General features: G+C 36.5%; 1 protein-coding gene and 1 pseudogene across 2 annotated transcripts; both read right to left on the minus strand.

The window, feature by feature from the left end:
• Positions 1 to 9,092: 9,092 nt before the first annotated feature.
• Positions 9,093 to 44,377, minus strand: DNAAF6 (dynein axonemal assembly factor 6). Of its 2 annotated transcripts, none has more exons than XM_033114468.1 (7): positions 43,580 to 43,718; positions 37,973 to 38,158; positions 34,048 to 34,120; positions 32,214 to 32,322; positions 29,794 to 29,890; positions 14,661 to 14,746; positions 9,093 to 9,475 (listed from the first exon to the last, which is right to left on the minus strand). In XM_033114468.1, the coding sequence occupies exons 2-7, from the start codon at positions 38,153 to 38,155 to the stop codon at positions 9,346 to 9,348; spliced, it is 678 nt and encodes a 225-aa protein (XP_032970359.1). In that variant the 5' UTR covers positions 38,156 to 38,158; positions 43,580 to 43,718; the 3' UTR covers positions 9,093 to 9,345. The 2 variants fall into 2 exon arrangements, with proteins under 2 accessions (XP_032970359.1, XP_032970349.1); XM_033114458.1 differs by lacking the exon at positions 43,580 to 43,718 and adding an exon at positions 44,306 to 44,377 and having other exon boundaries at positions 9,095 to 9,475.
• Positions 44,378 to 45,703: 1,326 nt separating this feature from the next.
• Positions 45,704 to 46,311, minus strand: LOC117026889 (40S ribosomal protein S8-like; annotated as a pseudogene).
• Between the last annotated feature and the right edge of the window lie 25,778 nt (positions 46,312 to 72,089).

The following is a 72,089-nucleotide window of genomic DNA, read 5'->3' on the forward strand; positions in this document are numbered from 1 at the left end:
ATATGCTGCATACAAGAGACTCACCTCAGATCAAAAGACACACACAGGCTGAAAGTGAAGGGTTGGAGTAAGATATTTCATGCAAATGGAAATGAGAAAAAAGCTGGAGTTGCAATACTTATATCTGACAAAATAGACTTTAAAATGAAGAACATATTACAAGACAAATATGGGCACTATATAATAATAAAGGGATCGATCCGACAAGAGGACATAACCCTACTAAACATCTATGCACCCAACATAGGAGGACCTAAATATATAAAACAGATATTGACTGATATAAAGACAGAGATCAACAGTAACACTATCATAGTAGGGGACTTCAACACACCTCTGACAACAAAAACAGGTCTTCCAGACAGAAAATCAATGTGGAAACAACAGCCTTAAATGACACGTTGGACCACTTGGGTTTAATCGACATTTTCAGAGCATTTCATCCCAATGCTGCAGAATACATATTCTTCTCAAGCGCACATGGAACATTTTCCAAGATAGACCATATGTTAGGCCACAAAACAAGTCTTGATAAATTTAAGAAAATTGAAATCATTCCAATTGTCTTCTCTGACCACAGAGGTATGAAATTAGAAATGAGCTACAGGAAAAAAACTGGAAGACACACCAATTCATGGAGGCTGAATAACATGTTACTAAATAATGAATGGGTCAACCAGGAGATCAAGGAAGAAATCAAAAGATATCTCGAGACAAACGAAAATGAAAACACGACGACCCAAAATCTATGGGATGCCGCGAAAGCAGTCCTAAGAGGGAAATTCATAGCATTGCAGGCCTACCTAAAGAAACAAGAAACCTCACTAATCAACAGTTTATATTCACACGTAAGGGAAATGGAAAAAGAACAGCAAAATAAGCCCAAAGGGAGCACAAGGAAGGACATATTAAAGATCAGAGTGGAAATAAATGAAATAGAAACGAGAAAAACAATACAAAAGATCGATGAATCCAAGAGTTGGTTCTTAGAGAAGATAAACAAAATTGACAAACCTTTAGCCAGATTCATTAAAAAAAAAAGAGAGAGAGAGAGGACCCAAATTAAGAAAATCAGAAATGAAAGAGGAGAAGTGACAACAGACACCGCAGGAATACAATAAATTTTAAGAAATTACTATGAGAAACTATATGGCAACAAATTTGAAACAGATGTATGAAAAACTGTTCAACCTCACTAGTGTGTCTATACTATAAGTGCCTGACTGTTATTGTAGCTTTTTTGATTGTAGTGTAAGTGCATGACATTAAGCTTTGGATTGCCAAGGAATCCATTTCAAAGACATCCATCTCAAATAATCACATTGCCATCTTACACAAGTTATGAGCCAGGCCATCGCACCCATGAAGTTCCCCTTTTAGAAAACCCTGGGTGACCTAGATAACTGACACTTGCTTTTCCCTTCCCACGCTTTAATTCTTGCTCTTACGTTTTAAATTCACCAATGAAGAGTGAACCTAGGATACCCTAGGCACCTCACCCTCAACCCTAATAAAGGCAGAACCGCAGATCCACACAAATTCTCTCTCTCTCTTTTACCTGTGACTTCTCTGTGTGGCCGTGGCATGCCATGTACCCTGCAGAACCTGTGGGTAATAGACCTTGTTTTTTCAAAGGCCCCTGATGGTTGTTGCTGAGGTGTATCTTGCAATCATAATAAGAACCACATGGGCCCTTCCAGTCACAACACTGAGTGCAGTTGGAGAAATGTCTATGTGGGCTTGTCACAGGTAGTACAACCCAGGTGAGTGCCTCAGGCACTCCTAGCGGATAGCATCACTATGGATAAGCAGAGACCAACACAAAACAATGTCAAAGAAGGGGATTTGTAAAAATAATACAATGTTAGTTTTGCTTATTAAATTGGAAATGATGATATTCGGGATTTCTTAGAATGTAGAGAAATGGCTACTTGAATACTGTTAGGGGAAATATACACTAGTACAAGCTTTTTGATAGGCATTTTGCTACATTTATCAAAATATTTTAAAATGTGTGTATCTAGCAACTTCACTTCTAGGAATTTAATCTAAGGGAAAATATGAGATGTGGACAAAGAGAATGTACAATAATGCTCATATCAGTATTATGGATATAGAAAAAAATTAGAAAAAGCCAATCTATTATTGTGTATTTTGAGTCAGTAAATTGTTATATACATATGATGGGATGCTCTGAAATCATTAAAAATCATTGTAGTGGACATGATTATGTGCATCCTGATCCTGCTTAGGACAGAAGGACTTAGTCCTCCAGCTGCTGGGAGGGCTGCTGGCCAACAGCCCTCAGCTGACAGCTTTCTCTGGGAACTGCCCTCAGCTGAAGAGACTGATCTATCCCAAGATTTACACCCCCTTCCAAGGTGCAGGTTGCATTTAATATCCAGTTAATGCTGGGGTATAAAGGTTCAGCCTCTCTTGATCCAATTGGGGACAATTCTGGGAAGTTATTTCAGATTCGGAACTCCCTGTGTGGTCTGCGGCAGTCTTGTGACTGCATTACAGCCCAACCTCTCTCTTCATCCAATCTTGTTTCGTTTCCTTCCTCCCTCAGGTGTTGATCCCAGGAGCACTCTCCAATACACTTTTGCCTGACTTGGAGTCTGATTTCTGGGAAATCCATTTTACAGTAATTATGTTGAAGAATATTAATTAACATGGGGAGATATTCAAAATACTTCGCTAAGTTAAGAAAGCAAAGTTTCTAGCAATATGGCCAACCAAATTAACTGAAAACACTTTTGATAACAACTTCTATACATGAAAGATAATATATACAAACATTCTTTTAATTGCATAACTGAGATCACAAAAAAATAAAACTCCCAAAAGATGCCAGAAGTGAAGAGGAAACTGAAAATCAGAGTTGCAATCTTGTGATTGGGAGTGTGGTTGCCCTGTGAAGGGAGTTTCAGCTTTTAAGAACCACAGGGACAGGAGATGAGGTCTTAGGCTTGTGGATTCCATATAAAATGGTCCCCTGGAAGGGCTGTATTCTCCATAAAAGGTTGGACTAGAAAAAAATCTGCATCTGTGGCACAACAGGGAAGTTTATCTGTCTCTGTCTAAGTCCTAGGTAGAAGAAAAGAGTTCCTCTGAGAATTATAGCAGAGGCCTGGAACTCACATGGGTTTTAGGTTTTAATTTACCTGCATATCCAGGGAAACTTTGAGGATCTCGGCAGAAACAATGGTAAAATTGCTTTGCAGGGATGCTCCCACAACACAGAGCACAAGTTTTCCCAGAATTTTTTTAAAGCCCCATTGAAAAAGATATTGCAATAAAAAAAACTGTAAGAATAAATTATCTACTATGAGCGAGAGTCAGTGGACACAATCATCAGCCAGATTAGAATACTGAGAATCATTGAGCTGAGGAATAGATTTGAGAAAACACCCAGTTTTTAGAACAAACAGAGATGGAAAATGTTACAGGCTAAAAGACATGGAGGATAGAATTAAAGGTCCAATCTTAATCTAAGAGAAGTTCCAGCAGGAAAATGGAGAAAATGGGAGAAAGGCAATATTCAAGGACATAATGGCTGAGAATTTTCCAGGATTGATGAAAGATTTTAAAAGCACAAATGCCAACTAAAATAAATAACATTAAATCTATATCCAGACATATTATAGTCAAATTGCAGAGCACCAAAAAAAAAAAAAAAAGAGAAAAATCTTTAAAACTACTAGAGAGAGAACAGATTACCTTCAAAGGAACGATAATGAGATAGCAGACTTAAATTACAAAATATAGGCCAGAACACAGGTAAATAATATCTTCAAAATTCTGAGGGAAAATATCTATCAATCTAGATTTCTAAACCCAGCTGAATTATTATTGAAGAGTGAGCGCAATAGAAATATTTCCAGAAATGATCTGAGAGAATCAAGAACTCACAAACCCTCACTGAAAAAAAAAAAAATTAAAGAATGTACTTCAGCAAAGCAGCACTGATGTGGAAAAAAGAATGGTGAGCAAAGATATTAGTAAACATGTGGGTAGATATAAATATGCATTCGTTGTAAAAAATAAAAAACAACAATGAGGATGATGAATAATTTAGGGGTATAAAAACGAAGTTGGAGAGGCATGGTTCGGTTAAAACTTTCTAAGTCCTTGAATTGTTTTAAGGGAGAATAGAACTAATGAAAAACTTTAGACATTTATAGTAAAAAACAAACAAGAGAAAAAAAAAACCAATAAAACCCCAAACCCCCCAGAAACATAATATATAACTTCCAAACTAGTAGGGGAAAAAGAATGAAAGAGTTGACTAGTGGGGGAAAAGGCAATAAAGGAGGGGGAAACCATAGAAAAAGGCAGAATAAGAGAAAAATCCCATGATAAAGTGATATAAATGAATCCAAATATATCATTAATCACAATTAATGTGACTAGACTGAAACTTGTGAATAGAATCTTGGTTGCATTTACAAATCCAAAATTTGGCTAATTTTTGTTCATAAAAGTCATATCTAAAACATAAGGGCATAGAAAGTGATGAAAAAATGTATGCCAGGCAAGTACTAACCAAAGTTGATATAACTATGTTAATGGTAAGCAAATTATACCTTAAAGCAACAAATATTATTAGGGATGAATTGTGTCACAGCATAAAAGGAATAATCCACCAGGAAGATATACCAATTCTTAATCTATCTGCACCTAAATATATTACCTCAAATTATATGAAAGAAAAATTGACAGCATTATAAAGAGATACAATAAATCTATCATCAGTGGTAAATTTTAATACACCTCTGCATGTTAATAGAGAAAACAGACCACAAATTAACAAGGATGTAGAAGATTTGGACAACAATTTAAAAAAACCTGAATTGATATAGAATTCTGTGCCCAATAATTACAGAAACTCATTCTTTAAATATACACATAGATCATTTATCACATTATTCTATCACAATGCAATAAGAATTTCCAGAAACAATAAGATCATTAAAAATACATGTAGAAATTAAAAGAAAGTAGGTTATAAAACCAGTAGGTGCGATATCATCCCATTTGGGGAAAAAAATAATATCTGTGTTATGCATTGGAAAAAAAGATTGGAAAGAGGCACTAAAAATGGTAAGAGTGGTTATTTATGGTTTCTTGGCTTATTGGTGAATTTTAGTTTTGCTTTATTTTTAAAAAGCTTTTTCATATTGTTAAAAGTTTCCTCCTTAGAGCATGTATTTTTTTCTAATTAGAAAAAAAATCAAAAATAAATTTTACTTAGGGTAACATGTAGACTAATACCTTGACTGGGCTATTGCAGTAGCCTCCTAACTGGTCTCCCCATTTCCATTTTTCCCTCCTAATACATTCTTTCCCCCAAAGCACATAGAATAAAATCCAAATTCTTTTTTTTTTGTGTGACTTTTTTTTAAATTTATTGGGGTGACAATTGTTAGTAAAGTTACATAGATTTCAGGTGTACAATCTGTATTACATCATCTATAAATCCCATTGTGTGTTCACCACCCAGAGTCAGTTCTCTTTCCATCACCATATATTTGATCCCCCTTTCCCTCATCTCCCACCCCCCTTCCCCCTTACCCTCTGCTAACCACTAAACTATTGTCTGTGTCTATGAGTTTTTGTTTCTCATTTGTTTGTCTTGTTCTTTTGTTGTTTTTGGTTTATATACCACATATCAGTGAAATCTCATGGTTCTCTGCTTTTTCTGTCTGACTTATTTCGCTTAGCATTATACTCTCAAGATCCATCCATGTTGTCACAAATGTTCCTGTATCATCTTTTCTTGCCGCTGAATAGTATTCCATTGTGTATATATACCACAACTTCTTTATCTATTCATCTATCGGAGGACATTTTGGTTGTTTCCATGTCTTGGCCACCGTAAACAAAGCCGCAACGAACATTGGAGCACACGTGTCTTTATGTATAAATGTTTTCAGATTTTTTGGGTAGATACCCAGGAGAGGGATTGCTGGGTCATATGGTAATTCTATTCGTACTTTTTTCAGGAACCTCCACACTGCCTTCCATAACGGCTGCACCAGTCTGCATTCCCACCAACAGTGGATGAGGGTTCCTTTTTCTCCACAGCCTCTCCAACACTTGTTACTATTTGTCTTGTTGATGGTAGCCATTCTGACTGGGGTGAGGTGATATCTCATTGTGGTTTTTATTTGCATTTCTCTGATGATTAGTGATGTTGAGCATTTTTTCATATGTCTATTTGCCATTTGTATGTCCTCTTTGGAGAAACGTCTCTTCAGGTCCTCTGCCCATTTTTCAGTTGGGTTGTTTGTTTTTTTGTTGTTGAGTTGCATGAGTTCCTTGTATATTTTGGATATTAGCCCCTTATCTGTTTGCAAAAATCTTCTCCCATTCAGTTAGTTTCCTCTTTATTTTGTCGATGGTTTCTTTTGCTGTGCAGAAGCTTTTAAGTTTCATGTAGTCCCATTAATTTATTTTAGCTTTTACTTCCCTTGCCTTTGGAGTCAAATTCATGAAATGCTCTTTGAACCCAAGGTCCATAAGTTTAGTACCTATGTTTTCTTCTATGCAGTTTATTGTTTCAGGTCTTATGCTTAAGTCTTTGATCCATTTTGAATTAATTTTGGTACATGGTGACAGATAGCAGTCCAGTTTCATTCTTTTGCACGTGGCTATCCAATTCTCCCAGCACCAAAAATCCAAATTCTTAACCTTAGCCTGCAAAGTTCTACATGACATTGCTCCAGCCTACATTTCCAAACTTACCTGCGGTCCCACTCCCCAGGTTCACTCTACTCCAAACACTGGCTTTCGTTTCCTTGAACTCTCCAAGTTCTTTCTAGCCTGCGTCTTCATACTTGCTACCCCTTGTGTCTGGAAGTCCTACTGTTCTCTTTCCACCAACACTCTCTTTGTCTCGCTAAGTCCTGGGTATTTTTCATGTTTTAGCTGAAGTGTTAAATCCTTAGGGAAGTTTTTCTCCTCTTCCTCTCCAGACTAGCTTTGGTTTCTCTGATAGATCTTCTGAAAGCATCTGTTTGTTTGTTTTTTTGCCTTCATAGCAGTAACAATAAACTTGAAAATACGTTTATGTGTTTACTTGGTTATTTTTTGTCTCCCTTGCTAAACTGTTTGCTCTGTAAGGACATCTGGTTTGCTAATTGCTATGTCCCAAGCACCTAACATAGTGCTGAGGGGATATTTGTTGAAAGAATGCAAAAATGAGTGAATGAACCCTCACAAATGGTACTGGAAATTATGGAACCAAAAAGTGAGGTAAAGAAGTTCATCAGCTGCTGTGAGCGGCTGACCGAGGACCTATGACTGACTGCCTCAGCTGGGCGGAGTGCAAGTCTCATAATACCAACATGGGCCAGGGAGCTGTGTCCTACACAACTAGACTGAGAAACAATGGCTTGAATCAGTGTGTGTTTGTGTGTGGGGGGGGGTGGGAAGAAGAAGGGAAACACAAGAAGTCCATGAAGGAGAAAGCTGATATGTCACAATCATAGTTTTAACTTCCTGTTCTCCTGGTAATGGCTAAGACTCATTAAAATATGCTGACAAGATAAATTTCCTTTTGTAGTCTCTTTTTCTACATTTGCTTTAGTGGACCGTTCCTTCTTAAAGGAAGCAAGTCCTGTGAGTTAGCTTAAAAACAAAACAACAACAACAAGAAAGTTGTTACTTCTGATGCCAAGGACAGCAAAGTAGGACCATTTGCAGATGCGTATAAATTAGTGCATCACATTTCATTGTCTTGAAGCTCTGTTTCATTATATAATTGATACAGAACCACATAACCAAAGCCCAATTCAAGTTGGCCTGGATATGCTCTACTCTTCCTGGGACAACTTGTACACTTTTAGTCAGCTTGAGTAATAATCGTCTCTGTAATTAGGGCCAGTACATAGGAAAAAGAGATATATTTTTCCACTGACTCACTGTTACTTCTCTAGAGAAGAAAAATATTAGTTACCAATTGCTTAGGCTTGCTCCAGAGTTTACACTCCAGAGTTTATACTTAAGGTGTAATCTTAAATTCTTAAAATACAGCCTTTTAAAAAGATGCTAAGAAAGCAAAGTAGGATACTCTTTTGATCTTGCAATATCATGGACTTAAATTCAGAGATACTAGCTTCCTTTCACTTAATCCCACCCTCCATTCTTGCTCCCCACAGAAGAAAGTCGTGGTGGTAATTTCAATGTCAAATTCTCTACACAAGCTTAGTTTTAACACAACCACTTTTTCCAAAACCTCAGTCTTTTCCTTTGATTTGATCTAGTCACAATCTAGATGCTTGGTAGTTATCTGCATAATTAAATCTAGCAAATAGCTGCTTGAATATTTAGCCCCTTAATAGTTCACATAGAAGCAATAAATATCTTTCAGTTATTCATCTCTTCAAAATTTGCTCCCAGGTAATTCCACAGATCGACAATGATATGTGAGGCCAAGTCACATAAGCTTTAAAATATAATTTATTCATAAATAATTCTGAAATAAACTTATGCAATGCAGTATAGAGAGGTAGGTGGAATTGGCATAATTCATAAAAATAGGTATGTCCAATTAAGAATAAATATAGGAAACGAGGAAGAAAAGGATTTGAAATGTATCACGCTTTTCTTTATGTTCCTTTTAAATGTCAAGGATTTAAATTACTAAATATAAACACAGTACCCCGAAAGGCATTGTTAATAATTATTAGTGCACAAAAGGAAAAATATTTTTAACCTAACTAGATCCAAACATTGAGAGCAGGAATGATGAATCCAAATGATACTGTGTGCTCAAGAGTATTTTTTGATTCAAGTAAAACATGTGGTTAGTATGGAGCATCAAACTATTTATAATACTTTGTTATTTGTATATTCCAGAACAATAGTGAGAGCCTAAACAGAGAACACTAAATCATTTCATCAGACCAATGCAAAGACAATCAAATACTATTTTCTGGTGATAATAGCGACCAATTGCTATGCAACTGATTGTATGATAGTATAATTAATCGGCTTAAGGTCTTAAGACTACTGAAATAAGTGGACCAACCACTTCATGGTCATATTTCAGTTATTTAAATGACCATGTAGTAATCTAATGGGTTAACCTGTAAATTCAATCCCGCTATCATTATAAAAATGGAATAGCTTATTAGTATGAGAAAACAATATTTCCTCCCAGAGTAACAGAAATGAGTGTAAATGATCAGAATATCAGTAGAATTGAATTTATGCCCTTTCTGAAGTATGCCAGAATGATAAAAAAAAAAAAAGATAGAAAACATTAACCATTTTTTTCAAATTTTTTAATTTTTTGTCAGGGCTGTTTTGCCACTTTTCCTCCTTACTCATGCAGTTTCAGAAGAAATTAACAAAATCTAACTCTCTTTTCAGAGTTGCGGTGACTTCAAGAGTTTCCGTTTCCAGGATATACAAAGCTTTGGCACTGTCACATTCCACAGGATGGGGCAAGTTCAGCAAGAGCTTCCTAAACAAAACAAAACAAAACAAAAATGATATAAATACATAGAAGCAGCTTCCTAAAGTGATATCAAGAGGACACCACTTTTAATAAGGTAATGGAAAACAATATATACCATCAGAATATTAGGAACCAAAAAACAATATTTAGACAGTATAAGTACTGGATCAAAAGTACGCCTAAATAATGCACATAGTCTACCAGTTGTTTGGCCTTAAAAATCCAAGCAGGGGTTTTGACCCCTCTCCCCCCATTTTTCTAAATTGACCTCATTTTGCATTATATAAACAGAGCTTCAGGCTATGTTTATAGGCATAGACATAGAACCATTGCAACTTTAAGTTGGTTGCATAGATCTGTTGCCAGTCATACTTATGTGTAGATGGAATGTGACTGTCTGATACAAATCTGAAAATTGGAATGGTTCTATAAGAATTCTGCTAACACAACTTTAGGCTGAGTCTCTACTGCACGTGTAGTTATTGAAACTCAGGCCTGGAATGATTTCAATATCAGATCAATGAGAATGCTTCTGTGTGCTTGGCTTCAGGTTCTTTCTACTATACATTGAGAAATTGCTGGGCTTATTTTGCAGTTGATGGCCCAGTTGCTGGATAGCTGCATGCTTTATATACATGGCTGGGATGTGACATCCATAATTCTGTCATAGTATTATGAATCTGAATTATGCATGGAGTTGGCACATGCTGGTATCTGAAGAAAATTAAATGCGTGAAATACTTGTTACCTCACATTCTCAATACAAAACTTGAGTATCTCTATAAAAAGTGGACAGAAAAGATCTTTTAGAAGGTATAAGATCCAAATCGGTAAAAGAATCTGGTAATTTTGAGGGGTACTTATTGAATACTTGTATAAAGAACTAGTATTTGAAAATAAAACCCTTGAAAATCAATTGCCTCTTTACTCATTTGCAAAGACCTAAGTTCAGGACACTGGACTCAATAAAAGTATTTGTCACACATCTATGGAACCTGAAGGAGAAATTTTCTATGATTCTTCTTCCATTCCAGATATTTGGGGTAGGAGAAAGAGCTCCCTCCACCTTAAGTAATGAAATCATGATGTATTTTAATGTTGCCTGTAATATTTGACATCTCAACAAAAGAGTTGGTGCAGAAATCTTTAGAGTCCATCGTTTTAAAGTTGTTAACAATATAGCTCGTGGTAGAGTTAGATTTGCTTTATCCCTTATTCTACAAATGGTGACATATTCATTTTAAAAAGAAAGCAAAGCTCTGTGGTGGTAGCTTCACTGCACTGAAAGACAGCTATAAATCAGCTGAAGAAGGAGTTCCAATGATAATGTGCACTTCTCTGCCCAGAGAGAAATAAATTCAAAGGAGACAGTTAGTGGCCATTGGGATGATCCATCTGTCCCTGCATTTCTGTCTAGTCTTTAGTAATAAGGCTTCACATGCTAAAATTTTGAACAAAACAAACTGCAACTTATTCAGGCTCTTAGGAGAAGGAAAGTATTTTTGTCTCATCCATTTTACTGTCTGACATCTGAAGTGACATCTATATTTAAACAAAATAAAATTCCACAATACTTAGCCATGTACAATTCACTGAAGGACAGGGCTATATCTTACCTTGGTGTCCCCCCCACCCCAAGTATTGGCAGAAGACTTTATAAATGTTTGCTGAGTAAATAAATAAATGAATGAAAAGCAAATCAGACACCACAAAATGATATTTAAACAACTGCTATAGATTCGTACTATAAAATATGAACAAACTCTTAAACCCAAATACCTCTTCCTTTACACTTTTTGGGGTTTTCATTTATATCTTTCTTTCTTTATTTTTCAATTAAAGTTTATTGGGGTGACAATTGTTAGTAAAGTTACATAGATTTCAGATGTACAATTCTGTAATACATCATTTATATATCACATTGTGTGTTCACCACCCAGAGTCAGTTCTCTTTCCATCACCATATATTGGATCCCCTTTACCCTCATCTACCACCTCCCTGCCCCCTTACCCTTTGGTAACCACTAAACTATTGTCTGTGTCTATCAGTTTTTGTTTGTTCATTTGTTTGTCTTGTTCTTTTGTTGTTTTCAGTTTTATATACCACATATCAGTGAAATCATATGGTTCTCGACTTTTTCTGTCTGACTTATTTTGCTCAGCATAATAATCTCAAGATCCATCCATGTTGTCACAAATGGTCCTATTGCATCTTTTCATACCGCTGAATAGTATTCCATTGTGTATATATACCACAACTTCTTTATCCATTCATCTATCGAAGGACATGGATAAATGTTTTCAAATTTTTGGGGTAGATACCCAGGAGAGGGATTGCTGGGTCATATGGTAATTCTATTCGTAATTTTTTGAGGAACCTCCACACTGCCTTCCATAACGGCTGCACCAGTCTGCATTCCCACCAACAGTGGATGAGGGTTCCTTTTTCTTCACAGCCTCTCCAACACTTGTTACTATTTGCCTTGTTGATGATAGCCATTTTAACTGGTGTGAGGTGATATCTCATTGTGGTTTATATTTGCATTACTCTGATGATTCATATGTGTATTGGCTATTTGTGTCTTCTTTGGACAAATGTCTATTCACGTCCTCTGCCCATTTCTCTTCCTTTACATTGATAATATATTTGCTTTTTAAGAAGCTACAGTTTAGGCAGTGATCAAATGTTTATCCAGTGCCAACTTTCATTAGAAATTACTCAAATACAAACAATAATATATGAAAGTAAAAAAATTATCTATACAGTGAATTCTAGTGTAGAGACTTACATGTTTACACTTATATTAGAGAATTCAAGTTGATGTCCCTTTCAAGGGATTAAATAAAGGACAACCTTGCTCTATGTGTATTCAAATAATGCAGTTTTTATTTTGTGTAGTTAATAAGTGATTCGATTCACATATCCGGGTTAAAAACAGACATGGCCTGTTTAAGGTTTTCTATTGGAGACATAATAATTTTCAAAGAAAGTGCAGAAATAACTATTGAGCTGCAATTCACTATTCCATTTAGAAAACTTCATGTTAGGTATCAATGTCATTGAACATCAGTCAATTTGAAATTAATTTAAAGTAAAGGAGCACAGCAAAGGTGAGAATAATCTAAAGCAGTACTAAACCAAAATTGATTCATACTTGTCTTTAGAATGTGTTTTTACTATCACATTTAAGGAATTCATTTATGATATTCTTAGAATTCACTTTGAAAAATAATGAAAGCCCATATGAAGACAAAAGTCAGGAGATTTGTTTATTTTGATTGTATAATGCTAAATACCTGGGTATTACTAATAATTACAATGCAATTGATTATCATTTGATTGATGGTACTAGTCAATTCAGTGAAAATGAATTCACTTGCTCTCTGCCTTACAGATACATGAATAGAATGTCCTCTCTTATCTTTCTTGAAGCAAGTAAACACAGTTTTACAGGGTGTCAAAGTTAGAAACTAAATAAAGTAGATATGAGTATAAATAAACTCAAAAACAAGACACATTTCCAATAATACAATTTCAGATAATAGCATGGCTCCAAAGAATGCTCCAGTGTTAAAGAGATTTAAAAAGAACAAAAACAAAAACAAAAACAAAACCTTAATTCTATCTTGTGTCTTCTATTTTAATTAATGATTTTTTTTCTTAAGAGATTAAGTACAGTATGATTCAAATGACCTAGTGCAGCCCACATTCTGTGTGGAAAAGTGTCTCTGTGTGAGTCTTTCATTTAGTGGGCTCTGATAGATATCTGGAACGACATCATAGCCAGAGCAGCTGCCTAAAGATTGATGGAGATAGTGAGAACTGCTAGGGGAACGGAAATTAACTCCATGGTGTGTAGCTATGTGTGTGCTTTTAACAAGCGCACAAATACCACGGAAGATTGATTGTCCATTTAACCAACTTTCCTCGCAAAGGTTGGGTGGAAGAATAAATGTGTGCATAATATGCAATGAAAAAATTACAATACTCCTTGAATTGAATGGTAGGAATAGTGAATGCAATTTTTATAACATGAGACATTTATTTTGTGAGAATACACTTCAAAATTACTATATAAGTAATGAGGAAATATTTTATGTATATTCATCCGTAGATCATTTTGGGTTAAAAGCATGTGCTGTAGAAATCAAGGTTAAGCTATGTATGTACATTGGGTTGTTTACACAGAGAAGTCTTTCATATGAGGGGGCTACATTTTTTTGAAGCCCTAAGATCAACAAAGGAGAATTGTAGGTACTGATAATGGAAAGAAGAGAATGTAACAGCAGCTGACTGCTCCCCACACCCAGTTTGAAATGTTGAGTTACGGAGAAAAAAACCACTGCAATCAACCAAAGTGTGTTCACTGCTATACATCCAGATGAAATGTGAACAAAGCAGTGAGATATTTAGATATTTTATCTAGTACACACCGGTTTCCATGGATTTCTGCTTTACACCATTAGTTTTGAGTGAGAGGACTAATTTATCCAAGTTTCAGGATAAATATTTCATATCAATTTTATTGTATGTACTGTGTTTGGGGGACATGATTTGAATCTGTGTAATAACAAGATTATTTTCAAAATATCAAAATGTTTAATTGAATCATTCCATTATCATCTGTATTATTTTAAAATGTATTCACACAACTTGAGGATCTAGTAATAAATTAGCTGCTAGAATTTTGTTTTAAGTAATTGATGACAAGACTTTTTGTTGATTTTTAGATGAATATAATCAAACTAAACCTTGGAGCCTCCCACCATACCCAAAAAGTTTAAAGACATTGCTTCTCTTATGCCATCACTGTACAAAACAAACAAACAGACAAAAAAACAAACCAAAAAAAAAAAAAAAAAAACACATGCAAGATTTACAATTTAAGGGATTTTTACTTCTAGCTATTTTTCCTGGCAGATAAGCCAACTGCATCTGAATGTCAAAGACTGTGTTTTGGTGGTATCAACCTATTCCAAATGTACTGATGCACAGTAGGAAAAATATCTAGGTATTCCCAAATATATTTATGTTTATATCATGTAGATCAAAGATCTGAATGACTGATTTTTTCACTTTTCTTCAGACTTTAAGGGTGATGCAAAATAACTATGTACATTTTTTTAAAGAATATTGACTAAACATTCATTAATATTATAACACATTATTCTAGTTCTAAGTTTTACTCACTTATTAGGAGTACGAAGGTCAAGGATCATTTCCTGGATATCAACTTTAATTTCAGAAGGGTTGGTATTTGGCAGTTTGATTTTAACCTGAAAGAGAAAATGAGAAAATACTGTTGTCTTGAAGAAAAGTTAATTTGAAGAGCGTGAGTAAATATGGGGAAATGAGAACTAATATTTATTAAGCACTAACTATGTGCCAGGCTATGCCCTTTCCTCATAACAATCTTGAGAAGCAGGGATTATTATCCCCATTTTACAGACGGAGAAACTTAGATACAGTGAAGTTTAGTGAGTGGCCCAAGGTCTATCTGAGTAAGCTATATGTAATTTGACTAGGTCTATTTGATTCCAAAGCTATATTGAAACACTTTGCTTACTTGCTTGTAACCTTCATTGCCTGAAGGTGCATACCAGCACACCTGCTAGAGTTGGGGACCTTCAACTGCCTTTATATCAGTGGGCCCCTGTGTATAAAAAATAGTTAGTTCTCATGTTGGGTGTAGGTTGATGATGCCATCTTATACTCCTGGTGTAAACCCCCATACCACATTTCCTAAAGAAGTGTAGGAGTCCAGAAAAGTTTATAACATAACAAAAGAGAAATAAAAATATGACCCCTACACATAAAATGGGACTATTTATTGGTTTGGTAAGATTTCACTTAAAAATGTTTCATCAAAATTACCATGTGACCCAGTAATTCCACTTGTGGGTATATACCCAAGAGCATTAAAAGCAGGTATTTAAACAAAAATATGTACATAAGGTTTTTGTTCACAGCAGCAGTATTCACAATAGCCAAAAGGTGCAAACAACCCAAAGTGTATCAATTGATGAATATGGATAACCCAAATGTGAAATATCCATACAATGGAATATTATTCAGCCATGAAAAGGAATGAAGTGCTATTACATGGATGGACCTTGAAAACATTACGCTAAGTGAAAGTAGCTAGGCACTAAAAGCTATATATTATAGGATTCTATTTATATGAAATATTCAGAATAGGCAAATACATAGAGATTAAAAACAGATTGGTGGTTGCCAGAGGCTGGGGAGGGAATAAAGATGAGTGACTATTTAATGGGTATGAATTTCCTTTTGGGTTGATGAAAACGTTCTGGAATTATATATTGGTGATGGTTGCACAACACTGTGAATATACTAAATGTCACCAATGGTGATTTTTATATTATGTGTATTTTATCACAATACAAAGACTCATCTCCCACTTTAATTATCTTTCTGATAGAAGTCTATCTATCTATCTATCTATCTATCTATCTATGTATTTGAGATGATATGGCATATGGTTTCCAAAAACAAAGAAAAAACAACCAAAGGTTAAGGTAAATTATAAAGCCTTATCTAAAATGAGCTAAAAGACTTGAACTATTGGACATCTGGTGATGTCAGAGCTGGACTGACAGGGATAAAAGCCGTAGGTTATGAGTGAAATACATATCAAATAAGTAATGGGAAAAATGGAATTCCTTATAAGGAGCTTAAAATAGGCAACAGTACTTTTGCAGTATAAAGTATGTGGACCACCACATGTCTGTGAGTTATAGCTTATTTTATTATATCTGTATATAAAAACTATTTGTAAATAGAGCTATAGAGGTCCTGCTATCTAAATATATTATATGGTTAATATTTTCATTAAACAAAAAATTACCTCCTAATTCATATTTTGAAAATTCAAATGTTTATAATTAAAGATGCTTTAAGGGAGAGAAATGGAATATTTCTCAAAGAGGTAGTTATAGGTGCTTTGGCTCAAAGTAAATGAGCATTTTATTGGACAAAGAAAGACCAATTTTTCTGTAATAACACTGAAATCTGACAGTCGAGTTGAGACGTTCTTTAGTTGCAGGATGACTCATGTCACCTGGACCAGAGGATACAAATATTTCTTTCTTTAGTGTAAAATGTTTAGATCTTTCAAGGGAAAATATTATTTCCCCAGGGTATGAGATGACATTTGAGGGAGGAAAAAAATTATGAGTTCTATGAAATTTAGATACAACTTTTGGGTAGAACTTCAAAGTGGTTCTTGAAATCATTTGCAACTCTAGGGAAGTGTAATTCAGAAACAACAATTTTTCCTCTTGAGGAAATTAAAATTGTGTAATAAAATGTCACAATTTCAGAAGAGGGATAGGAGAAAGAACAAATTAAGTGAAATGGTACACATTAATATCTTACAAGATAGAAGATTCATTGAGGAATCTTAAAAGAAAAACTCCTCCTGAAACATGAATCAGACTTCTTTAGAGATACTTTTAATGAACACCTGGAAAAATGGACATGATTATTTATTGACTTCTAACTGATTGTACCCAAGACTTAACTTGTCCAACATTAAAAAATACAGTACGTCACTGACCAAGCAATTAAAGGGATTGATATGCCTTTCTTTAGATAGGCAACAAATTGAACATACTTTAAAGACTAAACTGTTTTAATAGGCAAAAAAGAAAAACTGCTAAAAATTTCATTGGAAAACTTGCAACCTTTTGGGAGCTCAACCTTTGGAGTCAAACTTGGGATGGAATTCTGGTTCTGTCACTTTAAGTTATTTACTGTTTGTTAGTTATCTATTGTTACATAACCAAAACAAATCACACCCTCCAATTTATGACTCAAAATAACAATAAACATTTATTGTCTCACACATTTTCCATGGGTTAGGAATTTGGGAATGGCTTTGCTAGGTAGTTCTGACTTAGGGTCTATCATGAGATTGTAGTCAAGATATTGGCTGGGGTCACAGACATTTGAAGGCTTTATTGGGATTAGAGGTTCTGCATCCAAGATGGCTTGCTCACATGGATGTTTGCAGGAGGCCTCAGTTCTTCACAACAGGGACTTCTCCATAGGTCTTAAGGGCTGCTTGAGTATCCTTATGACACAACAACTGTCTTTTCCCCAGAGTACATGATCCAAAAGAACAAGGCAGAAGCGATGCCATTTTTTAATGTAGCCTCAGAAATTATATTATTTTATTTCTGTAATATCTCATTGGTTATACAGCTCAGCCCTATTCAGTGTGAGAGGGGACTGCACAAAAGGGAAGAATATCAGAAGGTGAGAACCTTTGGGAGATATCTTGTAGGCTGGTTACCACACTATCCACCACTAACTTTAGTTCAAACCTCTGCCTTCTTGCCTGGTGAATAAAAAGTAACAGAAAAAAGTTCACTAATTTAAGGTTTGTGAGATTCTTTCTTCCCAATTTCAGTTTTTCTTCAGGTAAGTAGTCAGAACTACTCAGTCACTCTCTAGGAATTAACTTTGGGACTTTCCTGAAGATAGGTAAAGGTACGTCAATTTGCTTACAAGTTATTTTCATGGTCCTTCATTTATTCTCCTCTGTGTGTTGTAACAGAGCTGGCTTAATACACTAAGCCTTTTGGGGGGGCATTGGTGTGGAATTATCATTTTGAGTTTTAAATTTCCTCTTTCTTACCATGTTCTTATGATAGCTTTAGATGACAAGATGGTTCTTGAAGAGATCATATTCCTATAATCTCTAAGTTATTAATACAGGCTCCCTAGCTCCTCAGATAAATGTCTATGATCATATTACATGGTGTTTGAAAATTGAAATGGGAAGGCCAAATAGCAAGTATTCCAAAGAGGTCATACATTCTAGGTTTCCTCATGAACTGTCATTCCTGAGTACCAGAACAGAAGAATAACTGAAACTATCTTATATGAAACTTGACCGATCTCTACTGCTTATTGAAATTTCAGTGAAACTTAAGATGTACAGAAGTGTTTGGCCTGACACTTGGAAGTTGTTCTTATTTAATTTATGGGTTCTAGATAGCTCACCCCCAAACACTCACAGCCTCACCACCACTGTCTTGAGACTACCAGAATTTAATTCATTATATTTTTATCTTTACTTGTCAATAAAAACAAGAAGCCTCAGATTCTCATGTCCGTCCCTATCACTATCACCTAATCATCTGGATCTTATCTCCTATTTTGTTTACATTTCCTACCCCTTCCACTAGGTCCTCTGGAACACATAGTACATCCCTTATCTCATAAGCCTCTTTGAATATTCTCTTCAACTTCTTAATCTAACTGAAATCTAGATCTCCCTTAGTGACACTGCTTCCCTTATAGTCTTCTCAGTTGGTGCCTGTTTTTTTTTCTTTCTCCCATCCCCCTTATATCACAGGGCCTGCCTCTTCCTTCCAGCTTTTTAAATAAATCTCATGTCTTCACACTATACCACCAATTAACCTCCTCGCTGCAATTATCTACCAATTCCTGGGTCTTACCCCCACCCTAATTTCTCTAATAGTTCTTTGTTCTCCATTGATATTTCTAACATTAACTGCTTCTGTCTTAAATCTTGGTGATTTAAATATCCACTTAGATGACTTTTCCAACGTCCTAGCCTTTCTTCCTCATCTCCTTCAAGTCTTTGCACAAATATTGCCTTCTCAGTGAGACCTTCCCTGACCACATTATTTAAAATTACAGCCACTAACAACCCTAGTACTCCCTATCACTTCCCCTTGCTCTTTTCCTCTTCATAGCATTTACCAACTTCCAATATACAATAAAGTTTACACACTTATTTTGTTCATCTATCTCTTGCACTAGAAGGTATGCCCCGTTGAGGGCAGTAATATTTGTTTTTTGTTTACTACAGTATCTTCAGTGCTTAGAACAGTACTTGACACATCATAGACATTCGATAAATATTTGTTGAATAAATGAATACATGAATGAATGTAAGGGTGGTTCGATATTAAGAAATTTAATATAATTTACCAATAATCAAAACTGAAAAATCATATGATCTCCACAAATATTAAGAAGTCATTTGTTCAAATTCATCATCCATTCTTGCTTATAACTCTTAATAAAATCAGAATAGATAAATAGTTTCTTAACACATAGCCCAAAATTCAGTACCAGGTTGAATGAGGAAACACTAGAAACATTCTAATTAAAGTGAGAAGTACAGGGGCCGGCCCGGTGGCTCAGGCAGTTGGAGCTCCAGTGCTCCTAACTCCGAAGGCTGTCAGTTCGATTCCCACATGGGCCAGTGGGCTCTCAACCACAAGGTTGCCGGTTCAACTCCTCGAGTCCCGCGAGGGATGGTGGGCTGTGCCCCCTGCAATTAGCAATGACAACTGGACCTGAAGCTGAGCTGCACCCTCCACAACTAAGATTGAAAGGACAACAACTTGACTTGGAAAAAAGTCCTGGAAGTACACATTGTTCCCCAATAAAGTCTTGTTCCTCTTCCCCAGTAAAAATTTAAAAAAGTGGAGTACAAAATAATGACCAACATTTGCCACTATTATGTAATGTAATTCTGGAGGTACTGATGCAATTAAACAGGAAAGAAATAGGCGGCAGAATTATCATTATCTGAGGGAGGAAGGAGCATTCCAAGTAGAATGAACAGCAAGGAATCAGGAAATAACTTGATATATTGAAGGATCAGAAAGAAAGCCAGGGTAGCTAGAACATAATGAACAAGGAAGAAAATGTGGCATCAGATGAAACTGAATAAGTAGGTAGGGGTCACATCATATAAGGCTTCATAGGTCAAGATAAGGAGTTTGGATTTTGTTATAAGTGCAATAGGAAGCCGTTGTGGGCTCTGAGCAAAGAAGTGACCTGATCTGATTTACTTTTTGAAAGAATTGCTCTAAACATTGCGGAAAGGTTGCAAGGAAAAAAGAGTAGAAGTAGGGAGATGAGTCAAGAGGGAATCATAATGGTCCGGTGACGGATTAGGGTGGTTTGGAACATGATGGTAGTTGTGGTGGTAATGAAAATTAGATGGATTTAGAATATATTTTGAAAGTAGAGCCAATAAGACTTGCTGATGGATTGCATATAAGGTATAAAGGAAAGAGGAATGAGGGATAATTTAGGTTGTTAGCTTGTGCAATTAGGTGGATGTTGTTGCATTTCCTGAAATGAGGAAGATGTATGCGTATGAGAAAGAGGTATGGGGAAGACAATTAAGAGTTATGTTTTGGACATTAGATTGGAGTTGCCTATTAAACAAGTGGAAGATGTCAAGTACGCAGTTAGTTATATGAGTCTGAATCTCACGGCAGAGGTCAAGAGTAAAGAGATAAGTAGTATTTAAAGCCAGAGGGCTAGATGGGAACAGAATAGAGAAAAAAGAGATATTTTTCAGAGACCTAGAGAACTTCAGGCAGGAGAGGAAGAGCCAGTGACTTGGGACCAAAGGAGGTGAGGAATGCCCAGTGATTTTTGAAGGGAAACCAGGAGAGAGTGGGGTCATTGAAGAGAAAAAGGTGTTTCCAGAAGGAGGGAGTAATCAACAGGGTTTGATACTGCTGAGTAGTCACCCTCATACCTTAAATCTCTTTTTTTTCTAATTTTGTGCAGGGCAACTCTTCATTTTTCAGAAGTGTCCCTCTTATTGCAGGACTTAGAGCTTCCCTGGCTTCTGAGTACTAAATGCCAATAACATCCTGTTATTGCCTTCTCAGTCAGACCCTCCCTGACCACACTATTTAAAACTGCAGCTACCACCAACCCTAGTACTCCCTATCACTTCCTTAACCAAAAATACCTTCATCCATTTCTAACAGTCTTCTTTTTTTATTAGTTTCAGGTGTAAAAAACAATGTAATAGTTAGACATTTACACCCCTAACAAAGTAATAACCCCCTCCCACAATCTACTACCCCTCTGACATTGTATAGGGCTGTCACAATACCATTGACTCTATTCCCTATGCTGTACTCCACATTCTGTGACCATATATATATATTAAATTATAGTTGACATTCATTGTTATTCAGCTTCAGCCTCAGGGATACAGTGCAGTGGTCAGGCATTTACACTGTCCCTGAAGTGGTCTCCCTAATAAGACAAGTGCCCATCTGACACCCTACAAAATCTTTACAACATTATTGATTACATTCCCCAAATTGACTTTCGTAACCCTGTGGCCATCTTGTGGTTACCAATTGTGCTTTCTAATCCCCTCACCTTCTCTCTCATCCCCACTCCCCTCCCATCTAGCAACTTTCAGTTTTTTTCTCTATATCTCTGAGAAGGTTTCTGACTAGTTTACCCATTTATTCTATTCTTTAGTTTCCACATATATCCCCTCAGGCAAGGGAAGTAAGAGAAAAATAAACATATGGGATTACATCAAACTAAAAAGTTTTTTCACAGCAAAGGAAACCATCAATAAAACAAAAAGGGATCCTACTGAATGGGAGAAGATATTTGCCAATGATACATCTAACAGTCGTGGGGACCCATACCATGATTACTTTTTTTACTGTTTGTTCATTAGTTCTAGTGACATACAATAAGCACTCCATAAATATTGCCCAAGTAAATGAATGGATCTTTGTCATCAAGTGAAAAGCATTCTTGTGTCTCCTATCCTAAAATTTTTTTCTAAATCCTCTCTCCTCAACAACCATCTCCTCTTTTTCTTCCTCATCATTGCTAAACTACCTCAAAGAACAATCTGTATTTGCTGCCTTCTCTTCTTCACTTCCTATTCACTTCTTGCTTCCTATTCACAACTCAGTTTTCTTCAATCTGGTGTTGCTTCCTGAAGCTACTTTCTTCCAAAGGTCACCAAATACTTCTAAATTGACAAATCTTAAAGTTCTTTCTGCACCCCAATCCTGCTTTACTGCTCTATAGCAGTACATACTATTATGGTTTCCCCCATCTCTGTATATGCTTATTTTAGTTTCTTTTATTTTATCTATCCCTCAAATATTGGTATTTTCTAGGGTCAATATATGAGTCTGCTTGCATGGATTCAGAAGTTTCTGCCAGTTCAGGTTCAAGGATGCCCGACCATGTGATTCAGATATTTTGACCATACCTCATCAAAATGACAGTACCAAAATATAAAATTACTGATTTTTATTACCAAGTAATATGTATACGAAATCTTACACCCTTATTTCATTCCTGACCTTAAGCCCATCTCAAACTCTCTCTTCCCCCAATCTCTCTCTCTGTTGCTCTCGCTCTAGCTCTCATTTTCTCTCTATTATAGGGAACTTTCATCTTCAACTCTAATTTTAGTATTATTTAAAAATTTAAATATATCTTTCATAATCAGAAATATATTACATCTATACAAGTAGGTTAGCTTTTAAAGGGGTATTCATCCCTCTACCATCATTATGAAAGAATGTTATGATATTAACTATAAATGTATGTATATTACTGAGATAACTACTAGAAATTTAATTGAAGGTTTACTGTGCTGCCTGGAGCTGATAATAAGGAATTTTATTACAGCTAAAATATCCTTCTTTCTGCGACACAGTCTGATATATAACCAATCAAATAAGGTTAGCATAATCAGAATGCCTACAAAAAAGGTGTTCATCCTCTAGAATTTTAAATGGAAAAGAGAATCCATTTCATTATCAAGCAGCCAAATCTATTTATTCACTAAAAGTAAATGAATATGACTGCTTTAGCCTTAAGAGAAAAATCAGGATTTGAGAAGCAGACCATGCAAGAAGCAAGTGAATTCTCAGAGGATGGGCAGACACTTTGCTCAGAATGATTGATAGCCCTTTCTGAGATAAATACTTGTGATAAACACATGACTCTTGGTTGTGTCTGCCAGATGGTGACTGATTCCTATCCCATCCCTGACTGTCACCTCACTCTCAGTCAGATTTAGAGATGAAGTAAGGCTCATATCCCAGTGAGGAGGTGACAATGAAAAAAAGGAAACTTTTGGCTTGTTTTTTAGGTTACATCAGAAAGTCCCCTTATCAATATAGATTCATTAAAGTAGGAGCACCAAAATATTATGTATCCATTGTAGCTCAAAAAGAGTATCAAGCTATATGCAGGCTGCTTTTCCCCTCTCCTAGAACAAAGGATGGGTCAATTTGGCAGAATATCAATAACCCTAGCCCTATTCATTTTTGGATTTTAGAGATTAGCTATTCAACAACCATGGGTGAAAATAGGAATCCACTGACATTCTTCCCCACTGCACCCATCCCTCTTCCTGCCAAAAATAGTCCTATGGGGAAGCCAGGCTATCTCCCTACATATTTTTGATACCTAAAGTTCCTTTTCTCACACTCCCCGACTGGCACCCAAGAGGTCAGGTACCTCAGTCAGCCCTGTTTCTCAGGGGTAAGGAGGTTCCCATTCTTTCCTATTTTGTTTTGATGACAGCTTTTTGGCTACCCCATCATTGTTATTTATATCTCTAAAGCCATGCTACAATCCCAACCTCACTTCATTGATCCGATTCCTCTTAGTTTCCAATACTAGGACTGGAACTGAAGGAAGAATTTATAATGTCTCTGACGCCCTCTCAAGAGCTACTTACTCTGTCCCAAGTGAGTGCCATTTCTGCAAGTTTCCTAGTATCCCTTTCAACACCTGCCTTCTCCAAGCATACACATGTTACTAAAATCAGTTCTACTTCATTCCAAGCCCAATTCAAAGCCAGCACTCTCTGGTAATATATTCTGACCCCCTCAAAGGGCAAACACAAACTTTGAAAATCAACATCTGCAGTCCCTGTTTTTGAGTTCCACACAAATTTGTATTTCTAACAGCCTGCTGGACACTTCCAATAAAATTTCTTACAGGCAGTCCAAATTCAATATAGCCAAAACTTAATATTTTTCTCCTAGAACTTTGTCTTCTTTCTTTTGCATTCTATACCTGATCTCTACAACCTAAACAAATCCATCCTTTGTTTACTCTTAATCCAAAAGTAGTAGACATTAATTGTAAAAAAAAAAAAGTAGAAAATTCAGATGAGCAAAAAGAAACAAAAACCATTTCTAAGACTACTATCCAGAAATATACCACTTTACATTCCCATATCTTGATTAATGTCATCACTACTCACCTAGCCACCCAAGCTAGAAATCTGACTTTTCTTTCTCCTTTACAAGTCACATTCAACCACTTTCTAAATCATATCAATACTACCTCCAAAATGTCTACTGAAGTCATTCTTTTCGATCCCCATTGTCATAATCCAGGCTTTCACCTGAACTACTGCAATTGTATATCAACTGGTTTTCCTATCACCAGTCTTCCAAACTCACACTCATCTCCTACTATAATCTCCACCAAATACTTCACCATAATCTGCCACTAGAGTTGTTCCAAAATATGAATCTAATTGTTTAACTCACTTGCTTTAAAACATTTAGTAAGTCTAATGCCCACAAAATAAAGTCCAAATTTCACGATGTCTTACTCTGCTTAGGCTGCCATAACAAAATACTACAGACTAGGAGTGCCAGAAATGCCCGCATGGTCAGGTTCTGGTGAGAGCTCTCTCCGTGACTTGAGATGGATGCCTTCTCACTGTGTGCTCACATGGAAGGGAGAGAAGCAAGGAGAGTAAGATTTCTTATGTCTCCTCAGATAAAGGCACTAATATCATCATAAGGGCCACATCCTTGTGACCTCATCGAAACCTGATTATCTTCCAAACACTCCATTTCCAAATACTATCACACTGGGGGTTAGGGCTTCAACATATGGATTTGGGGGGAACACAATTCAGTCATGGCACATGGTACAATATTCAAGGGTTTTTACAACAATCTCTAAGCTGCCTATTCTATTTATATTTTATTACTCCATGCCAGTGCATTATAGGGCTCCAAAAACATCAGGAATTGTTCTCAAAACATAGCATATACTTTCATAGCACTATGCCTTTTGCTCATGCTGTTCACTCTGCTTAGACAGCTTTTCCACCCTAACAAACTATTATGTTCTTTGAATGTCCAGGTCAAATGCTACCCATATTAGGAAGTCTGCTTGGGCTTCCTCTTCTTTGCACCCCTATCACTTTGCATATACTTCTATCAAATTCAAATTGCCTGGGTTCAAACTGTAGTTCTGTCAGATTCTAAATGTGTGACCTTAAGCAAGTTACTTAACTTCTTTGTGCTTCAGTAACCTCATATGTAAAATGGGGATAATAGCACTGATTTCATAGAGTTCTGGTGTGGGGATTAATGAGCTATGTGCGAAGTTCTTAATGAAATGCTTGGCACCTAGTAAGTATTACATAAATTGTTTGCTACTATTATTATATTAAGTGAAAACAATCAGGATAAAAACTTTTATTCATAGACTGTAAATGTAGGAAAATGGCTCCACTACGACATTCTGGCAACCTTGCACTATCCACATAGGCCACGTTGGCAAGGCTCAACTGTGATCTGCCCCAGGTCTTGGCAGAACATCCTGTGATTCTCTTGGAATGAGAAGATGGGCAGTCTTGTGAGGCTGTTTCTTATCAGTGTTTCTACCTTGTTGGAGGCCCCCTGTCTTGCAGAAGGCTGCCAAGAGCCAGTTTCCCCTCCTATTACCTGGTTCCAGTAAGGCATAGGATTTTCTGTCTCCCTCCCCTTGGGTATAGATGCAGGCTATAAAACAGATTAGCTGCAGTCTAGAGTGGGCTCTTCATTAACAGAGTGCTCCACTGCTCATGTCATCTGTCATCTGGCCCCTTCAGTTCGATGTCGTTGTTGTGTGGGGCAAACGGACATGGGGAGCTGACACCATGCTGATCTTATGTATGTTGTCTGTGTGTAATGAACTATATCCATTTGATCTCATTGCTTCCTTACTGGATAGATCTCTGAAAGTCTGTGCTGCTGCTTATGGACTGCTTGATCTTTTGACAATAAGCTCCTGGGGACAAGGAGAAACTTATCTATTTTGTTTAACACTACACATATCAAGTATCTGGCCTACAGCAAGTGCTCAGTATTTGTTAAATAAGAAAAATATATAGCAAAATATGATAAATATGTATTCAAGGATATATAGTCAAGGATAAATATCAAACCCATTATAGTGAGAGCGTTGTGGGGAGGCATGGAGATTATAGAGGAAGAAAGAGAAAATAAAATATAAAATAAAATAAAACAAGGTAGGGGCATTCTACTCATGAGGTTTGAAGAAAAACATAGACCTGTCACCTAGGAGAAAAAACCCTCTAGCCCACTTATTATTTTTCCATTAATTTATATGAGTATTTGATATCTTGTAAACTTGACCTTATTTTTTCAAATGAACTGTAATATAAGGAGAAAAAGCCAGCTTCGCATCTTTCAAAATGTGTTCCAAGGAGCCTCAGTTTTCTTCCTAGGAGCTGTCTCATGGGTGATAGTACCCTTTTAACCAAGGCGGAGGTACTTTTATGTTTTATATGTTGGGCTTTCTTATAGAATTTTATTTGAAGAAAAGGGTTGGCAGCTAAAAACAAGTCAAAACAAAACAAAACAAACCTGCAAGCCACTAGTCTAACTCTAGCTCTAAAATTAATGCAGAGTATAATGACTGTAGTTAATAATATTGTATTGAATACTGGGAATTTGCTTAGAAAGTAGATTTTAGGTCCTGTCACCACACATACACAAAAAATGGTAACTATGTGAGATAATATGTTAAGTAGCCTGACTGTAGTAATCATTTCACTATGTATATGTATATCAAATCATCATGTGGTACACGTTAAATACATATAATTTTTATTTGAAATATAATATGCCTAAATAACGCAAGGGAAGTTTGGTAGCTACAAACTCAGGAGCAGAGCAGCAGGCAGAATTTGGATAATGGAGCTCTAGGTTGGAGTTTAAAGGAAAGAATAGACGATTTGCTGGAGATATACATATTCTTAACACAAAATTTTGTTAGGACAATTGCTTTGATTTAGGACTCATAAATCTTGCTTCTTGTTTGGAGTCTGGGAAGGGTAAAGGAAATGGTGGGCCTTGTAAATTTTTCAACCCCATACCAGTCCTTGTACTTAAACAGATTGTTTGTGATCTTATTAAAACCTTGCTTAGCTTAAGCAGAGGTCTTCTTAAAGGCTCTGGGGTGGATTGTTACATATAGACCAGGTCCAGGACCCAAAAAACATATTTAGTCAGCTCTAAGGCACAATTTTCCCTCCATTTTAATGTTTCTGATATTGGGATGCACCGCAGAACCAATACATACATTTAATATGATAGCATACCTTTTTTCATTTGTTATTAAATGAATGGCACATTTACGATTTGATGATGTCTTAGGTTTGAGAAAATGCCATATTGTCAACACAAATAATAAGTTTATGAATTTGAGCAAGGAATACTTGAGATAGGGTCAACAACCTCTTTAGTCTGGGTCTTACCAGTGGGGTGAAGCAATGATGGTGGATGTCATTAATATGCCTACAGGATAAAATTCAAGCTACTCATGAGGGCTGTTTTTTTGTTTGTTTGTTTGTTTGTTTTGTTTTTTGTTTTTTGAGAGTTGGTTTACCAGCATACCACAGTGTGTACCAGTCCATAATTATTCTTTATTCTTGTTATACTCATTACTTACTCAAATAGGCCATGCTATTTCATGCCAGGATACCTTTCCATGTGTTCTTACCTCTGCTTGGAATGTCCTTCTTGGAATGTTGGACACTGTAGAAATCTTATCCACCCAAAGATAACTGATCTGTTTCTGCTTTATGTTACCATGTACCTGGTGGTATATGCCTCTAAATATGTACTTACCATACTGAACTGCAGTGGTTTGTTAGGTGTCATCCTTTACTGGAAATTCACTATTTCTTATTTATCTCTGTATCCCTAGTACTTGGGACAGTGTCTGTTATGTAGTAGTATTCACTAAGTCTTTAAAGATTGAATATATGAATACAAAGAAAGGAGAAAAATAACGGTATAATGTGATAAAGTCTCATACCATCAATAAATGTTTCATTTGCTGCTGCCATTCAGTGGTGTTCATTCCTTATCCAAACCCTCTGAACTCCTGTTAGACTTACAATTGTCAACACTGAGTCTAACTCTTAATAATAAAATGAGTTTATTTATGTTAGTTTGGTCTCTCCAGTTGATTATAAATTCATTAGAGGGAGGGATCAAATATTTTTTGGTATATACTTGTTGAGTTTTAGATAAATTGAATATTCCTATTCTGAGGTGTGATTTAGTTTCTATTTTTCATTCAGTTTCCGTTTATCATTAATACTAGTTGCTATTTGCATGACAGAAATGAAAAGGCCCACAACACTTTTATGTATTTAGGGCCTAAAATTTCTCTAGAGTTTAGAGTAATCCTCAATACTAGACATCAAAAACATAATTTTACAGTAATTTAAAAGAAAGGACTTTGAATATTACTGGTAAAACCCTGGGAGCTAATTACTTCAAGATCACTTGAAACTTTAACTCATTCGAGTTTGAAAAATTTCCTGAGGTACTTAAAGTCACTATTCCCATTATGTTACTTGATTCAATATGAATGTCTTAGATTTTGCTAATATGAAAAAAACCTGAAGTTCACACAAAAGAGAGACTCAATTTATCATTCGCTTAAGGAAAAAAATATTAAGCATCTCCAATAGGCACCTCAGTACTCTATAATGTAGAGTATTGTGAGAGAGGGAGGGGAAAAGACAGAAGTACAGCCCTGGATCTCAAAAAATAAATAAGCAAAAATAAGGTGGTTTCATTGATACTGTTGGCATTGCTATCATTATATAGAAACAGTGGCTTAGCAAAGGATGCCCTCCAATATGCTGTAGTGTCATTCAGATTAAGAAGCCAAGTAACACTTGAGATGTCTTTTTGGAGTCTTAAATCAGAAGTTCAGATCCAAACATCAAGAAAAAGTCCTTTTTTAAATTTACCAATGTAAGCTGACTCATTAAAGAAATGCAGACATAAGAGAGAAGACAGATTCAGGGAAGGAAATACTTCATTCTGATTGCCTGTTAACTCATCAGAAGTTAATAACCAATCAGATGGCATGCATGGGACAGAACTAGGATGAAAGAAATTCATTCCAATCGGATTGAGAATTTTTAATAGGACTAGAAATAGTGTATTATGTCATATGATTTTATTATGTTTATTTGTAAATCTTATCCATGTGTGTAAAGGTAATTTATTTTGTATATGTTTATCAATTTTAAACTGTCTATCCCATTATTCCCTTAGTACCTGAAACGTAGCAACCACTATTTTTTGCAGCCTTGCCTTAGGTGTTACATCTATAACAGGCAGTCAACTTAGCTATAATAGTCATAAGGAAAATGGGGGAGAAGGTGGAAGCTTACCACTAGATCCTTACAACACGCTGTTGAAGAGTCCTTTCTTGTCAATGCTAGGAATACATCCTCGGTTCCCACCTGCTGTTTGTATATAATCTCATAGCTGAAAAAAAAGTCATTGATATAGAGATTCAAATGAAAGCAATTTCCTATCATAGAGCAGAGAACTAGAAACTTATGAGAACATGCCATTACAAAAATAAAAGGCCTAAATAAATAAAGTACTTGCAGTTTTCAGGCATATAGCAGAACATAAAGAAATAGAAGTCTAGAAATTCAGTCAAAAATATCCAATATTAAAAAGCAGGATTTATATTATATATACCTCTTTTCTAAAATGAAGCTTAACTGTTTTAGAGCTATACAAGTAAAATGGATTGAGGGAACTTTCCGCTGCGAAATTTAAGCCACAGAGTTAGAAAAATCCGGGTATAGTACCCTTTCTGTCATTAACTGTGTGACCTTGATCAAGTCACAAACTCATGGAGTCTTGGCTTTTACAATTGTACAATTTATGGATGGGGGTGGGTGTGAATTGAATGATTTTTATGGCCTTTTCCACCTCGAAAATTCTACAATGGAAACACTGGTAATGTAGTCAGTCCAGCTACAGTATAGTGTTTTGAATCTAGTCTGACAGAATTCTTAGTTCAATGAAAGATTTTCCTGGTATTTCACCTCACACATGACGATTCACAAATCTTTCCTTTGCCCCAAACCTGGGCACTTAGAGATAGGATGGTTTATAGAAGCAGCCAGCCATAACATACCCTATCATTTAAAATGGAATGAAGTAAGAAAACATTTAAAAAAGATCTTTTCTGTTTAATTGTACCTTATGAAGAAATGGTAACTCTCTGGACAGGAAGACTAAAGGATTACTTTGAACTTCTGACCACTAGCAAATAGGAATGCCCAAGAATGAAAAAGGGATTTCTCTGACTTGGAACAAAACTAACAACAAGTAGCTATTTGATGTGGAGTATGTTTTTCTTAATAGACTATAACATCTATCAGGTATTTACAAAGGTGAAGCCAGGTTAAAACAAAACAGAAAGGTATAGATCCATATGCCCATGATTCACAAATAGATTCTCTCTAGCTGCTGTTCTTCTCCTCATCTCCAGACACAAGTTTCCAACTGCCTACCATATACATTTGCCTGGATGTCCCAAAGGCACCTCACAGGCTACACATCCAAAGTCAAACTTATTGCTTCCTCTTCACCTACATTCCCAATGACAGTTAATGACCCTACTATTCACCCCGTCACCCAAGCTAGTAACCTCAGCATCATTTTTGACACTTCCTTGCATTCATTATATTTAATCAAATACCAAATCTGCCAAAAAAAAAAAAAAACAAACAAAAAAAAACCAAAAAACAAACCAACTCTCAAATAAAGATCCTCATGCTTCTACCTGAGGCCAGTGACTTAGATCAGGCCCTTATTAGTTTTCATTTGGCCACTAATGATTCTTCTTTTGGGAACTGCCTGTCCACATTCTTCACCCATTTCCTTCTTACCCATCAGGTCATTTTGAAATATATTTGCATGCGATAGAAAATGAAGATTTAAAAAACTAAAAAAGCAATTTTCTTCATATCCTGACTGGATTACTTATTCATGTAAAGCTTTCATGTTTGTTCTTTCTACAGAACATCAAACATCAAGAAAAGTGAAAATTTACTCAAATTTGGAGCTTGCCACATATGGATGTTTGACATTTATTAGACAATATGAAAAATGAGTGACTTAATTCTTACCTTTCATATGGATGTGTGTGTACTGTATAAACATAACCTAAGATGTATTCTCTTCATTTTTAACATGTAGATAACAATGTTTTAAAATCCCATTTGATTTTTTAATGAGGTTTACGGTTTTTTAACATTGTTTATTTGAAAGCTGAATACTTTTTTTCCAGTTAATTATCTGCAGTCTCCTACTGCTTCTACTTTCAGAACTGACTTAGAAGATAGAAGCACAGGGATTTTTTTTGAAGCATTGAACACAGTTTTACAGTCATAGTCAATGTGGAACATTGAGTAATTAAATGCAGGTCTTTGACGTATAAACAGTATAATAATTTAGATTGTATGAATACTTGTAATTTAATAGGCTGTTTTCCCACTGTTACTTTCACATTATGCAACTAACTGACATTAAATATAAATTTATAATGGAAATGACTGCATTTTTCATTTTTTGTTAGATTACAACTGAAAGGAAGGTCTTAAGTTTTATTATTTATTTCTGTTTGAGAAGGAAAAAAACATCAATTATACATGCCTATAGTGTGTCACTATAGTTTTATCTTTTATGTGGTATAAGTTATTTTATGAATCTTGTCAAAAATATAACAGTATCAGATGACAAATCTAGTTTAAAGCCCTAAACACACTGCTTGCTTCATTTGACTTACTCTGGTAGTTCTCTAACATCCCACATGTCATCATGCTCTGCTCCTTCTGGAACTTTATTTGGATTCCAGATGTCCTCGCTAGTTTCACCACTGGTTTGAGGAGGAATGACTATGAAGAAAGGGAAGATAAAGCTGAAACTGTTGCCCATTTCCCGCCTTGAAATTGTTCCTGTTCTTCTCTATAATCAGTTTGGGATCACTGAAGTAAAACATTTTTTATTTGTAATCACTAGCTTGTTTTTTGGTCAAAATAAGCTAGATTAGTAACAACTGATTAAATTTTTAAATAAAATACACAACCCATATATTGTAGAATTGTAATAATAGTTGTTGAAAATTTTGAAAAGACATTTAAGCAAATAGAAGAAAAAATAGTCACAATCCAACTGCCCGGAGATAATCAATGATAGCATTTGGGCCTCTCTCTTTCTCTCTCTCTCTCTCTCTCTCTCTCTCTCTCTCTCTCTCTCTCTCTCTCTCTCTCTCATCATATTTTAATCTAGTATTTTCCTCATGTAGACATGAGCTTTAAAGAAAATCTCTATCACTTGTCCTTTATGGAGAACTGAGCACGTGCCTGGGTTTCTATATGTCACCTATAAATGTTTAAAAGTAAATAGGCATGCAAAACCCAGCTTATACTTGTTCTAACTATTGGGGCAGCAAATGGAAATCCACATTGGGTGCAGGACATTATTTTGAGTTCGTCTAAGCATCTCCCAAAATGCAACTGATTTTCGGATTTTCAGTTCTGCTAATTCTTTTGAAATTATCTGCTTCTGTCTAGCATGGGCTTTGTAAAGCCTAATTACAGATTTATATATAATGCTTACATATGACTCATTGTTCTCAGAATTGAGATTAATTAGACCACATTATCAGAAATTCAGGCAGCACAGAAACACATCCAAATTTGACCAGTCTTCCATGAATTGAATATCTCTTGAATGAGGCAAATAGACTCTTGAGTATGTAGAGCAATAATAACTGAAATTTTAAAATAATCTACTCAGGCCTCATTTTTATCCACTATTTTAAATATTTTTTCCAGATAAATTCCTTTACAATTAGTTAAATTGAAGAGAGGGCTTCACTTCCTTTCCCTGCCTACCTTCTGGTAACTATGATCATGACCAACAGAATTAAAGCCTTTTATATTTTTAAAGATGTGTAAAATGTTCAGCTCTGTGAAAATAGGCCAAAATGCTGTGAAAACACCCAAAAATATTTATTCTAGTTTATTGGAACTGTGACTATATAAGTCACCCCATGGGCTTTAATTTGTGTTTTAATATAAGACAAAATTGTCTAGTTTTTGGGGTTTTTTTGTTTTATTTTGTTTTCCAAGAGACTATTAGCTCAATGGGGGCAGAGACCTCTTCTACTTTGATCTCCCTTGTAGTCTCAGAGATTATCATGCTGCCTGTTACCTAATGGCTCTCAATAAATCTTTATTGAATGAATTAATGGATGAATTCTGTGAAATTGCCAGAATATAGCAGGGTAGAAGGTGAAGCTAAACATCTTGGTAACTAGACCCTAAATAATAAGCTATTTGACCACACATGACTTTGTGGTTTTCCATCTCAGAAAATATGGCAAAACATGTGAATAATTCAAGGCAAATTAATTTTCATTACTAGAAAACTGACTTAACTGCAACAGTCGAGTAAAAACAGCGTCTTTATATGTAAATGGCTGTTCAACATTTCCACAATTATCTGAGTTCATCTTTAATAAGTGCTAGTGTTAGTATTACTTTCCCTATAATTATACTGTCAAAGAAAAGATTATATTGCTTATTTTGACCTATATACTTTAGTAAATAACTTACCTTTGAGCTCTTCTGTTTTTGGTGGTCCAATATTCCCAGGATCCATGGCTCCAATTGCAGATGAATAAGTTGACTGGGAGAAAAGAAAAATAGTTCCACATTCTGCATTTAATACTTGTCTAACTTATATGACCAGTAATACTTTAAATTCGATAAGCTTTTCATCTAAAATTTCATAGTACTTTCCAGTTTAATTACCCATCGCTGTTATACAACAGAGAGACAGATGTGCAGTATTATTTTGAATGTTTTCCTTGTCCTTTCAAAAAGTATTTGGTTTAATAGACCCTATGGCAGAATTGATCTCTGATCAGACTAAATCCCCAGTTCCATCCCAGTGAATTATGGATCCCTGGGAACAGGGGAATGAGCCATATTTATTTCTTTAAAGATTAGAACCAAATGTTAGTATAAGAGCATCGACACCTTTGGGTTTTGGCAATGTCTGGTCACAGTTAGATGGGGGATAGAAGTATGGGAGAGTTTTACAGCAATAAAAACAAACCACTAAATAGAGTCTAAGTATTTAGACATCAAATGACTCATTCAACAGTCCTGATTTACAGCTTTTACTTCTTTCCACTGTGAGTATGAAACACTGCCTAGTCCCCCCACTTCATGACACTGAATTACTGGATTTAAACAGCAACCCCAAATTAATAGTGTCAAATACATGCTGAGCCACTACAGTCTTCATACATGTTCAAGTTTATTTTGCTGTATTCTGTACAAGCATACGTACCCACAAGACTGCCCCTGACAAGAACAGCTTTCCTTTTTCAACTAAGAATAACACATTACAGCATCAGTATAGTGGCAACCACTTCATTGGTCCCTCTTAAGGGTTCTTTGATATTTCAAGAAAATACCGATATTTTACTAATTGTTCTTGCTAATGTCAGACTGCGCTCCAATGCACTCCATTGCTGGCAGTCAAAAATTTCTTATCCCCTTGGATCTTGGCAAACTAGCACATCTAGCTCTTCTTTCTCAGGTCCCTGCACTAATCTTGTGACTTAAAACATGTATAAAAGTTATAATGTCCTGTTTGGACAGGAGGAATAGTGTCTACCCTTGAAAGATGGTGGAAAAGCTCACCTGGGTCTTTTTATGCTGAATTATTCCAACAGCTATAAATCAGAAATTAATTTATAACATTTCAACAGTTTCTGAGACAGTCACTATTCCTTTCCAAAAGGTGCTTCAAATGGGCTATGTATGTGGTTAAGTTGTTACAGGCATTTTTATGTAAAAATCCCAAGATGGTATTCTGTACATTTTTTTTTCTTTTTAAGCATTAAGATCATATAAACTTGAAGTGCTTTTCTTAAATTGTTAATCACCAGAATACTAATAGTCAATCAGGGTAAAGCATTTCTTGGAACATGAGGGCCTCTTATTGACTGCCTCCTTCCACAAAAAATTAACATCTGTAGAAATAAAACTTGAACTTTCCTGACAAAAAATGGTATGGACAGTGATGATTGGATCAGTATATCAGAACATAGGGGGAGTTTCAGTTTATTAACTTAATGAAAGTAAATGATTAAAAATAAAAATTTCAAGTGAAAAGATAGATCAGGATAATAAAAACATTAAAAACCATCTGGCAACTGTTTTCTATAAGAATATCATTTCAGCCTTTACCATGAATCCACCTCCAATTATCTGAGCAATTTATCATTGCAAGTCATGCCATTTTGCAATATGTAAGAGAGTTAGAACATCCTTGTTATGACGTCTGTGAAGAGTGGTGAACCATATTTCTCACAGGTTTTAAGATGCCCTTATGAGTTAAAAACAACAACAACAGACATAACTGTCTTTCGAATCTCCCAGATTCATCACAATTAATGGTGGCCATAGTATAAATGAACCAATGTGTATGCAACAGTTATGCTGTTTTCAGGAGTGTATTTTCAAAAACACATCACTCTTGCAATCATTTTACAGCTCCCAAGATTAATACATGCTCCCAAGATTAATACATGCTAACAAATGTTTCTCTCCTGGACAATTTAATAGTTCATTAGAAACATTAATTATTCTCCCACTGATCTGATAATCCAATTCTATACCCTCTAATGATATCTCCACTGTGGTGTCTGAATGACCAATTATTTCAAAATTGCTTATAACCCAGACATACAGAATCCTACATTACTATAGTAATTTTCCTCTATAAATTGTACAGTTTGGTAAAACAATCCTAGTCTTTCTATTCTCATAAGCACTCATCTTTACCCTAAAAACACCTCTAGATGCAAATAAACATCTTCATACTTAAAAACACCAAAGAGAAGCTGCTTTGCAATCAGAATAAGTCCTTATTTTTGAATCTGTTCCAATTACAAGTTCCACTTCCCTTTGTAACCAGAATAAGTCCTTATTTCTGAATCTGTTCCAATTACAAGTTCCAATTCCCTTTGTTCAAGATCAGTGTTTCTCAAACACTTAATATACTTTTTCTGTTTGACATAACCCCACCTTTTGGAGGACGCATCATTCTACTTCAGCTAAGGTAGCGAAAATGAGCTTGCCTAGGATTTGGGTGGCATAATTAATGCTCTATTGAAATTGTTTGTTTTATAGAAATATTGTCTAGGCTTAAAAATCCTAGCTATCACTCTTTGCAATGGTTGTCAAGCATTCTTTGGCCAACTGCGTTGATTCATTGCTCCTAACTTTTCCTCCTGCGTCTTACTTGTGTGTGTGTGTGTGTGTGTGTGTGTGTGTGTGTATTCTATGTTGTTATTAACATCCTGTTTTTTGGCCTCTACTAAGAATTTTCCCTGACTCAAACTTCTTGATTCCTGATCTTGGCTCCAAGCTGATTCAGTTCCCCTCTTCTACAAATTTTATTTCCAGTGCATGTCTTATTTGATTCGGCCCTCTTCCACCTAAGCTCTTCCTGGAGGATGGAAGCTAAATCTAGTTTCAATACGAGCCACTAAATTAGTTGCCTGTTCAGATTATACTTGTTTTTCACACAATGGCAGAAAAGAAAATAATTTTTGGAGGAGCAAATTGATATGTATTTTCATGGGAGATGGTTTGCTCATGGTAAACTGGTCATAATAATGAAAAACTGCATTAAAATAAGTTAAAGCAAATTGATATGTTCTGCTATAGTGTGAGATTTCTGCCTCAAATTTCATTTGCCTTCACACAGGCAGTCTGATAGCCAAGGTTCACTGATATTTAAGGAGTAGGAGAATGGAGGACAGAGGGTTACATAAAAGTATTTTGATTATACTGGGAATACTGGTAGTGACTGTGGAGTGGCCAAAGGTCACCTCATGGAACTCTCCTAAACAAAATGAAACCCATCTTTTTGCTGCAAGCCTCCCTGGGGTTACCTGTCCTGACCCCAAATGCAATTCAACGACGTAATTACATTCCACAGCTCTATGTGAGCGTGGACCCAGATGCCAATTTTAGTAGGCTGCCGCTAGTTTGTCCTCTTACTTGGCTCAAAGTATTTTCTGTTCTGCATTCATGTGCAGACAAATAAAAAAATTAAGGGGATTGGATTTGGGTGGCATAATTAATGCTCTATTGAAATTGTTTGTTTTATAGAAATATTGTCTAGGCTTAAAAATCCTAGCTATCACTCTTTGCAATGGTTGTCAAGCATTCTTTGGCCAAAAATATAAATGACAAACATTTTGAAATGTGGTTATTGCTACCATAGTTACAGAATGATTTTCCTATTTAGCGTTCAGGTAGTTTAGAAAAAAATGTAATTATGTTTGCTAGAAATGTATTAGAGATTACACTGTCATGCATAATCAGACCTGCAACATCCTGTGAATGTATTGGATGACACAGCCCCGCTCCCACAGCAAGGTTGGAATAAGTTGTTCAAATATAGTTTCACAGTGTATTATGAAAAGAACTAATTCATTTGTAAGTATACAACCACCTGTCCGGATTCAAAATCATCGTCTTCTTCAGGATAAAGTAGCTTAGAGAGAGCTTGCAGTGCTGAAACTGAAGAAACAGTTTCAGTGTCCATATTTTCATATTCTGTACTTTCAGTCTCCATATTTTCAATTTCTGTATTTTCAGATTCCATATTATCCGATTCCATATTATCCGATTCCATATTCTAAGGAAGAAGATAATCAGAAAGAGGTATTTTAGTTTTTAGTTTTCTATTTTATTTAAGACATGAAGTGTGTTTTTTTTTTTTAATTTTTATTTTTTGGTTGTATTTCCCTTCTTTCCCTTGGTTGCTCCGTTATCTCTATCCTTCCTTGAAAATCCTTGTAAACTCCTTCAGATATGGTATGCATTTTGCTGACTCACAGACCTGGGGCGGCAAGTAAACTCAAATATTCAGCTTACTTTACTGAAACTTCACACTCAAGCTAACAAGCATTTATTGAGCACCTACTATAGTGGTTCTCAGGTTTCAGTGTGCTTAAGAGTCACTTGGGCTGTTAAAAATGCAGATTCTCAGCCCTACCTCCTGAGAAAGTGGATGTCAGTGTCATATAGAATGTACATCATTATTTGGAAACATACCTGTATAGACTACCTTTTTATCTGTCTCATTTATGCTGTCTAGGCTGTATATTCCATTTAGTGAACTGAAAAGAATGTTTGTTGGGGGGTATTACTCAAGGAACTTACTTACTTCACAGTTTTGCAGACCTGCACAGGCAGACCTGTACCTTCTGCTTTATTTAATTTTTTAACTAACTGTCGATGATACCTAGCTTTATAATGCCATTTGAGAACCCTAATGGATTGAGTCATTGACTTTAGTGGAAGTTCACGCAAAGCAAATTGTTTTTCTGATTATAATAATGATAGTATATAAGTCAATTGTGGAAATTTTAGGAAATAATACATTATCGGTGTAAATAAGAAAATCACAACTACCTATAATCCTATCAACCAGACATCAGTCTTTTAAATAATCACTACAGTTATATTTGGAGTAGGAATTCAGGATCTTTAAAAATCTTGGAAGTGTCAGACTTGAATGAATAACTTGAATAAATACTGCAGAATTAGGCCTATTGTTAGTGACTTAGGCATAAATATAATAGGAATATTTTCTACACTTCTGCTGATATTTTTAAACATTATTTTATAATATCAGTTCACAGGAAACATTACTGCTTTTATTAAATGACCCACTAAAAATTTTGCATTGCACCTGGAACAGGAATACAAAGGGATTCTCAAATGTGTACTGGTACAATCACCTATTAAAATCAATCTGCACACAGATGGTGTTTTAGAAACCTTCTGTTTTACTATTATGTTTTACCATTATTTTTGACTTTCTTTTTTAAATGGAAAACTGATTTTAATGCTTAATAGGAGATGTCAAGGGTATGAAACAAATGTTAGGTTGCCCTGTACATCTAGCATAAGGCAGTGTATCATAGTGGTTAAGAGTAAGGGCTTTGGAATCACGCTGCCTAGATTTGTATCTATCGTTTACTTCCTAGCTCTGTGACTTTCGGCACATCATTTAAACTTTCTATAACTCATTTTCCTTATCTATAAAATGGGAATAGTAATGTTGCAACCTCATAGGGTTGTTACAAGGATTACGTAGCTTAATACATGTAAAAGATCTTGGAACAGTGCCTGGCACATATTAAGCACTCAGCATATATTAGCTATTATCGGTCCTTTAAAAATTTAATTTTGTTGGGCATGAATATTACTTCTAATGATATTGAATGAGTTAATAATAAAACTCATTACATTGGAAACTCATTAAATTGGAAAAGGTGAAAAAAGAGATGATACAACAATCTTCTCTCATAGTATGGTCTGGTAGTCTGCTATGGAAATGAATAATTGACACATATTAAATTTTTTAAAAAAGGTTCCTGTTTATATTTCAAAAGTCCCAGTTGATTATGTGTTCATTAAATATTTACTTAGCATTCAAAGCAAAAAGTTTGAAACATTTTCTACCTTTGACAACAAAAGGGGAAAATGGATCCAAATATCAGATGCAATGATATAATTAGTATTTTGAGTTGAGACTGTACAAACAGTGAGACTTTAAAAAAACAAATATCACAGTAATTGCTTTATTATTTCAGCATTAACTACCTTACAAAATTGTTGTGATGGCCATATTATGCAACGTAGGTGAAAGAGTTTGCTAAATTTGAAAAGCCATGTAAAAATATCATTATTGTCTGGCACAAAATGCCAAGACTCACAGATACCTGATGATGAGGCTTGTGTGAGAGCTCAATGGTGGGCTGGTGAGAGGGGAATAAACTGGAAGCAGTAAAGCTAACTCAGAAGCAGGGTATACAGAAGTCCCAAATGTAGTGTTTGAGATAGCAATCAGAACTGCTATTTATGCATTCTCATCTGCTTGGCAGGGACATGGCAGTGGGAGTTTTGGGACATGAGCAGAAAGTCTGAATAGTTGTGGTTACAGGGAAGACTAGTGTGAAGTAGGACCCTGGTCCATAGGTGGGGTATATGAGGCAGGGTCCATTTCTTCAGGATTGTGAGGGAGTTGGTAGCTAGATGAAGGTTCAGAATAGGGCAGGGCTCAACGTCACAGCTGGAGAAGAGAAAATGAACCCGGCCCTGCATCAAAGGCTTTGTCATGTTACATGGGCAGCCACAGCACAGGTTATAAAGGAAGCCTGTGATTAAGTGTGTACACTGGATACTGGATTTAGGGAAAACAGATTAATTCTAAATCCCCACCCGCTGGAAAGGAGCTCTGGCCTGGTTCTCATTTAGTGAGAGGCAGGGCATCATGGGCAGTGGGAAGCTATACCTACAGGCTAAACAGCTTCAATAACTGAAGCTGGCATATAGTCAGCAGTCAAGGACTACTGAATGAAGCATGATGCAATTCATATGAATGCTATATTTCAAAGTAGTCACCTTGGAAGGTTACACACTAATGTAAATTATGCTATCAATGCTCAAAATATTTTGGAATTGCCTTCATAAGTATCACCAAGAAAATAGGTATCATTATGGTATCACTCAGTTTGATTACACATTAGATTTGTCTCCAAGTGATTTCTAGATATAGCTAGATATCACATCTACTTTCAAAATATGGAGATTTGCTACTTTTAGGACATTCAAAAGAATATGCTATAGGCCTGAAGGCAGTTCTAAAAGAATAGTTTCAAAGGTAATTTGTGCAATAACAACAGCATTGGAATAAATGGATAGCCTCCCAAGGTGACAGCTTTGAAGGGGATACCACCCCTTTGGATGTATATGTTTGAGTGTATTTGTTAAACAAATCATTCACAATAATTTGTAGTAACACTCTATGTATCTGAAGCATACTAGGAATTAGACTTCTTAAATTCCAGGTTATGCTGGCATAGATTCATACTTAGCTAAATTAGAGTAGAAATATCATAGTAAAATTGGCACTGTAGCAAAAATAATTTTAATAAGGCAACTGTTATAATAATCTGTAAACACAAAATAATAAATCATGACAAGTTTGTCGATATTGTATTTTGAGAAACAAAACAATCACCAATACTTTGTGAATAACTAAGTAAATAGTTCGAAGTATCAAAAGAAAAATAATGTGAATTTTTGGAAAAATATTTTAAATTCAATGGAAATGAAGATTCTACTAGGTTTTTTAGAAGTTTAACAAATTAAGAATAATTTACAAACTATACTAAAATATATTAAAGTTCATTTGACACAAACAGATAACATTGGAAAAACTAAAGCAAGATGCCTTTTTATGAACCCTGCAGTGTTATTTCTTTGTAGGGCTATCTAATATTTGTAAATTTGATATACATTAAGTTCAGCTTGAGCCTGGTAATCAAGGTCCTTCAGGATATAACCCCAACCTAATTTTCTGTCCTTCCCTATTATTTTCCTACATGTAATCCTCATTCTGTTAAACACTGAACTGCTTATTAAACATACCCAATAATCTTCTGCCTTTGTACCTTGGAATATATTCTTCCTTTTTCCTAGACTACTCAGGTAGTATAGTGTAGTGATAATAAATAAATAAATAAATAAATAAATAAATAAATAAATAAATAAATAAATAAATAAAAGATTCTAGAGCCACACTGCTTATGTTTGAATCTGGCTTTGCCACTTAAATAGGCCAAGAATAAATTTAAACTAAGGAAAATTTAAGTAGGAATTTCATTAAAAACAATACATATTGCTAAGTCTTTTATTTGAGATTTGGTTATTCAGAAAATAAACCTTCTAGGCCTTTGTTTTTATTTCACTCACTCTCCTTTGTTATGCCAATTCCAATGTCAGCGTATTCTAGACAGAGCCTTTGATTTTCCCAGACCAACCTGAGCCTTACGGCCTTCATAAATAGACGTGTGATTGGGGGACCTCTCTTGGTACTAGATACAATGAGCTAAAGAGACTGACCCTGCAGAACCGGCTCATTGCCATAAAAATGGAGCCAGTTAGGGACTAAACAAGCTCAACCAGGATAGTTCTAGACCCAAGGTACTGAACCTGTTTGTGAGGGTTGGGATCATGCTTTCTATTGTATTTATCTCCATTCACAGTTTCACTGGGGATAGCTCTTTGACTTGAACTAATTGGAGAGAAGTCTAGGTTAAATTAGTGAAAACTGTGAATTTTAGACTATTAAAAAAGTAATATTTTATTAATTTAAGTATATATAGAAAATATAATCAGAATAATAGAGAATCACCAAATAGTACCCTTTGGGAATGTTAGTTTAATAGGTAAATCCATATCCCTTTGTAAAGTACTGACTGCTTATAGCCAAATGATTTCAAAGTATTCAAAATCCGTTTACTCTCTTAAATAAATTGGCATTTCTTCTGCAACTTTATTTACACAATGTCTTATTTAGCAATACCTGTATTAAAGTTCTTCTGAAAACACACACACAAAAACATCATCTCTGCCTATGTATGAATTAAATTATAATGTATTGGCTAATTGTTTTTGTTTTTTACATTTCTTTGACAGCTATACACATCAGTGATTCCCTTCCTATTAAAAATAATTCATTTTCACATTGTTTTTACAATACCAAGAATGTTTTCCTTTTGTAGGTCTCTAATTTTCACTCTCATCAAACGTATCAAGTCATAAGGAACTATGGGGACTTAACAGAATTTTTGTTACTGATTTAAAATATATTTAATGGAAGATGATTTTTGAAAGTACCTGGTATTTTTCATAAACTTAAAGGTCAAGCCAAGAAATGAGCCTCTTTTAATTTAATATTTCCTCTATTATTCTTTATTTTAGCCAAACTTAACATACTTGTAAATAACTCTTTCCTGTTTCTCTGTCTCATTCTCACATTCCACTTCTATCTATAAAGGAGTTGAGACAGCAAATTTTCCTTCACTACCTTGAAAAATATTTCCCCAACTCAACAAGCCTGTCTTCTTCATTTCTTTTGGTAATGGTCTCTGTTCTGAATCCTTGTCACAACAGGAGAAATTATTAGGAGAAATGACCCCTATCTCTCTGGTCAAACTCGGTTTTCTCCCCTCACTCAGATTTCACATTGCCAGTTTCTCACCTGCTAACGGGTACAGTCCAACGACTTGTAATCCTTACTCTCTCAATCAGCCCTTGGCGAGTAGCAGGTTTGGTAGGTACAAGTAGTCTTTGTACTGCACACTCCAGTCCACTAAGTGTGGCCTGACTGCTTCTCACTTGTCAAGGGATCTGATCAATGTCCGTTGTAACCCTCCAGCAACAGCGTTCACATTCTCTCACACATGACATTGTCTACGTAGCGAGTGACGCAGGCCAATTTTTTCACTCTGAATAGTGTTATACCCCTAAAAAATATGTCCCAAACAAGGCATGCTGGTCCAGAATAAATCATGCCTACAGATGTAAAAGAGAAGGTAGAGAGGCTGCACTGACATGGAGCACCCAGATCTACCTATAAGGAAATGTAGTTTTCACTCTCAAATTAGTGTTACAACCATAAGTGTGTGTGAGAGAGTGGAGTGAAAGGTATTGGAAAGCCTTCACTTGTTCATTTTGGCCTTCTGACATTCGATCAGCATCCAACCCCTATATGGTAAAACTGCCGCATCGCTCACTCATATCCTGATAGACTGAGTTTTGTTAAAGTGTCTAGGACAGGGGAATTTAGGTTCTGTTCTACCCGCAACTTGTGGCTTTTTTTGGTATTTATCAGAGTTGTAAGTATCTAGAGTTCTCCCTACTTTCTCTGATAGCTACGGAATCTGAGGACCCCTTCTTTCCCACTCCTAATGTTTGAGTTCCTCACCTGGGTCAGTTTTCGGGTCGCTGGCTAGGCTCGGAAAACACACCGCAGTGAGCTCTGCGTCTCTCTGTTGCCTGGGTAACCGCGTTGATTTCCCCCCCCCCCACCCACGACCTCCGGGTTCCCGCTTGACTTTCCTGGCCAATCATGGAAGAGTCTCTTTTGAAACAACGCCAGAATCAACCAATCCGAGCGCTTGCCAGTCGGGGTCAATGGCTGCCCTTTCCAGTTTGCTAGTCGAACCCAATTAAGCCTCTGTCTCGGTTAGCGTACCTCCAGCGGGAACATGTCCACTGTGGAGGTAGCTTCTTTCTGGCCCCAGTAGGTCCCGGCCTGCCTCTCTGGCATTTACTTGGGGGGGCCCCGGTAGCGATTGGCAACGGCGGCAGCCACCAAAGTAAGTTTGCGGGGTTTTCGTTTGTCCAGGTCTTCAGAAGGCTCGCTCTTCATTACGCTTTTGCCACACGTGAATTCCTGGTCGGATGACTCCGGAGCGACAGGGACCGATGGGTAGGCTCGGTGGCCCCGGGTTTGAGAGGTTTTGCTGCCGCTCTACACGCGCCCCTCACACCCCCTTCCCGCCCCCTCTGACAGAAACACGTGCTGTGGTGCTGTCCGGCTTCAGCGTTTGCGTGTGTAGGGTGCGATCGCACTTTCCCCCCGCCCCACGGCTGCTGGGTGCAAGTCATCTGGATACAGAGCCTCAGGAAGAGCACCCCTTAGTCCACTACACGGATCCTGTTAGCAACCGGCTGGAGCTATGCGTCGCTCTCACTCCCGGTGACATCGTGGAACTCGTACTCCGCTTTTCCCGTCTTAGAGTGGAGAAAAGCCGCTGCGCCGCTGGCTTGCCACTGCTTGGCAATCTGTCTTCACTTAGAGGTACAGTTGTGACCCTGCTTTCCCATGGATTCCGTGGTTTGGTTTTGAACAAAGGGGGAAAAAAGAGATGGCTCAAAAATATTTGGAGTATTTGGAACTGATTAACTGTGTTGGATAGCGGAACCCTTATTTATTATTTGAGTGTTGTAAGCAAGGAGAGATAGGATAGTTACCGTATAACGGATGGTTACTTTTGGTTGTCCAGGGTGTGGAATTCGATTATGAATTAAGTAAACTGCTTTCCTTCTTTCTGCTATCATGTTTTTGTAACTTTCATCCTACCTGGTGAAGAGGATAGTGAAGCTTGAGTAATTTGTCTATTCTACTTGATATTACTATGGTAAACAAAAACTGAAGGTAGAATATTTAAGTTATTGGCTAAAGTTAATTGGCTTTTTAGCCAAATTACCTATACCCCTTAATTACATTAGATCATCAGAAGTCCTCCCCACCTCCCCCCCCCACAGAACATTAAAGACCTTTTATCACAGGGGCTAATAAGATATGAGGGAGGAGGATTTATTTGCCTTTCTGGGTCTTAATTTTCCTCAGATAGAACTCCAGCTCGTCCTCTAGCACATAGTCATCTGCTCCGACACACTGGTCTTGAAGTGATGCATGTAAGAAGCTTGCCCTGCTGGAACCGCTCCTCCAGAAGACTGCTGATTTTGGTGTTCTTTTTCCTTCCATCATATTTCTTCTCAACTTTCTTTGATGGTTTTTTGTTTAAAATCTCTTCCTCCTCAGGAGTCACCCTTCTTGCAGCCCAGGGGCAGTGCATAGTGGGACTTGTACCACCACTGTCCAACGGTGTGCTGTCAGTGAACACACTGCAGTTCTTTATTAGGGTCTTGGTGCTGACCAGTTCGTTGTTGGATGCATTTAGACAACATCAATTGTCCTTGTTTTGCTGGTACAACACTCGGAGCCCCGGGAGAAGTTCCCCAGCCTGGAGGCACAGGTACTTCTTGTTGCCTCTGCCCACACAGACTGGGTGTGTGTCTTGGGGGCCAATCTTAGTATTGGCAGCAAGGCGTCCCAGCTCATGTTTTCGCTTCTTGTGGTTAAGTCTTTCTCTTGCCCCCTGTACTTTGGCGCTTGTGCCAGTTGTTTGGAGGGATGCCCATGGCTCAGCGCCAATTGGAAAGAGCTAGATCATCAGAGTTTAAGTTTTTTAAATTTTATTTTCTAGGTACTTGTGGAGCTTAAGCAATATATGTTATGCCGTCTCCTTCTTGCTTGCCTTTTTTTTTTGGTTTCTATTCTGCCTCGTTTTGCATTATTCTCAGTTCATAATTCCTAGCTCGTGCTTTTCAGACCTTTCAGCTGTGATTCACCGCAAGAAATAAATTTTATGTTGTGACCCAGTACATACATACAGGTATATAACAGATAACTGTTTTGCAGAATAAGTACTTACTACATGCAATGTACTCTGATACTTTTATATATATTTATGAAAGTATCAGAGTACATTGCATGTAGTAAGCATATATATATATATATATATATATATATATATATATAATTGGCCCACTTATCAATTGTCATTCACAGTTTGAAAAACACTGGCCTTAGACCTTTGGTTTTCAAACTTGTGTGTGTTTAGGAATTACTTAGGACATTTGTTACAAATGCACATTTCCTTGGCTCACTCCAGGAACCGGTTCTGTGGGTCTGTGGTGGGACCCTGAAGGTGGTTCACATAGCATATGTAAAGTGCTTGGTACAATGTCAGTGCACAAGTATTCAATAAATAATAGTTTTCTTCTTGGGAAACAAATGCTTTTTATCTTTACACATATAATTGCCTCCTCAAAGTTTGGCCCGCCCCTAGCAAGGTGGAATCCAATGCTAAACACTCTATTCCCTAGGGTTGAGGAGGTAGGAAATAGGGGATGGGTTCTGGATCTGAGGTAAATCTTCAAGCGCTTAACTTCCCTGGAAAATTTCGTAAGTTCAGAAGCTTAGGGCTTGAAGATCACAAAGATTAGAGAGGTTCAGTGACTTGCCCAAGGTCATGTTGTCAGTGAGTGGGATGTCAGAGATAGAACTCACTTGATTAAGTCTAACATTCTTGTCCATTCTGCATTAATAGCAGGTTGGATCTAGGGCAGAAGTTGAAGCAGAAAGAGCCTTGCCTATCCCAGAAGCAGAGGCAAGAGATTTTGTGGCTTTTGACTGCTAGCTAGGCTTTACAGTAATGAAACTTGAGAGATCTAAAAGAAAAACTATACCTAAAGGTTTCTGTGGGTTATAGCTATGAAAAAGGGATATAGTTTGGCTAATTACTTTATAATATATAAATTGTTTTAAAACGCTAGTTAATTTATTAAACCAGCATTAAAGATGAAAAATTTTCTTTAATTCTGCTATCAAAATATAACTGATATTTCTATTCCCCTCTGATTGTATGTTCCCATATTTTTATATAATCTTAATTTTTGTTTATACAATTTTTGTTCCTTTTATTTAATACTATTTTGGGAATTTTTCTATGTTGTTGATAGTCTTCATATTTCTCAGTAGTAGCAGCCTAATATTTCATAGAGTGAGATAGCCATAATTTACTCAGCCTAATTACACCAACAGCAGATTTTTTCCAGTTATTCCATGCTATCACAATACTGTAAAACCTTGGCTATTTAAAATCACTTGTGTAACTTTTGCCTTCCATGACACTCAAGAGGAATCCTAACAGGTCAGGAATGTGGACTTGAGCTACGAGATTTTGCCCCCATTGGATGTATAGATATGCCCATCTAGGTTTCTATGTGCTAGAGCAGCAGTGATTAACCATGATATTCTTTATACATGAGAATTAGAGTTAGGTTGAATGTAGTTTTTAAACTAAGTATAAACATTTCCAAAGTGATTTCCTTTTAAAAATATATGAATCATGTAGCAGATTCAAGTGCCATAATAACACTCATGCTATGACTAGCTTTCTTTATGGATACCTTTTCCAGAGATTGTAAGAATGTATTCATTTGTAATTTAATTTTTTTTTCAAAAGGAGCCAATTAACTGGACTGAGAGAATAAAAGCTATAATTGGCCTATTATTAGCATATCTCCCTTTTCAAAGCACACATATTGTCTTATTTTCTGTCATGCCTTTAACTAGTCCCTCTTTTAATATTATAGAACATTTCAGAGACTGTTATACACCATCATTCATGTACTACCAAAGACTTAACAGTTGTTAACATTTTGCCATATTTTCTTTAGATATTGTTTTTTAAAGAACTAAAACACTATAGCCACCTCTTTGTACCCCTTCCCAATCTTATTTCCTTCCCATCCCAGAGATAACTGTTTTTCCGAAGTTGTTATATATTTTTCCTATCTATGTTTTTAAGTGCACTGAAATGTAGATGGCCATACATTGTTTGTAATATATTATTTTGTATGTTCTTTAATATTTTCATAAATGGTATACTCTTCTGCAACTTTTTGTGGTCAATATTGTTTTTGAGATTTATGCATATTGATAAATGTGTGTATAGTTAGTTATATTTTTGTTGTGCAGTGTTCTATCCTATAACTATGCCACTTGATTTTTTTCCAGTTTTATTGAGATATAATTGACATGTAACATTGTGTAAGTTTAAGATGTGTATTAAGATGATTTAATACACATACACATTGTGAAATGATTATCACAATAAGGTTAGTTAACACATCCATCACATTTTTTTTGTGTGTGTATGGGGTTTGAACATTTAAGGCATACTCACTTAGCAACTTTCAAGTATATAATACAGTATTGTTAACTCTAGTTAATCTGCTGTACATTAGATCCCCAGAATTTACCTTATTTAGCTACATTATTTTAATATTATAGAAGTATATTATAAAATCAGCTATTATTGATAAATAATAGTTATTGTTTAATAATGGTTTATTATGTGCCAGAATGAGACTAGTTTGAGGCCAATTGACAGTCTTCTGCAATGCCGCACTTCTAATATTTGGAAATTGGTTTTAATTTGGGGACTTTTAAAATTTTTCTAAATTTATCTCATTTGATTCTCACCTCAAAGAGATGTTTGTACTCTTTGACCAACATCTCCCCATTCACTCAGACTCTGGAAGCCACCATTCTACTCTTTGTTTCTGTGAATTAGGCTTTTTTAGATTCCACATATAAGAGAGAACATACAGTTATTTGTCTTTCTCTGACTTATTTCACTTAGCATAATGCCCTCAAAGGTCCATCCACGTTGTTGCAAATGACAGCATTTCCTTCATTTTCATGCCTGAATAATATTTAATTGTATGTGTATAACTATATTACATTTTCTTTATCTTTTCCTCTGTTGATGGACACTTAGGTTGTTTCCATGTCTTGGGAATTGTGAATAATGCTGCAGTGAATATGGTGCACAGAATTTCTTTGGGATAGTGACTTTATTTCTTCCAGATAAATACCCAGAAATGGGATTGCTAGATCACATGGTAGTTATATTTTTAACTTTTTTAGGAACCTCCATAGTGTTTTCCACAGTGGCTGTACCAATTTGTATTCTTACCTACAGTACACAAGGGTTCCCTTTTCTCCACATCCTCTCCAACAGTTGATTTCTTGTCTTTTGGATAATAGCCATTCTAACAGGCCTGAGGTGATATCACAATGTGGTTCTGATTTGCATTTCGCTGATGATTAGTGATATTGAGCATCTTTTCATGTACCTCTTGGCCTTTTGTATATTTTCTTTAGAGAAATGTCTATTTAGGGTCTCTGTTCACTTTTTAATTGGATTATTTGTTTCTTTGCTAATGAGTTTTATGAGTTCCTTATGTATTTTTGGATATTAACCCTTTTTCAGATACATGGCTTGAAAATATTATCTCCCATTTTGTAGGCTGCCTTTTCATTTTGTTAATAGTTTCTTTTGCTATGCAGCAGCTTTTTAGTTTCAGGTAGACCCAGTTGTTTATTTTTTTTATTCTATTGCTTTTGTTTTTGGTATCATAGCCAAAAAAATTGTTGCTCAGACCAATGTCTTGCAATGTTTTGCAAGTAGCGTATGCTTGTATAAGCATATGAACACTGTGCTTCAGAATTCAATGCGTTTGTTTGTTTGTTTGTTTGCTCTACTGCTCTAAAATTCGGGGAGGAGTCTCCTAAGGTGGATTTGCCATTGAGGCTGTCTTTTGCATTTGAAGACTTTTCTTCCTTTGTTTCCTTGACTAGTTCTCTCCAGTGTTTTCCTCTCTTCTTTCTTCTCTCCTTTTCCCATAACCCTGTTCTCCAACTCCCTGCCCTCTTGGATCCCTCTGCTTCCTTTCCACATAGCCATGCCTTCTCTTTTGGGTCTCTCTGCCCTCCACATCCATTCTCTCTTGAGTCCCCCTCTCTCTCACACATACCCTGCTCTCTCTTGGGTCCTTCTCAACTCCTCCAAGATTCTCCCTCTTCCCCCCCCCCATTTTATATTCCCACCAGCAATGTTTGAGGATTCCTATTTCTTCATATCCTTTCCAACACTTGTTATTTTATGTTTTCCTAATTTTTTTTATTTTTCAATTACAGTTTGACATTCAGTATTATATTAGATTCAGGTGTACAGAATAGTGGTTAGACATTATATAACATATGAAGTGATCCCCTGATAAGGTTAGTACCCACCTGCACCATACGTAGTTGTTACAACATTATTGACTATATTCCCTAAGCTGTACTTTATATCCCCATGACTATTTTGTAATTGCCAATGTGTACTTCTTAATCCTTTTGCCTTTTTCACTCAGCTCCCCAGCCTCCCTCCCTTCTGGCAACCATCAGTTAGTTCTCTGTATCTATGAGATTCTCCTTCTTTTGAGTCCTTCTACCCACCTTTTCCTTGGGTCCCACCCGTGGTCCTTCCTTTTCCAATTTTGTAGCTGCTAAAAGCATTCACTGAAAATGAAACTAGTTTCAGGCCAATTGACAGTCTTCTGTAATGTCACACTTCTAATATTTGGAAAGTTGGTCTTACTTTGGGGATTTAAAAAAAATTTTTAGCCCCTACAATAAGATTCTGACCTTATGGCTTTGACATGTTAAAGTCAGAAGGGGGAGAAAAGCACTTTATGTGAAAGGTGATCAGTAAGTTATAGTGCTTAAGATGTTTAATATGAACTCTAATGCACCATTTTCAGTAGTTCTATATTTTATTTTGACATAAAATGATCAACATTAGAGTTTTGATCCCTTCTTATTTCCTTAAAAATGCCTGTGCTAATTTCACCTGTCCCTGTCCATATCTCTCTGGGGATTCAAACATTTAGAGTAAAACATTAGTAATTCAGTTTCAATTTTCAGAGCTGGCATCCGTAGCTCTCAGTGCAAATAAGGACCCTATTGTACTTTGAGGCTAATATTTTTTACTTTCTTCTTTAGTACCATTTCTGGAAGTCTTTCTTGGTGGAACAAGGGATTTTTCAGTGAATTTATACTTTTCCTTTGCTTCTCTGCTTCTCTCAGTTGGATAATGATATGTGAAAGAACCATAATGTGTTATCAGAAGTTGCTATTTATTAGAATGGTTTTATAACATGACTAATCACATTGTGTGAATTTTCAGGCCAGATTGTTAAGTTATGACGTTCTTGTGGAGGTGAAGTGAATTCATAGAACTTGATGGTTGTCAAGTAACTAGGCAGTCTAGGGGGGAATGTTGTCTCTAAGGAAGAATAGTCTATTTGCTTCCAAAAAGGTATGAAGAAAAATGAATCAATTATATGGCTGAGATTCTACGCTAGTCACTGCTTGACAGTCTTTTATCATAGTAATGTAGGGGAATATTAGCATGAGTGATCCCCCAAAATCATGTATACTTTTTGAGGCAGAAGCCACTAAACATTTATGCTGAAATGGTTTATAATAGGTACCCAGGCTTAAACTTACCTTGTTTTTGCCTTTTGAGATGCACATTCATCTTCCTAATAATAGGTTGCTTAAGCAAATATTAAAATAGAAGTATTGTGTCTAGTTCCTTAGTTCCTTCACTTACTAGTTGCTTGACCTTGAGAAAATTATTTAGCATGTCAGAGCCTCAGTTTCCTTAACTATAGAATGGCGATCAAAAAATACCTTTTTGATTTGCTGAAAGTAAATAAGGGTTTTCGGATTCAGTAAGTGCTATCTTTTTATCTTTCCACCTTTATATTATGTAAGGGATTCAAGAACTTAAGTGGTAAACTGATGTGTCCTGAAATGAACTACTATCATTTTTGATTCTAGGTCAGATTTCCTACTACTCAGAACACTCCTAGGATGAATACATGATGATGGGTAGTACACAGATAAGATAATTTGCATTCTGATGAATGAAATAGATATGTAGTAATTAATTTGAATTGTAATTTGAAATCCAATTTATGTTCGTTCTCTGAGTCAGCTGAGAGAGTGCTCCATAAATATCCCTGATTTGTTGATCTCTCGCTGACTGCAAGGAGAACCCTGGCATTGTATTTTAGAACGCTTTCATATAGCACTTTACATTAAATTAAATTAGACAAGGTAATATATATGAAAGGCCCTTTGTGAACTTATTTAAAAAATATTTTAGTTACTCACTTAATGGAACTGCCAGCATTTTAGAGGTGAGGAAACTGAGGCTCCAGTGCATTTAAGTGACTAGCAGAGACTGATAGGTGGCAGCGCTCATTAAGTTGTTTTCTTCCTATCCGGTGTTTAGTTAATTCAGTAAGCCCCACTTAGATCAGACTGGCAGGTCCAGGACATCTGTCTGTCCATTTCCAGGAGCCTTTTCGGTGAGCTCGGATGATTACTTTGGACCTAGTGGGTATTCTGCAGAAGTCCTTTACCATCTAGTAGTTATTTCTTTGAATATGTGTGCTTGCATTAAGGCTTCCAAGATAGAACTGAAACCTGGGCCAACATAAAAAGTGGTAATCTTGTCAACTTTAAGCTCCCTATAGTCAGGCAGTATGGATAAGGAGAGATCATTTTGAAGAGAAATAGAGGTTGGCTGGAGGAACTCATCTATGACAGAGACAGATATTCTTACTCGTAGACACATATATAGGGAGTACAGACTTGTTTTTCATTTTTTTAATAAAGTAATGACATGTATGCATATGTTAAAGTGTGCTAAGACTCTGTTAGGAAGGATAGGGAATATTAATAATTTCAGGCTTTATTAGACAAATATGTATTTATATGTTAAAATAAAGAATTCAAGAGAAACACATACAAATAAATATAATTAGAGTATGTAACATTCAAGCATGGGAAAACTAAAGGGAATAAAGTAAATTCCATCAATCCAAATATGCAGAAAAAGACAAAAGATGCATACAACACGGCAAATGAAAAACACAATAAAAGGGAACAAATAAGTCCTATTGTATCAGTACTCACTATAAATGTAAATAAATTAAACTCATTAAGAGAGTCTCGGATTGGATTTAAAAATTTTCAGCTTTGCTATTTACAAAAAACATACTTAAAACAACTCAGAAAGGTTGAAAACAAAGGGATGGAAAACAATACACGAGGCAAAAGCAACCAAAAGAAAAATAGTGAAGCAAAATTAATGTCAGACAAAATAAGATTTAAAGCACTTGAGTAATAAACAGACATTTCACAATGATGAAAGGAACGAAATCTACCAAGAGACTATCAACCATGAATTTATGCCCCTGACAACATAGTCTTGAAATACATAAAGCCAAAAATAATGGGATTATAAGGAGAAATTGACAATCCTGGTAGTAATTGGAGACTTTTTAAACACCTTTGTCAGAAATGGTCAAGCAAAATAGATTTTAAAAAATTTAAAAAGTATAAGGATATGAAATATTTAAGATCTAAATGAGATGAAAGGGAGAGCATCTTTTTTTTTCTTTTTTTAAGGGTGGAGGGTGCAGCTCACAGTGGCCCATGCGGGGATCAAACCGGCAACCTTGGTGTTATTAGCATCACACTCTAACCAACTGAACTAACCAGCCACCTCCAGGAGAGCATCTTTAATTTCAAATTCTTAGTGATAAAAATGCTGAGTGTTTTCTTCCCCTCAGATTTCTAAGGTAGAAAAATTGAAAAGGTTCATGCCACTTTTAGCAGGGCGATTCTTAAGTTAACTTCCAAAAGAATAGAAAGTCCACAAATGCAAAGGCACAGGACAATAATTCCACCTTTTGATGGCTACCAGAAGGCTTTCCTTTGGCCTGCAATATGACATTGATTACAATACCTTAATCTGAAAGTGTCAATTTCTATTACAGCATCAATCCATGGTTTGACAACAATGAGTTTTTCTGTCAACATTTATAATATTATCATATACATATATATATCGTAAATATATAATATATAAGAATATATTATATCACATATAATAATACACTATTATTATAATATAATTTATAGTAACATAACCTCAGGAGAGTAGTACCCTTGGGAATATAAGACTAAATACATAGCAAGTACTCTTATTCTGCTCAGAATGCCTCCCTTTCTGTGCCTTCCAGGGCTGAGTTATTACACTTGAACTCACCATTTGGAGTTTACATTTTAAAAGTTTTAGGATGTGTATATGACTTAAAAACACGAATGTTGTAGCTAACACATTTAGATAAATATTATCCTTCAGAGTGACCTTTGGGAAGATGTTCACTTCCCCATGATACTAACACTACTCAAGAAACTGTACTTCGTTATTTTAAGAGTTACAGTTTTTCACATTTTAACATCTCTGAAGTTGAAATGAGTCTTAACAGTTGATAGTGTCTTACAATCTCTTCGCCAGGTGAGAGTTGTGACATCATAGCTGTTCCTGCGCATGTAATATCACAGTGTTTGGAATCAAAACTTGTATAATGGATGGCTTGGGTGAAAATCCCTGAGACCTTTAACTCCTAAAAACCAGTGATTGTGGGGAGAGAATGGAAGAAATGGTTAACCAGATTTAGTCATTGATTGTGCTGAAGTGGGAGACAAAAGGAGGCTAGTCTACACGTTTGCAAAGCTGGCTTGAAAGCATAGCAAAAATGGCTTATAGGGAGTGACGTCATAGGAATGGCGGCAGCAGGGCGCACTTTCTGAGTTCTCCTCCGGATCTTATTACAAACAGGACCTATAACCCATCAAAGAACTCTTTGCTCATCACACAGAACAGCTAAGAGACTCGTGGATTACTTGAAGCTAAGGATTACTTGAACATGCGTTAATTGGGCAAGCACGGGAAGGAAGGAAGGGAGCGGACTGAAAACGCGCGGCCGGAGGCGGAGGCGGGAAATCCCAGCCCGCAGCGGAGTCTCAGCCTGCGGCAGCGAAAACCGCGGTGACGCCCGCAGTTCCGGGCACGCACGGGATCCCAGGGCTGAACGGAGAGCACAGAGACCAGGAGGTGGGCTCTTTCCCTGCGTCCCACGGCTGATTTCTCCCGCCGGGAGGGCGGCCAGTGGGCCCTGGGGCGGAAAAAGAACACAGACTCCATACCTGCGCCCCTCCCCCGCCCCGCTCTTCCAATCCTACCCCGCCCTTCCAGAGACTTAAACTGGCCCCTGAACTGAGGAGTAGTGTCAGATTACAGAGGAGCCGTAGTAGTGCTCAGGCTCTGGGAAGCCTGACAGGCAGCCCTGACCTAGGAGACTGGGAAGTGTGTGATTTTGGCTGGGCTAGGAGAGAAGAGACTCCTCCACCCCCAGCCACCACCTTTTCTGGCCTGCGGGAAGAGGGTGACGCGCGGCTGGGATGGGAGAGAGAAGACCCCTCCATCCCCAGCCCCCACCCTTTCTGGCCTGCCTAAGGCGGGGCAAGTGCAACTGCAGAGACACACCCAGAGATCAGCAGTAAGGCAGGCGCAGCTCTGGGCTTTCAGCAGATCAGAAATCTCCCGCCCGCACCCCACCATACACACACACACTGAAGAAGTGCCCTAAGACTCAGGAGTACTGGACACGGGGCTGCTGGTGCTACTCTCAGTGTGCATATGTGCAGGCAAGGGCAGAAACTGCACTGAATTTGTAAAAACTATCATCCAGACCCCTCAGGCCCACGCATTTAAGTCTGCAGTCCCAAAGTCACTCTGGGCACCAGGTGACCGGCTCTGCCTGTGCAATAAGCAGGGGTCTCTTTGGTACAGCAGAGGACAACCTGGACATTGCTTGGTGGGCTTAGGCCTAGACTGTCACTGGTTCTTGTTTTGCTTTGTTTTGTTTTGTTTTGCTTTGTCTTTATATCTTTGATATCTTTGCCTGTGTCAAGTGGGGGTTATCGGGTGTTTTTGCATGTGAATGTATTTGATTTTTTTCTTTGTTGTTGTTATTGCTGTTGTGCTTGGTGATTTGCTTTGTTCTGAAACTGCCCTGCCGGGGCCCAGCTTGAGAGGCACGGGATTCAGCATATCCAGGGGCCAACTCCAGACCAAACCGGAGTGCTGCCGGGTTTGAACTGCAGGTCACACACCCAGAGGGGGTTCTCTGCAGGCACTGGAGCCCATAGAGGCCAAACCACATTTAAGTGGTCAACCCTCACGCAGCAGAGTGCCCTTCGGGGGGCACAGCCAAGTCTCACAACGAGTCAGCCTAGGAGTTAACCCCACCTACTCACAAGCAAAAAGCAATTAAAGATCTTCTTGAACGGGACAGTGTGCACAACACAAGAGTCACCTTTGGAGCACACGCAGAGGAGAAGGACGACATGGTGGGAGTCAAATACAAAGGACACATACTACATAAGATAACCTAGCAAGAACTAAGAACTCTAGGGGATCTACCTAATATATCAAAATAAACACAGAGAGTCAGCCAGAATGGGGAAACAAAGATACACGTCCCAAATAAAAGAACAGAAGAAACCTCCACAACTGGAACCAAATGAAGCAGACGTGACCAACCTTTCAGAGACAGAGTTCAGAACACTGGTGATAAGAATGTTTAAGGAACTTAGAGAAGACATAAAGAAGGATGTAGAAATCATAACGAACAACCTTTAGAACTAAAGAACACAATTACCGAAATTAAGAACTCACTTGAAGGAATTACCAGCAGGTTAGATAAAGCAGAGGATCGAATCAGCGATGTAGGAGACAAGGTAGCAGAGATCACCCAAACGGAACAACAGAAAGAAAAAAGAATAAAAAACAATGAGGATGGCTTAAGAGACCTCTGGGATAACATCAAGTGCAACAACATGCGCATCATAGGAATACCAGAAGGTGAAGAGAGTAACCAAGGGATTGAGAACATATTTGAAGTAATAATGTCCGAAAACTTCCCCAACCTGATGAAGGAAACCAACATACAAGCCCAGGAAGTGCAGAGAGTTCCAACCAGGATAAACCCAAACAGGTCCACACCAAGACACATTATAGTTAAAATGGCAAAGCTTAAAGACAAAGAGAGAATCCTAAAAGCAGCAAGAGAAAGACAGAGGGTTACATACAAGGGAACTCCCATAAGACTATCAAATGATTTTTCTACAGAAACATTGAAGGCCAGGAGGGAGTGGCAGGAGATACTCAAAGTGATGGAAAACAAAGGCCTACAACCTAGATTGCTTTACCCAGCAAGGCTATCATTTAAAGTTGATGGAGAGATAAAGAGCTTTCCAGAAAAAAATAAGCTAAAGGAATTTATTACCATCAAGCCAGCATTGCAAGAAATACTCAAAGGACTTCTGTAAATAGAAGAAAGATCAAAACAACCTAACTACAAATTTAAAAATGGCAATAACTATGTACCTATCAATAATCACTTTAAATGTAAAGGGATTAAATGCTCCAATCAAGAGACATAGGGTGGCTGACTGGATAAGAAAGCAAGACCCTTGTATATGCTGTATACAAGAGACTCACCTCAGAACAAAAGACACACACAGGCTGAAAGTGAAGGGTTGGAGTAAGATATTTCCTGCAAATGGAAACGAGAAAAAAGCTGGAGTTGCAATACTTATATCTGACAAAATAGACTTTAAAATGAAGAACATATTCAAAGATAAAGATGGGCACTATATAATAATAAAGGGATCGATCTGACAATAGGACATAACCCTAGTAAACATCTATGCACCCAACATAGGAGCACCTAAATATATAAAACAGGTACTGACTGACATAAAGACAGAGATCAACAGTAACACTATCATAGTAGGGGACTTCAACACACCTCTGACAACAAAAGACAGGTCTTCCAGACAGAAAATCAATATGGAAACAACAGCCTTAAATGATACATTGGACCACTTGGATTTAATCGATATTTTCAGAACATTTCACCCCAATGCTGCACAATACACGTTTTTCTCAAGCGCACATGGAACATTTTCCAAGATAGACCATATGTTAGGTCACAAAACAAGTCTTGAAAATTTAAGAAAATTGAAATCATACCAATTCTCTTCTCTGATCATAATGCTGTGAAATTAGAAATGAACTACAGGAAAAAAACTGGAAGACACACCAATTCGTGGAGGCTGAATAACTTATTACTAAATAATGAATGGGTCAAGCAGGAGATCAAGGAAGAAATCAAAAGATATCTCGAGACAAACGAAAATGAAAACACGACGACCCAAAATCTATGGGAGGCCGCGAAAGCAGTCCTAAGAGGGAAATTCATAGCTTTGCAGGCCTACCTAAAGAAACAAGAAACATCACTAATCAACAGTTTATCTTCACACTTAAGGGATTTGGAAAAAGAACAGCAAAATGAGCCCAAAGGGAGCACAAGGAAGGAGATAATAAAGATCAGAGCAGAAATAAATGAAATAGAAACCAGAAAATACAAAAGGTCAATGAATCCAAAAGTTGGTTCTTAGAGAAGATAAACAAAATCGACAAACCTTTAGCCAGACTCATTAAAAAAAAGAGAGAGAGGACCCAAATTAATAAAATCAGAAATGAAAGAGGAGAAGTGACAACGGACACTGCAGAAATACAAAAAGTTTTAAGAAGTTACTATGAGCAACTATATGCCAACAAATTTGACAATCTGGAAGAAATGGACAATTTTCTAGAGGCGTACAACCTTCCAAGGCTAACTCAACAAGAAACAGAAAACCTGAATAGACTGATTACCACCAGGGAAATTGAATCAGTAATCAACAATCTCCCAACAACACAAAAGCCCTGGACCAGATGGCTTTACAGGTGAATTTTACAAAACGTTCAAAAAAGAATTATCACCTATTCTCCTCAAGTTCTTCCAAAAAAATCCAGAAGGAAGGAAGACTCCCAAATACTTTTTACGAAGCCACTATCACCCTCATCCCAAAATCAGACAAAGACACCACAAAAAAAGAAAACTACAGGCCGATATCTCTAATGAACAGAGATGCAAAAATCCTCAACAAAATATTAGCGAACAGAGTTAAGTAATACATTAAAAAGATCATACACCACGATCAAGTGGGATTCATCCCTGGTATGCAAGGGTGGTTCAACATCCGCAAATCAATTAATGTGATACACCACATTAACAAAATGAAAAATAAAAATCACATGATCATATCAATAGATGCAGAAAAAGCATTTGATAAAATCCAACAGCCATTTATGATAAAAACCCTTAAGAAAGTGGGAATAGAGGGATCATATCTCAACATAATAAAGGCCATATATGACAAACCCACAGCTAACATCATACTCAATGGGGAAAAGCTAAAACCATTCCCTCTAAGATCAGGAACAAGGCAAGGTTGCCCACTATCTCCGCTTCTATTCAACATAGTTCTGGAAGTTCTAGCCACAGCAATCAGACAAGAAAAAGAAATAAAAGGCATCCAAATCGGTAAGGAGGAAGTAAAATTATCCTTGTATGCAGATGATATGATACTATATATAGAGAACCCTAAAGACTCCACCAAGAAACTATTAGAGCTGATAGATGAATTTAGTAAAGTAGCAGGATACAAAATTAATATTCAGAAATCAGTTGCATTTGTATATACCAATAATAAAACATCAGAAGGAGAAATTAAAAAAAAAACAATCCCATTTAGAATCGCTCCAAAGACTATAAAATACCTGGGAATAAATTTAACCAAAGAAATAAAAGATCTGTACTCAGAAAATTATAAGACACTGAAGAAAGGAATGAAGGAAGATATAAATAGATGGAAACACATATCATGTTCATGGATAGGAAGAATTAATATAGTTAAAATGTCCATACTGCCTAAGGCAATATACATATTCAACGCAATTCCTATCAAACTACCAACGTCGTTTTTCACAGAAATAGAACATATAATCCTAAAATTTATATGGGACCATAAAAGACCCCGAATAGCAAAGGCAATCTTGAGAAATAAGAACATAGTGGGAGGTATAACAATACCTGACTTCAAATTATACTACAAGGCTACAGTAATCAAAACAGCATGGTACTGACATAAAAACAGACACATAGATCAATGGAACAGAATAGAGAGTCCAGAAATAAATCCACGCCTATATGGCCATTTAATCTATGACAATGGAAGCAAGAATGTACGATGGGGTAAAGACAGTCTATTCAATAAATGGTGCTGGGAAACCTGGACAGACACATGCAAAAAAATGAAGCTGGACCACCTCCTTACACCATATACAAAATAAATTCAAAATGGCTTAACGACTTAAATGTAAGATCTGAAACCATAAAATACCTAGAAGAAAATATAGGAAGAAACTTCACAGACAGTACCCGGAGTAAGATTTTTACTGATATATCCCCTCGCTCGAGGGAAGTAAGAGAAAAAATAAACATGTGGGATTACATCAAACTAAAAAGTTTTTTCACAGCAAAGGAAACCATCAATAAAACAAAAAGGGATCCTACTGAATGGGAAAAGATATTTGCCAATGATATATCTGATAAGAGATTAATATCACAAATCTATAAAAATCTCACTCAACTCAACTCCAAAAAAACAAACGACCCAATTAAAAAATGGGCAGAGGACTTGAAGAGACATTTCTCTAAAAAGGACATACAGATGGCAAACAGACATATGAAGAAATGCTCAACCTCACTAACCATCAGAGAAATGCAAATAAAAACCACAATGAGATACCACCTCACCCCAGTCAAAATGGCTATCATCAATAAATCAACAAACAACAAGTGCTGACGCGGATGTGGAGAAAAGGGAACGCTTGTGCACTGTTGGTGGGATTGCAGATTGGTGCAGCCACTATGGAAAACAGTATGGAGGTATCTCAAAAATCTGAAAATGGAACTACCCTATGATCCAGTAATTCCACTCCTAGGTATCTATCCGGAGAAATCCAAAACTCCAATTCAAAAATCTTTATGCACTCCTATGTTTATTGCAACACTATACACAATAGCTAAGACATGGAAACAACCGAAATGCCCATCGGTAGATGACTGGATTAAGACACTGTGGTACATTTATACAATGGAGTATTACGCAGCCTTAAAGAAGAAAGAAATCTTACCATTTGCAACAACATGGATGGACCTAGAGAACATTATGTTAAGTGAAGTAAGTCAGACAGAGAAAGATAAGTACCATATGATCTCACTTATATGCGGAATCTAAAGAAAAGAATAATTGAATGAACTAATCAGAAACAGTTTTGGAGACAAAGAGGAAAAACTGAGCGTGCCAGATGGGCGGGGGGGGTGGGGGTGGGGGGGAGGGTGATGGGATTGGAGAGCAGTCGGTGACCACAGGATGGCCACGGGGTTTGAAAATTAATCTGGGGAACGTAATTTAGTGTTACCAGAGGGTAAGGGGGATCAAATATATGTTGACGGAAGGAAAAAAAAAATTATCTGTCCATATTTATGTGGTTTTATTTCTGGGTTCTCAGTTCTATTCCATTGGTCTATGTGTCTGTTTTTCTGCCAATACCATTCTGTTTTCATTATTGTAGCCCTGTAGTACAAGCTAAAATCAGGGAGTGTGATACCTCCAGTATTGTTCTTTTTTTCTTAAGATTGCTTTGGCTATTCGAGGTCTTTTGTGGTTCCAAACAAATCTGATGATTTTTTGTTCTATTTCTTTAAAATATGCCATTGGGATTTTTATGGGGATTGCATTAAATCTGTATATTGCTTTGGGTAATATAGCCATTTTAACTATGTTGATTCTTCCAATCCATGAGCACGGAATCTCTTTCCATTTCTTTGTGACTTCTTCAATTTCTTTTAAAAATGTCTTATAGTTTTCAGCATATAGGTCCTTCACATCCTTGGTTAAGTTTACTCCTAGGTATTTTATTCTATTTGCTGCAATTGCAAAAGGAATTGTTTTTTGTATTTCTTTTTGTGAGATTTAATTGTTAGTATATAGGAATGCAATGGACTTTTGTATGTTGTATGTTGATACAGTAAAGCCAGCAACTTTACTGTATTTGTTGATTGTTTCTAATAGCTTTTTGATGGAGTCTTTAGGGTTTTCTATATATAGCATCATGTCATCTGCAAAGAGTGATAATTTAACTTCTTCATTCCCAATGAGGATGCGTTTGATTTCTTTCTCTTGCCTGATTGCTCTGGCAAGGACTTCCAACACTATGTTGAAGAGCAGAGGTGATAGGGGACAGCCCTGTCCTGTTCCTGAACGTAGAGCAAAAGGCTTCAGTTTTCACCATTAATTATGAGATTAGCTGAGGGCTTGTGATATATGTTAACGTATTTTCCTTCTATACCTGTTTTATTAAGTGTTTTAATCATAAATGGATGTTGTATCTTGTCAAATGCTTTTTCTGCATCAATTGATATAATCATATGATTTTTGTCCTTTATTTTGTTTATGTGATGTATCACATTGATGGATTTGCGGATGTTGAACCATCCTTGTGCCCCGGGGATGAACCCCACTTGGTCGTGATGAATGATATTTTTAATGCATTGTTGTTTGCAATTTGCTAAAATTTTGTTTAGGATTTTTGCATCTGTATTCATCAGAGATATTGGTCTGTAGTTTTCTTTTTCTGTGTTGTCCTTACCAGGTTTTGGTATCAGAGTAATATTAGCTTCATAAAATGAGTTAGGGAGTACTGTCTCTTCTTCAATTTTTTGGAAAAGTTTGAGCAGGATTGGTATTATATCCTCTTTGAAGGTTTGGTAGAATTCACTAGTGAAGCCATCTGGTCCCGGTCTTTTGCTTTTGGGAAGGTTTTGGATGACTGATTCAATTTCATTACTGGTGATTGGTCTGTTTAGATTTTCCAGTTCTTCACGGTTCAGCCTTGGAAGGCTATATGTTTCTAAGAACTTGTCCATTTTTTCTAGGTTATTGAATTTGGTGGCATATAGTCCTTCATAGTATTCTTGTATGATCCTTTGTATTTCTGTGGTGTCCGTGATAACTTCCCCTTTTTCATTTCTGATTTTGTTAATTAGTGTCTTCTCTCATTTTACCTTAGTGAGTCTAGCCAAGGGTTTGTCAATTTTGTTAATCTTTTCAAAGAACCAGCTCTTTTTCAAATTAATTATTTCTACTGACTTTTTGTTCTCTATTTCATTAGATTCTGGTCTGATTTTTGTTATTTCCTTTTTTCTGCTGACCTTCAGTTTCACTTGTTCTTCTTTTTCTAGTTCTTTGAGGTGTAACATGAGGTTATTTATTTGGGATTTTTCTTGTTTCTTGAGATAGGCCTGTAATGATATAAATTTCCCTCTTAAAACTGCTTTCGCTGCATCCACAAAATTTTGGTAGAATGTATTTTCATTGTCATTTGTTTCTATGTATCTTTTGATCTCTCCTCTAATTTCTTCTTTGACCCAGTCGTTCTTTAAAAGTATGTTGTTTAATCTCCATGTATTTGTGTTTTTCCCTGCTTTCTTTTTGCAATTGATATCCAATTTCAAAGCCTTGTGATCAGAGAATATGCTTGGTATGATTTCAATCTTCTTAAATTTGCTGAGGCTGATTTTATGTCCCAATATATGATCTATCCTTGAGAATGTTCCATGTACACTAGAAAAGAATGAATAGTCTGATGTTTTAGGATGAAGTGCTCTATATATGTCAAATATGTCCATTTCATCTAATGTGTCATTTAGGGCTGCTATTTCGTTATTTATTTTCTGTTTGGATGATCTGTGCATAGCTGTCAATGATGTATTTAAGTTCCCTAGTATAATTGTGTTTTGGTCAATTTCTCCCTTTAGTTCTGTTAGTAGTTGTTTGGTATATTTCGGTGTTCCCTGATTGGGGGCGTAAATATTGATGACTGTTATGTCTTCTTGTTGTATAGTCCCCTTTACGATTATGAAATGTCCATCTTTGTCTCTTGTTACCTTTTTCACCCTGAAGTCTGTTTCATCTGATATCATTATGGCTGCACCTGATTTTCTCTGGGTACCTTTTGCTTGGAGTGTCAATTTCCACCCTTTCACTTTGAGCCTATGCTTGTCCTTGTAGCTGAGATGGCTCTCTTGGAGACAGCATATGGTTGGGTTTAATTTTTTGATCCAATCTGCTACTCTGTGCCTTTTTATTGGTGAGTTCAGTCCATTTACATTTAGGGTGATTATTGATATGTGAGGATTTCCTGTCATTCTATCTTTAGTTTTCTGGTAACGCTGTGTCTCCATTGTTTCTTTGTCTTTTTGTTGTTGTCTATTATTTCTGTGCGGTGGTATTCTATGATGTTTCCCTCTGTTACTTCTTTTATTACAATATTATTTCAGTTCTGGATTTTTTTTGAGTGGTTACACTTAAGGTTATGTAAAAGAAAGTTTGATATATAGAGTATTCCATTTTCTTCAGCACGCTTACTTTCTCCATTCCCATATTCCAGTTCAGGCCTTTACTCTCCCCCTTTTTATGTGTCGGTTGCCACAAATTGTCTCTGTTGATGGTGGTCGAATAGCCTTCTTTAGTAGTTCTTGTACTGTAGGTCGTGTATTAGAAAATTCCCTCAGCTTCTGTATGTCTGGAAAGGTCTTTATTCCTCCTTCATATCTAAAGGATATCATTGCTGGATATATTATTCTTGGATCATAATTTCTCTCTTTCAATAGTTGAATATTTGGTTCCACTCCCTCCTAGCTTGTAGTGTTTCTGCTGAAAAATCTGATGATAATCTAATGGGCTTTCCTTTGTAGGTTACCCTCTTCTTTTCCCTGGCAGCCTTGAGGATTCTTTCTTTGTCATTGATTTTAGACAGCTTCAATACAATGTGCCTTGGAGAAGGCCTGTTGGGATTGAGGTAATTAGGTGTTCTATTTGCTTCTTGGATTCGAGGATCCAGTTCTGTCCACAAGTTTGGGAATTCTCATCTACAATTTGAATATATTCTCTGTTCCCTTCTCTCTTTCTTCTCCTGGTATGCCAATTATTCTTATATTGCTCTTTCTGTTGGAGTCAGAAAGTTCTTGTAGAGTTCTTTCATTTCTTTTAATCCTCAAGTCTCTTTCTTCTTCCATCTATGTAATTTCCAGGTTTCTATCTTCGATGTCACTGATTCTTTCCTCCATCTGGTCAACTCTACTACCTAAGCTGGTTATTTCATTCTTAATGTCTTCTATTGATTTGTTAATGTCCAGAAATTCTATTTGGTTCTTTTTTAAAATTTCAATCTCTTTCGTAAAATGCTCCTGTTGTTCTTTGATTTTGTTTCTGAGTTCATTAAACTGCCTTTCTGTGTTTTCTTGCATCTCGTTGAGTTTTTTCAGAACTGCAATCTTGAATTCTCTGTCGTTTAAGTCACATATTTCCATATCTTTAAGTTCCTTTTCTGGAGACTTTTCACTTTGTTTCTGAGCTGTCTTGTTGCCTTGGTTATTCATGGCAATTACTGATTTATTATTTCTCTTCCTAGACATGTACAGGAGTGGCTTCTGCAACAGGTTGATAGGAAGAGGTCTTTTTTTTGTTTTCCAGTACTTGTTGGTAGAATGTTTTATTTTCTGTCCGACTGCAGCCTTTTATTTCTCTCTCACGGTAGTGCTATGTTTTCTCTGCACTATTCCAGCTTCTCACACAATGGGGGGATTCCCTGGGAGATGGGCTTCTCCTCTGTTAATAGTTGACTTGGGTCATAGGGCACAGTGTCTGTGTATGTATGCAGAGAGCTTTTGTAGTTCCAAAGCTCTTCCTGCACCAGATTCAGAGACCATATGTTTCAGCAGTTCTGTTTCGTCCTGCAGGGATCTGACCAGATAGGTGGGGTCAGCGGTGTGGTGAGTTGTGAGAGGTGGCCCAGAGCAATGACGTAGACCATCACCACAACCGGTCCTGCTTCCACAGCTCCCTCCCCTTTGCCGGAAATAGTTGGGCTGCGAATCTGTGTCTGCAGTCCACAGTTCTCAGAACAGCAAATATTCTGTTCTTTTGATCTGACACTGCTACTGTTCCACTTCTAGCACCGGGCAGGTGGGGGTGGGGCGAGCTCTGGGAGGGTAGGGAGGGCGCTGCTTGTCTTAGTGCCTAAGGCTTCCGTTCTCTGCTCGGCAGTGAGTGCTTAAACCACCGTTTTCAGCCTTCTTCCCTCAGTCTTTTCTCTGAGGTCTCTGTCTTTAGCATTGGGTTCAGCCATGTTATATGCTGCCCCCTCAGCCCTTTGGGCCATAAGCAGAGCCCTAGCAGTTTGAATTCTTCCCTCTCCCGCAGCTGCAGTAGTTCCGGGATGCAGCGAGCTTGGAGCACTGAGCTAAGTCTGCGTCCTGAGCCCCTGGCTCCGTCTCCGCACTTCTTCCTTCCCACCTCCTCCGCTAGTGTGATTCGCCCACCTTTAGGTGAATTCAGTAGTGGGCCTCTTTGTCTTGCTCTCTGCTGTGCAGGGAGTTCTTTGTGGAGTTATTGTTGTTCGATTAGTTGTAAATTCCAGGGGAACTTTACAGAGGCTCACGTCATGCCGCCATTTTGATGACGTCAATATCCTCTTTTCTAATGTAAGCATTTATTACTATAAATATCCTTCTCAGCACTGTATTAGCTCTGTACATATTTTGTGATTTTGTATTTTTATTTTCATTCAATTCTATACACAGTTGACCCTGGGTTTAAAATTTATGGGTCCACTTGTATGTAGATTTTTTTAAAAAATTAAAAACTGTGCATGTATTTTCTCTTCCTTATTTTCTCAATAACAGTTTCTTTTCTCTAGCTTACTTTATTGGAAGACTTTAGTGTATAATACATATAACATAAAAAATGTATGTTAATCAACTTTTATGTTATTGCTAAGGCTTCTAGTCAAGGGTACCCTGTTAGTACTTAAATTTTGGGGGAATAAAAAGTTATACATTGATTTTCAACTGCATGGGAGATTGGCGTCCCTGACCCCCATGTTGTTCAAGGGTCAACTGTACTTTTTAAATTTCTTTTATGAATTCCTCTTTGACCCACAGATTGAAGAAGTGTGTCATTTAATTTCCAAATGTTTGGAGATTTTCTTCTTTTCTCTCACAATTGATTTAGTTTGAGTCCATTATGACTGGAGAACATGCTCTGTATGATTTCAGTGCTTTTATATTTCTTCAGGTTTGTTTTATCGATGAGAATATGGTCTTTCTTGGTGAGTATTTCATGGGCACCTGAAAGTTGTGCTTTCTGCTGTTGGGTGGAGTATTCTGTAAATGATAATTAGATCCTGTTGCTTGATTGTATTTTCAGATCTGTGTCCTTGTTGCTTTTTTCTCTAATGCTTCTTTCTGTTGTGGAGAATGGCTTTTTGAGTCCCCAACTGTAATTGCATATTTATCTATTTCTTCCTTTAGCTTTATCAGTTTTGCGGCATTTTGAGGCTCTGTTCTTTGGTTGCTTACACATTTAGGATTGTTGGCTTTCCTGGTGCTTTGAATCCTTCATCATTGTGTGATGTCCCTCTTTGACTCTGATAAATTTTTTGCTCTGAAATTGACTTTTTCTAATAGTGATATAGCCATGTCTTTTAAAAAATTAATCGTGCATGTATATCTTTTCCCATCATTTTACTTTCAACCTGTGTCCATATATTTACAATGAATTTCTTAAAGACAGCATATTGATGAATCATAATTTTTTATCCACTTTGCTGACTTCTGTCTTTTAATTAGTATATTTAACACTTTTATATTTTCCCTGTTTTATTGAAAAATAACTGACAGATATCACTAAGTTTAAAGCGTACAGCATGATGGTTTGATTTACATATATCGTGAAATTATTACCATAATAGTTTCAGCTAACATTTATTTTCTTATATAGATACAGTAAAAAGAAAAGAAAGGAGAAAAGAGAAGAAAAAAGGGGAAAAAATTCTCCTTGTGATGAGAACTCTTAGGATTTACTTTCTTGACAACTATCCTTTTGTACCACATTGCTACGTATAGTCATCATGTTGTATACTGCATCCCTAGTATTTGCTTTTCTTATAACTGGAAGTTTGTAGCTTTTGACCACTTTCTTCCAGTTCCATCTCCCCACATCGTCTGCCTCTGGTAATCAGAAGTCTGATTTATTTTTCTGAGGTTTTTTTTTTTTTTTTAAGACTACACATATAAGTGAGATCATACAGTATTTGTCTTTCTCTGTCTGACTTATTTCATTAGCACAATACCTTCCAGGTCCATCCACGTTGTCGCAAATGGTGGGATTTTCTCATTTTTTTAACTGAATAATATTCCATTGTGTATGTATACTGCAACTTCTTTATCCATTCATCCAAACAATACTTAGGTTGTTTCCATGTATTGGCTATTGTAAAAAATGCTGCTATGAACACGGCGGGGGGGTGGGGTCCTTTTTGAGTTAGTGCTTTTGTTTTTGTTTGGATACATTCGTAGAAGTGTATTTGCTGGATCATATGGTAGTTCTATTTTTAATCTTTTAAGGATCTTCCACACTGTTTTCCACAGTGACTGTACCAATCGACAATCCCACCAATTCTGCACAGGCTTCCTTTTTCTCCACATCCATGCCAGTATTTATCTATTATCATTTTGTTGATGGCCATTCTAACTGGTGTGAGGTGATAACTCATTGAGGTTTTAATTTGCATGTCCCTAATGACAAGTGATGTCGAGCATCTTTTCATGTACCTATTGGCCTTTTGTACATCATCTTTGGAGAAATGTCCGTTCGGGTCCTTTCCCATTTTTCAATTGGGTTACTTGGGTTTTTGCTATTGAAGTAAACGAGTACTTGATAAGTTTTGGATATTAGGCCCTTATCAGAGGCGCTGTTTGTAAAACTTTTCTCCCATTCATTTGGTTGCCTCTTTATTTTGTCGATGGTTTCTTTTGCTGTGCAGAAGTTTTTAAGTCCCATTCATTTATTTTAGCTTTTACTTCCTTTGCCTTTGGAGTCAAATTCATAAAATGCTCTTTGAACACAAGGTCCATAAGTTTAGTACCTATGTTTTCTTCTATGCAGTTTATTTTTTCAGGTCTATGCTTAGGTCTTTGATCCATTTTGAATTAATTTTGGTACATGGTGACAGATAGCAGCCTAGTTTCATTATTTTGCATGTGGCTTTCTAATTCTCCCAGACCATTTATTGAAGAGGCTGTCTTTTCTCCATTGTATGTTTTTTGCTTCTTTGTCAAAAATTATCTGTCCATATTTATGTGGTTTTATTTCTGAGTTCTCAATTTTATTCCATTGGTCTATGTGTCTGTTTTTCTGCCAATACCATGCTGTTTTGATTATTGTTGCCCTGTAGTGCAAGCTAAAGTCAGGGAGTGTGATACCTCCAGTATTGTTCTTTTTCTTAAGATTGCTTTGGCTATTTGGGGTCTTTTGTGGTTCCAAAGAAATCTGATGATTTTTTGTTCTATTACTTTAAAAAGTGCCATTGGGATTTTGATGGGGATTGCATTAAATCTCTATGTTACTTTGGGTAATATGGCCATTTTAACTATGCTGATTCTTCCAATCCATGAGCATGGAATGTCTTTCCATTTCTTTGTGTCTTCTTCAGTTTCTTTTAAAAATGCCTTATAGTTTTCAGCATATAGATCTTTCACATCCTTAGTTAAGTTTATTCATAGGCATTTCACTTTTTTTGTTGCAATTGCAAAAGGAATTTCTTTTTTATTCCATTTTCCGAGATTTAATTGTTAGTATATCGGAATGCAATGGACTTTTGTACGTTGATTTTGTAGCTGGCATCTTGACTGTATTCGTTTGTGGTTTCTAATAATTTTTGTTGGAATCTTTAGGGTTTTCTATATACAGCATCATGTCATCTGCAAAGAGTGACAATTTAACTTCTTCATTCCCAATTTGGATGCCTTTTATTTCTTTCTCTTGCCTGATTGCTCGAGCAACGACTTCCAAACACTATGTTGAAAAGCAGAAGTGATAGGGGACAGCCCTGTCATGTTCCTTAACATAGAGCAAAGAGCTTCAGTTTTTCACCATTAATTATGAGATTAGCGGAAGGCTTGTCATATATGGCCTTTATTACGTTGAGGTATTTTCCATCTATACCTATTTTATTAAGTGTTTTAATCATAAATGGATGTTGTAGCTTGTCAAACGCTTTTTCTGCATCAATTGATATAATCATATGATTTTTGTCCTTTGTTTTGTTTATGTGAAGTAGCACATTGATGGATTTGGGTATGTTGAACCATCCTTGCGCCCCTGGGATGAACCCCACTTGATCGTGATGAATACACTTTTTAATGTGTTGTGACATTCGATTTGCTAGAATTTTGTTTAGGATTTTTGCATCTGTATTCATCAGAGATATTGGTCTGTAGTTTTCTTTTTTTTGTGTTATCTTTACCAGGTTTTGGTATCAGGGTAATGTTGGCCTCATAAAATGAGTTAGGGAGTATTGTCTCTTCTTCAGTTTTTTGGAAGAGTTTGAGTAGGACAGCTATTAGATCCTCTTTGAAGGTTTGGTAGAATTCTCTAGTGAAGCCATGTGGTCCCAGACTTTTGCTTTTGGGAACGTTTCGGATGACTGATTTAATTTCCTTACTGGTGATCGTTTTGTTTAGATTTTCCAATTCTTCATGGTTCAGCCTAGGAAGGCTATATGTTTCAAAGAATTTGTCCATTTCTTCTAGGTTTTTGAATTTGGTTGCATATAGTCCTTCGTAGTATTCTTGGATGATCCTTTGTATTTCTGTGGCATCCGTGATAACTGCCCCTCTTTTATTTCTGATTTTGTTTATTAGTGTCTTTTCTTTTTTATCTTAGTGAGTCTAGCTAAGGGTTTGTCAATTTTATTAATCTTTTCAAAGAGCCAGCTCTTTGTCACATTAATTTTTTCTGTTGTCTTTTTGTTCTCTATTTCATTTAGTTCTGCTCTGATTTTCAGTATTTCCTTTCTTCTGCTGACCTTGGGTTTCATTTATTCTTCTTTTTCTAGTTCTTTAAGGTGTAACGTGAGGTTATTTATCTGGGATTTTCTTGTTTCTTGAGATAGGCCTGTAATAATATAAATTTCCCTCTTAAAACTACTTTTGCTGTATCTCAAAAATTTTGGATTTATAATTGCTTGTTGGAGCATTTCTTTGATGGTTTCTTTAAATTACTTTTGGATAATTTGAACATCTGATACCTTTTGATGATTACATCTGTACATTGCTTTTTTTTTTTCTTTTGAGTTGTGATTTTCTTGGTTCTTGATATGACGAGTAAGTTTCAGTTACATCCTGGACATTTTGTTTGTTACGTTAGGAGAGTCTAGGTCCTATTTAAATCTTTTTTCATCAGGCAATCCTTCTGTTGAAGTACGGTGCAAAGGTTGGGTGTGTTTGTATATTCAGCTTCACACTGGACCCTGCATATACCACCGCAGCAAAAGTGGCACTGACTCACACTGCCTCAATGCAGATCAGTGGTGTGGAAGTTCAGCTCCCTCCTCAGCCCTCTTTACTCCTTCCCTATGTAAGTGGGGCATTGTGTCACATCACTTTATTGCCTCTAAGTGGGGATGTAAACTCAGCTCCCAGTTGGGTGCCAGGTACCCAGAACAAGAGGAAGTGGAGCACCAACTCATACTGCTTAGTCCTTGCAGGGTACAGGCAGAATTTCAGCTTTC

Source organism: Rhinolophus ferrumequinum, chromosome X, assembly GCF_004115265.2.
Source record: "Rhinolophus ferrumequinum isolate MPI-CBG mRhiFer1 chromosome X, mRhiFer1_v1.p, whole genome shotgun sequence".
NCBI lineage: Eukaryota > Metazoa > Chordata > Mammalia > Chiroptera > Rhinolophidae > Rhinolophus > Rhinolophus ferrumequinum.

Bases quoted from the DNA above. Each gene is read 5' to 3' on its own strand.
- DNAAF6 (XM_033114468.1), bottom strand. From the start codon at position 38,155: ATGGAATCGGATAATATGGAATCGGATAATATGGAATCTGAAAATACA. The intron at 32,323-34,047 runs GTAAGTTATTTA...CTTTCTTCATAG, and splicing joins AAAAACAGAAGAGCTCAAAG to TCATTCCTCCTCAAACCAGT. The intron at 29,891-32,213 runs GTAAGTCAAATG...CTTTTTTTTCAG, and splicing joins GATGTTAGAGAACTACCAGA to CTATGAGATTATATACAAAC.